Source organism: Prosopis cineraria, unplaced genomic scaffold (assembly GCF_029017545.1).
Source record: "Prosopis cineraria cultivar Desert tree isolate PC_DT_omini unplaced genomic scaffold, ASM2901754v1 PC4, whole genome shotgun sequence".
Lineage (NCBI taxonomy): Eukaryota > Viridiplantae > Streptophyta > Magnoliopsida > Fabales > Fabaceae > Prosopis > Prosopis cineraria.
The window spans coordinates 35,658,484-35,710,754 of record NW_026555335.1 but is presented as its reverse complement, the minus strand read 5'-3'; the positions used below and the strand labels follow the sequence as shown (position 1 = coordinate 35,710,754).

At 30.7% G+C, this 52,271-nt stretch overlaps 3 protein-coding genes, 1 non-coding gene and 1 pseudogene across 4 annotated transcripts; 2 read left to right on the top strand and 3 right to left on the bottom strand.

Annotated features, from left to right (window-relative positions):
- Positions 1–8,263: 8,263 nt before the first annotated feature.
- Positions 8,264–8,344, top strand: TRNAL-AAG (transfer RNA leucine (anticodon AAG)). The gene has a single exon. It is a non-coding gene; the product is annotated as a tRNA-Leu (tRNA).
- A 395-nt stretch (positions 8,345–8,739) lies between these two features.
- On the bottom strand, positions 8,740–9,794 carry LOC129309989 (stress enhanced protein 2, chloroplastic-like). The gene is made up of 2 exons (XM_054951795.1): positions 9,397–9,794; positions 8,740–9,255 (listed from the first exon to the last, which is right to left on the bottom strand). Exons 1-2 carry the CDS (start codon positions 9,718–9,720, stop codon positions 8,986–8,988), a joined length of 594 nt encoding a protein of 197 aa, XP_054807770.1. The 5' UTR covers positions 9,721–9,794; the 3' UTR covers positions 8,740–8,985.
- Positions 9,795–19,882: 10,088 nt separating this feature from the next.
- Positions 19,883–22,512, top strand: LOC129308254 (uncharacterized). Its single transcript, XM_054949316.1, has 2 exons — positions 19,883–20,383; positions 21,895–22,512. Exons 1-2 carry the CDS (start codon positions 19,898–19,900, stop codon positions 22,108–22,110), a joined length of 702 nt encoding a protein of 233 aa, XP_054805291.1. The 5' UTR covers positions 19,883–19,897; the 3' UTR covers positions 22,111–22,512.
- A 7,864-nt stretch (positions 22,513–30,376) lies between these two features.
- Positions 30,377–32,843, bottom strand: LOC129307976 (uncharacterized; annotated as a pseudogene).
- A 354-nt stretch (positions 32,844–33,197) lies between these two features.
- LOC129307975 (E3 ubiquitin-protein ligase RKP) lies at positions 33,198–43,510 on the bottom strand. Its single transcript, XM_054948931.1, has 11 exons — positions 43,307–43,510; positions 41,356–42,965; positions 39,702–40,526; positions 39,061–39,221; positions 38,091–38,229; positions 37,600–37,683; positions 35,959–36,240; positions 35,726–35,857; positions 35,136–35,335; positions 34,683–34,887; positions 33,198–34,046 (listed from the first exon to the last, which is right to left on the bottom strand). Exons 2-11 carry the CDS (start codon positions 42,853–42,855, stop codon positions 33,759–33,761), a joined length of 3,816 nt encoding a protein of 1,271 aa, XP_054804906.1. The 5' UTR covers positions 42,856–42,965; positions 43,307–43,510; the 3' UTR covers positions 33,198–33,758.
- Positions 43,511–52,271: the final 8,761 nt, after the last annotated feature.

Genomic DNA, 52,271 nt, shown 5'->3' with positions numbered 1-52,271 from the left:
TCTCACATTAAAAAAGGTACAAGGCACATGCTTCAATCACTATGCATGGACACCAATTTTTCTCAAGTATTGACAGTGAAAGATAGATCTATGACAATGAGAATCGTCCCATGTACATGTTGAATTGTCAACTAGTATTTACTCAAAAGACAATAATCCTATGGCACTTGTACCATATGTTGTGCTGGTTATTTTTCACTTTTTCCACCTTAGAGATTAATTTAATTAATTAAGAATACTATTACCTTCTCAAAATATAATTACGGTTTACACCTAACTATGCATAGATTAGGAGAGGAAATTAAATTAACTCATTAAATCTTTAAAAAAAATCTGTATTGAACTCAAAAAATCCTGTTCAAGGAAAGGAGCTCAATGTACGCATTCAATGCTCATTATGTGTGGCTCAATTTGAGCCTTTTATTTTACTTTAAAATGATCTTTGCCTTTTGTTTAAATTAATTTTAAGTACTTTTAAATGTTGTGTTTATTAATATAAACATTATAAAAAAATTTAATATTAAATCTTGATTTATCTTCAATACTTATACAGGAATGAGTACCGTGGTACTCATCATTTCTAATGAGTTTATTTTACATTTATTAAAATAAAAATATAAAAATATAAAATTTTAATAAATTTGTTCATCGCCAATTTGATCGATACAGGTTTAATTTAGGTGATCAAATTTAAAATTAAAAGTTTTTATAATTTTACAATATAACTATCTAGATACACATTGGACAATTTAAATATAATCTAGATAACTCAATTTAATATTAAATTTTTTAATAAATTATACAAATTAATTATTTAGATATACTCTTGAGAATCTAGATTTAATATTAAAATTTTTTATAATTTGTATATTAATAAACAAAATATTTAAAAAACACTTAAAAATTAATTTAAATAAAGAACAAAGATTATATCAGAGTAAAATGGAAAGCTCAGATTGGGCCACGCATGATGAGCAAGCATGCTCGTCAAAAGTGATGAATACTAACTGTGTACGCAAGGAATTCATGGGGTCGGTACCATTTGAGTCAGTATTTCCAGGAAAAAAAAAAAGATTTATGTTTTGAGATAATAGGAGTCCTCCTATTTCCTTTATAGTTAGTTAAATATCAAATGCTTTTCATAAATTTTCTTTAAGCAAACTAAAATCTTTGTTTTAAGTTAAGAGTGAAAGATATCGAAGCATTTTTGAGGACGTGTCATTGATATTTTATTAAATTTTGTAAAGATTTTATATCAAATATGAATGGGGGAATTGATATGAAGCCCACTGAAGGACTCCAAGCCCAATGAATTAGTGAAAATTCTTTGTAGGTACTAAGGTTTTAAATGCAATTATTTTCATAAGTGAAAATATAAAACTGTCCTTAATGAGTTAAAATATTTGCGTTGCACATTAAACAAAGGAAATTAACAACAAAATATCGTAAATAACAAAAAAAGTTGAATTATTTACAACAAGAAATTTATTCATTCACAAAAGTTAATGTGTGTTTACTCTTGCATTTGAAAAAATTTAATTATTTAAAACAAAGTTTTTTAACAATAGAATGACAAGCAAAATTTGTAATGACAAGCAAAATTTAATTATTTAAAACAAAGTTTGTTTATTTTCAAGAGTCAATGTGAGTTTTTATTTATATTTGACAAAATTTATTAGTTAACCAAATAAAATTAACAATAGAATATTCATAACAACAAAAATCTAATTAATTACTACAAGAAGTCCTTTATTTACAAAAGTCCTTGTAAGTTTACATTTAAAAAATTTACAAGTTAACCGAAAAAAATACCAAGAAAAATTTAATAAAATAACAAGAAATCTCTAATTATTTATAACAAGAACTCTGTTTATTTACTAAGATTTACATGGGATTACATATGCACTTGTGGATAGTAAAATTTACAAGTAATTTGAAGAAAATTAATAACAAAAAATATTCATAAATAATAAGAAAAGTTTAATTATTTATAACAAACAAATCCGTTTGTTCACACAAGTTCATGTGGATTTATTCGAAGAGGGTTCAGTCTTTTCTGTTTCAAATATAATTACACTTGATATTTCAAAATATATTGTTGTGAATATGTTGTTTGGGTGAGTAAGGGATGTGATTCTCTCGACATGAATAGATGAGATTTTATAAATAGGGTAAAAGTGAAGAAGGTGATAAAGGCGAAAGTAGAAGCCATGGAAATTGAAGGGGGACGACAGCTGGCTATGTGGGGACATGACAAGACAATTCTACTTTGTTGGGATATGAATAGATAAGATTTCGTTGGGTGTGTTGAGATTTTAGTCGAATATAATTAATTATAAAAAAATTGATTAATATAATTAATTTTAAATATAATTAATTATATTATGTGATCTACAATTAATTAATGAAATTGATTTTAATCGAAATTAAAAATTAGAATTGAAATACAAAATTAAAAAGCATAATTAAAAATAAGGTAAAATATATCCAAGTACATGTTAAAATCATTTATGCATCCAAATTCATGTTTTCAAAACAAACAAAAAATCCAAACACTTATCATATATGTCAAAATCAATTATGAACCTAAAATTATAATTTTCTTAAAAAATTCAAACACTTCTATACATACCAAACTTAATTATGAACTTAAAACATGATTATCTCATAAGTTATTATTACTTATTTTTTCAATTCAAATTTTTAATTAATTATTATTTTAACCTCTAAAATTGATTTCAGATGTTATCCAAATAGGCACTTTGAATTCTGGAAGGAACATTGCAGTGCTATTTCCTCCGCGGTATCCTCGATTTAACTTTGAATCAGCCCAACTGGGCCAACTATGCAGTCACAATCACTTATTAATAACCAATTTATACCGTTCTTTGGACAAAAATATGCAAATATAAATAATAATTTATTTAATTTTCACACCATTTATTTTATAATATACAAAAAAATATTACTAACATTTTATTTTTAAAAATTTAAGATATTTTTTAATTAATATTGTCTTCCAATAAAGTAGTGAATTATCTTTTAAATTAACATAATTTCTTATTTATTTTATTTTTCCCACAATTTATTTTATAATACACAAAAAATATGACTAACAATTTATTTTAAAAAAATTAAAGTATTTTTAAATGAATCATACCCCCAAATAAAGTGGTCAATTGTCTTCAAATTAACACTATTTTTTAATATTTACACTTATTTAATATAATATTTTATTTTAAAATAAATATAAAATAATTTATTTGTTATGAGCACTTTTAGAAAAATTACATTAATTATACATTCAAACACTAAAAACACCAAGTATAATTAATAACCTCAATTTTAATCAAAGGTGAATTTTTTGATTTTGGGACTAGATAGATCTTCCACCAGATGGAGCTCACCAGAAAGAGATTGGTTTAGACTAGATACTAATAATTTCATTAACATCATAATATAAGTTATTAACTAATTTAAATTTTTAAAAAAATTAGTTAAAATCTTGATTTTCTAAAACTTTTCACATACCTTGAGTGTAATAAATAAAACAATTGACTTATTTAAATAACTCACATTAATTATACAATAAAGTAAGGGTATAATTAGTGAAATATATAACATTTATATAATTTTTTATATTTTGAACTATACAAAGCTTCTAAAAAATCACTATTAGAAAAATAAAATTCAGTGAGGAACAAATTCCTTGCTAAATACTATTTTCCTAAATAAATTGCATTTTAGTGAGAGATTTTATCCCTTGCTAAATTCGTAGCTAAAAAGAGGCTCACTAAATTTAGCAAGGTATTGTATTTTCATCGCTAATTAGTAAAGAATTCAATCTCTCGATAAATTTCTTGCTAATACTATTTAAAATTTGATAATTCAGTGAGGGATCAGTCTTTCATTAATTTCTCGCTAAATATGCCTTTGTTTAAAAATAGTGATGTCACATCACCCACTATGTGTGTGTAAACTTATAACATGTCACCAATAATCTCGTCCTTTATCAATCACCATGTCACCCACTATCTCGTGCCTCATCACCCACCATGTCACTTTTGCGACAATTCATAATATGTTATCGTTTATCTTGCACCATGTCACTTGCTCCTTACTATGTTTTATATTCATTATGTTTATTTCAAACTCAAGACTTGAATCCCTTATCTCATATTCTCTCTTTCTTTGCTAATTAAACTTAAAGTCACCAACAGTTATTACATGAAAAATTAAATATATATTATTTAACTACATAAATATATCAAATAATATATTATAAAAATACACACATATATACATATTAAATTTTATTTTTAATTATTACTATGTTAAAAATATTTATATTTTATTTAAATTATTCTTTGCATTATATTTTTTATACAATATTATTTTATTAATAAAAATTAACTTAAAATAAAGAAAATATTAAATAATTTTATTATGAATATTTTACTTAAATTTTAAATTTAATTTTTATTTTTAAATAAAAATAATTAAATATATAATTAAAAGTCATTGTCGAAAGTTTTTTTTTTGTAGTAATTACCTAGGGATAGAATCTCTCGCTAATTATCATGTTTTGGAGAGTGATTAAAAGTCTCTCACTAATTATCTTATTTTGGAAAGAGATTGATAGTTTCTCACTATTTTTCTCGTTAATTTTCTTATGTTAGAGAGGGATTAGTAGCCCCTTACTATTTTCCTAACTATTATCTTATTTTAGAGAGGGATTGACAGTTTTTGCTATTTTTCTCACTAATTCTCTTATTTTAGAGAGAGATTGATAGTTTCTTGTTATTTTTCTTATTAATTTATAGTTAAGCTATGAAATCAATATCCCTTGCCACTTTCCTCACTAATTTAGTATTTTAAAGAGGAATAGATGATTTTTCATTAATTTACATTTTTTTAATAGTGAATGACTTATATTATATTCCCTTCATTCCTATATATAAGAGGTCTTTTAAAATTTATTTATCTTTAAATATAAAATGTTGTTAGAATATTTTTTAAAGAATGGACTATTATACCCTTATTAAATTAAAAAGATGAAAAGATAAGTATTCTCATTAATTTATTTTAAAAAGGATATTCATTTTTTATTTACAATAATTATGAAAAAAAATTAAAATATTATTTTTTTAATTAGATAACTAACTTTTATTAGCTTGCGTGATTTAATTAAAAATATTTTATATATAAGAATAGATGGAGTAATTTGAAAGGAATATATAGTGTTACAACTTGAGGAGGTATCCTTTATGGCGGTAAAGGAAATTGAATAAAAAGCTTTTCTAAATATTTTTGGTTATTATCCTTACATAGAAGCATACTCCCTCTGTTTCTATGTATAAAAAAAAACTATATCACACAATTTAAGAAAGGTGGTTAACCATAATAATTATGCTTAAAAATAAAAAATTAAACTAAAATGCCACATGTTAATCAACATAAATATGCATTAATTATTTCTCGTTAATATAAATTATGAAGGATGATTTTAAAAATGTCACATGTTAATCAACATAAATGCTCATTGAAACATGTGATTTTACTTATATAAAAGAATAAATAAAAAGTAATAGTTTATCTTATAAATAAAAATGAACGAAGTAACTCATAGATATCCTTGATGACCTAATCCTTTGTTGGAATATTAAAATTCACAAAGTCAACGTCTAAATTAACTATTTTAAGTACTTTTGATATGTTAATAGATGTACAGATTAAATAGCTCATCAAACATTTCATCACTCTCACATTATCACTATTTTTGACTCTTTATCTTTAGGGAGTAAAAGCTTGTTAATTTTTCCTGTGACTTAATTTTTTTTTTTGGTCTCCATGCATGGTTTTTTGTAGCCATCAATACATAAAAAGAAAATGGAACCTGGATGGACGAGGGAGGGTTGATGAGAGAGATTGGGGGGGGGGAGGAACCTAAATTTTATCATATGCTTGGTTGAATTATATATATAAGTGGCATTTTGAAAGAATTTGTGCTCTTAAAAGTAAGTTAAAAAGTCACTTCACAAGTTTTACCCAAAAAAAAAGTGACTTTACAAGAATTTGTGTATAATTAATTACTCTATTTTAAATACGTCATTTTTCTCAATTTTCATGAGGTGATAAAGAATGTTTATTTTTTAAAAGTTTGTGATATTTAAAGGCAAGAATAGAAAATCAAACAATTTTTTAGGAAATTTCAATAAGTTAACTAAGTTTTCTTGATTTATGTGAATTTATAATAGGTGATATATATAATAAGGACTAGAGGGAGTACCATTTAATTATTTACTCTCTCTGTCCAAAATTATACCAGATTGCTCAATATATTTCACAAACCAATAAATAAAAATGGTTGTTCATTTCTATAAAAATGACGTCTTTTTTCAGTTCTTAAATCCTTCATTACGAAGACCTTTTATCATTAAGAGTAAGAAGAAGTGTTTATTTAAATTGTATTTTTCATCGACATACTAATACAATGATAAATTTTATAAAATAATTTCAAAAATTATGTCCTACATTTTCAATCAGTTTAAACGAAAAAAAATATCTTACAATTTAAATTTGGATAGGAGGGAGTAAAAGTTATGAGGATTTATCTCTTAATTAATAATTGTGCCAAGAGCTGTCTCCATCGCTTTTTTTGTTCCACGTTTCTCTAGTCCGATGAGTTTAAGTTTTTTGTTTAGATTAAGCATTAATCAGTTTTAACTCAATTTCCTAAGTAGATTGTACTTTTGTCTTCTTCCACTTCCTTTCTTTTTTGCAATTATGAATCTCTCTTCACTTTTAGAGATTTGAGTTTGGTCTAAATCTTTTATGGCACTAATTATGAGCATAATCATGCCTAGATCCTAAGATTCCAATGGAGAATTGAATCTCGTCTTGCAGAGCTCGCATTTAAATTCATTTTGGGGATTTTTCCAAGGGTACTGGAGCAACTCAACTCACAGATCTTGAGTTTGAAAAATTTCAAAGTTTAATTTAAAAAAATTAGGAGAAACACTTTTTTAAATTCTTCACTTTACTCAAATTTTATTATACATTTTTGTGTATTTTTGTTGCTGTTGTTTTAAGTCTTTATATTTTTTGCCGTTTGCAATGTTAATCTCCATAGTTTGAAAAAGACATTGAAATAGTACAAACGGTGGTAAGACATTGATATGGTACAACCAGTGATAAAATTGCTATTGTGTTTACTATCACTGTTAAATTTGTGTTTATGTTTTAATTTGGTGTTAGATGTGGATTTTTTAATCAGCAAAAATAAATAAAAGCCTTCATCAGATCAAATTAAAAATGCTGACCTGGACTCTCTTGAAGGCACAAGATGCCCAAATAAAGAAAACTTGACCTACACCCTCTTGTTTCCTAAGGCACGAGAAAATCGAATGGGACGTAGAGACCCCACAACTACGTTGTCAAAAAGTGTTCGAGGACACTAGAAAAGAGTGTTTGATGGTGGTGGAATAGTTAGTGCCAGTGAACAATCATCTGACAGTGGTCGAACGAGGCAAGACTTCAACATTAAACTCGTTCGTATACTCGTTTGACCCTCTTATTTATGTCCGAGCCAGCCTTTTTAATTTCATCTAATTGAGGATTTTTATTTTTGCTAATTAAAAATCTATATCAACGCCAGATTAACATGTAAGTACAAATTTAATGGTGTTAATAAACATGTTTGCAATTTTAGCACTGTTTATGCAATGTCAATATCATTACGAAATTATAAGGACCAACAATAAATATGGAAAAAAGGTATATGAACCTAAAATATTAAAAAAAAATATAAAAATTTATAATAAAACTTGAGTAAAGTGTAGTAAAAAAAATTATTTTTCCTAAAAAATAAAATAAATTAATTAATCAAGTTGATTCCAAAAGTATAAGCATGTTTCTCTTCTTTTTGCCACATAAATACAAGTGTGATTTGAACACATTCTTTGAAGTTACTATTTTGCAACGACACATTCTACTGTTTGATGGTAGGACCTTTATCTATCGTTCAATGTCATTCGGAAAATACCTCCCTTGCATTATATTTGATTTCATCTAAATTTTCGTAATTCCAATCACGTAAACAATTCTAACTAACCCTCTCCTTGGGTTGCAAGTGAATGGGGCAAAACATGCCAGTACGCCCATTATATTTCGGACCTTTTGGGCCTGTAAGTGCAGTTATGGATTCGGAATTGGAGCCAAGTGTTATAGTTTATAACTTCGTCAGAAAATTTGAAGCGCCAAAGTTGAGATGGCCGAGTTGGTCTAAGGCGCCAGATTAAGGTTCTGGTCCGAAAGGGCGTGGGTTCAAATCCCACTCTCAACATATTTGTATTTATTTCACTTTTCTATGACTTTTTCTAAATATAATATTTTTTACTTAATTATCATATTCTTCCACCCGCTGATATTTTCCGATTCACCAACAGTTTGGATTTTAAATATTGCAAATAAGTAGAATATAACTGGGAGAATGATAGGTCGGTTATACAGAATTAATTAATTTAAATTAAATTTTAAGTGTTAAATTTTAAAAATTTACACATTTCACTTTTAATTTTACAATTATATTATGATGGATTTACAATTTATTTTTCACATTTTAATTTAATATAATAAAAAAATAAATAAAGTTAATTTTTCTGTTAAAATTTAAAACATAAATTATAAATTTTTCACAAAAAATTGTAAAATTAAAAACCAAAATTACAAATGTTAAAATTTAACATGTAAAACTTAATTTAAATTAATTTACCCTTGAACCTATGTGTCATTCTCTTTATATAATTCTGATCCTCTCCGTATGAGCTGGCTAGCATATTTGCCTTTGCTACATTAACAGCAAATATGAACAATAACAACAACAATACTATTACTATACTATAACGTCTAAGCCACAAAGGGTGCTTACGTCGAGTGCGCATCAAATCAAGTCTTGCACTCTCTCGCCTAAACAATTGTAGAGGATCACAGTTCATCAGACCAGTCACTAAGCTCACTTTCGTAGAACAATCTATCCACGATTTGATCAATCACAGAATCGATGAAAGTGTTGCACCCGATTGTGAACATCTTGCTCACTCTGTTTCGAGCACTTGAAAACCACGCAAACATGGCCGCAAATGCTACGGCTCCCAAACACACCCCTCCTGCTTCCACTATTCCTTCCATGTCCATCTTTCTGAACACTGAGTTCCCCGTCACGACTTCCATCGTCACAGTCCCTGCAAACACCATCTCCACCAAAAGAAAAACACATTCTCTTTTTAACTCATTCATGATTTCAAAATTAATGATTAATCATTGAAAATCGTTACACGATTCGTTGTGGATTCTTAAAAATATTGCGAGTCACTAGAAAGTAGAGAGATTAATTACCATAGCCAGGCGACCAGAGATGATCTCGAAATCGTGGCTTTTCTGAGAGCTTTCGATGTATTCAGACAGCGTGGCGAAGAAGGGGGACACGTTATCGGCACCGTCAACGACGTCCTTCCTAGTCCTGATTACGCTTCCTGGCCGATCAGAGCCGTAGGATCTCAGGTTACACAGCCGGGGCTGGAGAACGATGTTTGTAGTTTCTGGCTCCGCCGGTTTGGGTTTCGGAATGGAAATCTGAGCCGGAATTGCCTGCTCTTTCGAGTGAACCGTCCGTGCCGGCGACCGCAGCTGGCAGTGCGCCACACGAGTTGGAGATGCCATCAATACGGGATGAGAGGAGAAGCTTGCAGGTTTCGTGTATCTCGAGAACTTTTGGTGAGTGACGGTTAGCGGGAACAATTGGGTGCTATGAAAACTGGAAGAAAGGGATGGCCGGTGGGACCCAATACTAGCACGTGTCGGATGCTCCGTTCAGTAACGCGGTTTTCAAGTGGGGATAATGGACATTGGACAGGCGCTTTAAAGGTTTGTAAATTGGGAAGAGAGCGAGTGATTTGGAGGGTGCGATAATTCCAAGAGGAGGAGGCTTTACATTTTCCATAAAGTTCGTGTGAGAAACTCCAATACGTAATGCGTGGCCCACCCCGGAACGAGAAACAAAATGTTGAAGGGAAGGCTATATGTGTCATTTTATTTGTAAAGATATTTTGAGTTCTCCCCCTCAGTATGGTTAACAAACATGTTATCCCTACCTATAAATCCAAACACTATTAGTTTTATGGACTCATAATTATTTGAGCCCACTGAGCCGTTAAAATGGGCCAGGAAGTCTAGCAACTCTGGATCAGGCCCATCATGGTAAGAATCCCACGGTCGGGTCGACTATGGTCCTATAAGCGACCACGAGAGTACGTCAAGTCCTACCTTTAGGAATTCCAAGAGAGATCCTAACATTCTCGTCCTTCTCATTCTTAGTATTAATGGGCAGTTCAATTATAACAAAGGATTGATGAATTTCAGGTTTTTTTATAGTAAAACTTTATGGGATTCAATATTTTTGGGTTTAATTAGAAATAGATCTTCTAACATAAATTTTTTCCATACAAAATGTTCGGACTTTGAACATACCGAGAATGATGACATTTCTTAAATAATGTCAGGTTTAATTGGAGTACTTTTAATTTCCTTTAAAATATTACAAGTGTACTAATTTGATATGGAGAAGCGTGTTTTTAATATGTAGAACAAGTGGGTAAATTTTTGATATAGCATTAGAAAAACGATTATAAAGTTTTCAAAGCACAGTAAACAATGAAAGGCATTAACTTTTAACAGGTATTCGTTAGTCTTTTTGTAACCATTCGCTCATTTAATGAATATCGTTGCTCACTCCTCTCATTGGGTTTGGTTTCTTATTAGTATGTTCCAACATCATGATAAGGGTTCATTACTAATATATTTAATCTTTTTTTAGCGCAGGTAAAAAATCACATAAAAGAGATATAGCCAAAAACCATAGTAGTGTGATATTCAACAGGGTCTTCATAAGGCCGGCCTTTGAAAAGGTTGGGTGTTAAAAAAGTTGAATATGGCCATAATTTTTCAAAGCAGGCCCCACGACCATGTGGCTCTAATATTTTTTTTCCAATTTATTTAAACCCTTATGCACATTAAATTAATAATATAAAATTTGAATGGAAAAAATAACAGATATGATGAGTCATCCATCCTTGATGGATCTTCAAAATATGGAAAGAATTAGTCTTTATGCACAATAAAAATGGGCCCATAAGTAGAGTTGGGAATACAGGCAGGCCTGACTCTATGGGCCTGAGCCCTAAAGTTCAATTTTTTATTTTGAACTCCATTTTTTAAGCCCGACCCTTAAAATCTGAACCCTTATTAAATAGGACCTCTAAGGTTAGCCTCTCCAAGCCGGCCCTTATTTCTGACTCTACCCATAAGTGTCATATTCTCACTGTCATTTTAAAATTGGGAGGGAACAGTTTTACATGCACGACTAAGCCATTGTTTCGTGGGAGTTGAATATGTGAGTGGGGTGCATGAAAACCAATCCACTCTCTGCATATTCTCCAAAACAATAGCCCCTTCATTCTCTCTTCCTCTTCTTTGTGTATTTGCTCTTGCAAACTGGGTTTGAGTAATTCGTTCTATCGCGTAATAATTTGAAGGTTGTGATTGCTAAGGTACATAACTAATTTCAAGCCTAAATTGGTAGGGCTTGTTTAGATTCATTAGCGCTGTGTAGTGATTTTGGTATACTATGAGTATCAAGAACCACAAAGAACTGGAAAATGATTTTAATTGTTCTTTCACTAGTTCAATACATCTATTATTTTTGAATTATGAGGTGTAAGTATTGGTTATTTAAATAATTCTATTATTCGTATAGCTTGTGCTAGGATTTATTTTAGTTTTCTAATTTGTATTCTTTATTTAAATTTTAAAAAATATTACTCATTAAAACTGATTCTTTTAAGCGTCACTACCTTCTAGAAACCTAAATCGCAAGTCCAATCCTATTTAATTTCGAGCCAAAACAATCTTTGCCGTTTTTTCTGGTTACCAACTAACAAGGTTTCAAAAAAGAGGAAGGTTTTTTCTTGACGGGCCACCAATACCAATTTGTAATCTTTCTTTTAATATTGAACAGATAACAAATTAAATATTCCTCCAACTAACAATTTAGATTCGGCTTAACTATCACATGTAAACCAAAATAATAATTGAATGAAGTTGCATGAATGAAAAGTCAAGACTCAAGACAATATTAACTATAATGCATTTATTATATAATATAATATTAATTGTATTTGTATGTAAGGGCTAACTAAAAAATATAAAATACTCTAAACATTATTATACTAGACTTATATTTTGAACTAATCAAAGTTTGAGAGAAAGCAATTGTCTTCTCACAAGAGGAAGCCCAAAGTGGAAGTTATGTTGTTTCAGTAAGGTCCAAAAGAGAGTAATTATTAGATCCAAAATAGGAATTATTTCCAAGATTAAATGACAATTCACCTCCTACATTACAGTTTAAGTGCCTGTATATTAAATTTATTTTTTGGTATAATATTTTTTTTTCTGTAACTTTTGAAAAAATTCAATGTCATTTCTATAAAAATTAATTTTGATCATTAGTTGGCAAAAATATCATGAAAAAATACCTCAAAATTCTATTAAAAAAACTATAGGAAAGGATAAAAAATTATAGATAGGGACTTTAAAATTATATAAAAGGACCAAGTATTGACAAGTCCTTTTTCTATAATATTTTTATTAATTAATAGTCAAATTTAATATTTATTAATGGCAGGAGACTACATTTGCACTACTTGGGAAATGTTGAGGGAAAATATTATATTAAAATAAATTTAGGATCCAAATATACTCCTAGTCTTATATTTAGGAGTTAATTTGTTATATAACTCTTGTTTCAATGTAGTGATGTGCTCCATTGTATTGTTAAGCAAAAGATGACTTTTCTAAACGAGAATATCACAAGTTCCTCATTTCTTAGTCCGAATGGTACGTCCAAAACTATATGATTGATTGTCTCCACGAAACCATGTGCCACGTAACATGAAATATTTATTTATTTTGGATGCTAGAAAGAAATGTAAAAGAATAGATTAAAAAAAAATAAAGATAAAATAATATAATCAAAATGTGAAGAACAATGGGTGAACCGTATTCATTCATAAGAGAGAAAATAATTTAATTTATGAAAATAAGAGTTATGATTATAAATTTTTTTTCAATACATTTCATTCCTATTTTTATTAGTAACTGAACAAGACCTAAATTAAAACATTAATATATAATGGATGATGGAAGTAATTAGAGAAGCTTCAAGAGCGTGCACACTTACCCTTAAAAAGGTTATAAAACCTTTTCACTGTGTAAACTTCGATTGATTATAGTGATTCGCCCTGCGACACTAACATCTCAAGTTAGATTCAACAGTGTTTGTTTGTTCTACAACAAGCTTGCTCCATGAATTCAGGCTTTGGTCTCCCAGTGGATAGGGTTAATTTCCATCCCTTTCGCTTAGGACCACCTGGAAATGAAAAATACTCATAAAATCGAGGTGTATTACATTATTAATAATTTATTTATAAAAATATAATATTTAAATGTCATTAAATATAAATTAATTTTAATATTAATGATAGTAGAAAGAGAAAATGTAAAAAATTAAATGTATATTTTGTTATAAGAATAAAATCAATTAAAAAATGTTAAACAAAATTTTATTTAAATTACTTGAAGTATTTTAATTAAACATTATAAATGACATAGTGCACTTAGTCTATCTAAGTTTCTCCTTTGAAAATAGAAAATAGACATAAAATATTCCCTTCTCTCATATTTATAAATACCCCCCATCTCTAATTATAGAATATTTTTGGAAATGATTTGGTGTCTTAACATATAAGATATTTTAACAAAAATAAATTTTCATTAATTATTCTTGTTTCAATATTATCGTTTCCTCCTTGTCATATTTTCTCTCCATTTAATATTTCACAAATAAGATATATTAAGAGAATAATATTTTTGAAAATTTATATTTATATTTTTTAAACATAAGAATATAAAGTATATTTAATAATTTTTATTAATATGTAATATAATTTTTATTTAAAATTGTCTCGTAAATTGAGACAAAGGGAGTACTTAACATGTTTATTAAAATAAAAAAATCCTAGAATTCTTCATCTACGTTCAAAAATTTAATAAATTTTTAACTTTCACCTTTATTAAATATATATTTTTATAGAGTACTTTCTTTTACTAACATTTAATGAGAGATAAAGGGAGAAATTAGTGATAAAAAGTTGATGATATACTTTATAAATAGTTGTATATTTCATAGGGTTTTTTAAAAATTAGATCGGTGGATTTAATCGATTCAATCGTGAACCAGTTACTGATCCAGTTGATGCAAATGAATCATGCAGTTAATGAAACTGGTTAAGAACCAGCCAATCAGTCAACGAACTGGAAAAATTGAGTGGTTTGACTGGTTCGAACGGTTCACAAGCTTCAAGTGACTGAATCTGAAAAAAAAAAAAAGGAATCTGACAGGAGAGACTATAAAAAAGGCAAAGATGGAAAGAAATGAAAGATATTTATTAAATTAAAATTTAAGAAAAAAAATGTGTTTTACAATAAACCACTATCTTAAATGTATTTTTCCACAGCAAAAACTACTACTACTTGATCGGCCATAAAATCATCAGTTGCTATGAAGACAATATACCGCACTTCAAAACAGTCACGATGGTAGAGGAAAATGAGAAAAGGAGGACTGAATGATGATTTGGAGTTAAGGTAGGTTTGGGATAAAAAATTTCTCTCCACGTGAACCATCCATTATTATATTATAATATTATATTAATACTTTTTAATAATATTATTATTATTATATTAAAAGTAGTAAAAGGTGTACAGCGAAGCGGCGGAAGAATTTGAAATGAGAGGGGAGTATAAATATTTATTTATGCAAAAATTTTGATACAAAATTCACATAATACAATAATAATTGTTTTTTGGGGAGTAAAAAATCATATTAAATGTCATTTATTTTTTTAAAAATGAAGTGAATAAAATAGATTATATTACAATATTATTCTTATGAATATTAAGATATAAATTTATAGATAACTTACAAATTTTCTTTATTTAAATTTTTATATTAGTTTTTATAATTTTGTGGATGAATTTATTTTGTGTTATTATATATGATAATATATTAATCTATATAAAATTAAATTAATTATAATACGTTCGACTACTAATCAATCAAACCATTACCCTTAAATTAACATTTCGTTCAATTCAATGACTCGATTTTTAAAATTTTGATATTTTATATCTTCTTGTAACTTGCAGCATGAGACTCTTCCTTTTTGTTTTTTTCTTGCCTTGTATGGTTGCATTGATAAGCCTAAATTCTGTATTTGGTGGTCTATTAATTATCCATTAATTCAGAGCTCATATTGGGATTATATTAAAGATCCTTTTGATTTATTTGCTATTCAGGTAGATTTGGCTTATGTTTGATCAGTTAGCATAATACAAGCATGCCTAGGTTCATATGTCTTTATTATAAAAGTTACGAATATGAATTCTCCAAGACAACCATATAAATATAAATAGCAGTCGCTCTTGCTTTCTCATTTTTTACTACTCAAATTAATGTCAAAATTTTTCTTGAATCACATAATCCCTCAAAATACTCCTAAAATCATTCACATTGATAAACACAAAATCTTTTTCTAGATACTTGTGTCATTAACATCATACTCAAATCCTTTTCCCTTGACATTCTTAACAAATTTTCAACACCATCAATATCACTCTCTCCAATATTTAGAGTATAATCATCAACAATCTGATCACTCTCTTTACTGTCTTCCACTTCATGATCATCATCATAATTCTATTGAATACCCATAAAAAAATTTATTAATAGGAGTTTCATTTTTATCCCAATTATCAATATCTTCAGAAGTTATATTATCCTACATTGAATAGAAATTTTCAAGTTAAAATAAAAATAAAATCAGATTTAGGTATGTGTATATTTGTATCAGATTTTTCAAAAATAAATCATACTACTTCTATACTTTAATCCACACATTAAGACAACGTATGAATTACTTAGGCAGACAAAAGCTAACAAAATAACATATACTAATTGTTTGACAAATCAGAATTGATTTCAAGAGAAAAAGAAATATATTGTTTTCGGGAGAAGGAAAACATCATTGCACACTAAAAACTGAAAACACAATAAGAATTAATTAAGCATGAAGCAGTATATTTAAACTATATTTATGTGAAATTTTTTGCCAACAATGTTATGCACTCTTTAGTTTGCCTAAATCCTATAGCGATAGATAGAATCCCTAAAAAATACAACTAGGTCGAGCAACAATGATTTCTTATTCGATCAAAACCTTGGGTAATTAATTATATTATCTGGTAATTGATTTTTTTAAACAAAATTATAAATATTAATAAAACTCATCAAATATACTTTATAATCTTACTTTTTTAAAATAAAAATACAAACTTGTAAAAATATCCTTTATTTAATACTCTATTTATTAATAATATTAAAGAGAGAGAATATATGAGAAAATATTATTAATGAAACTTTATTTTTATCAAAGTGTTTTAATGTTTTGAGACTTTGAATCTCTTGCAGAAGTATTTTATAATTTGAAAAGAATTGAGTATAATTTAAGGATTTATTAGGGTAAAAGGTAAAATAATAAGTAAATGTGTTTTAATATAAATTTTAATTTTAAAAATAAGCTTTAAAATATTTTTAGAATATCTCCAATGAAATTAACATATTTAACTAAATTGCATGTTTTTGAACTAGAGGGGTATCCTCTCAGTTAATGTTTTCATAATAGATATTTAGTTTTTTATTAAAAAAAAATAGAGAAGAGGTTTATATAATTAAACAGAAGAGTAGTCAGAATATTTCATTTTTTTAATTAGTGTGCTTGGATTAACTTTTTCTTTACTGCTTCTAGATTGACTTTTAGTCTGGGAAAAAATTAATCTCCGCATAATGCACTGAGATTTTACTGGTTGTTGAGAAAATCTTCGTGGCCTTTTCGATTACATATTTGTCATTTTTAACATGTTCAAGAAGATGAGGGTTTTAGTATCGGAGTCAAATCTCAGCCTCACATGTTGAATGTATTCTGTAAGTATTTTTTTTATTAAAAAATTTTTGATGAATTAAGTTTGGTAACTCATTAAAATCAGACTATGTTTCCAAATACTTACTATTTACAAATCACTTATATCAGTAGAGTTTGTAGGATTTGACTCATAATTTTACGAGTTATAAATCAAATTATTATTAAATACACCAAATTTTGCTGATATTTTGTAAGCATTTTTTGTTGTCTTTGTAAAATGAATTTTATTACGAATATGAGAAAAGGAAGAAACTTTGTATTATTATAGCCACAATAATTTCTCTAAACATAATTTTGTCGTAGAACTACAAAATATCCGACTTACTGTCTCTTGCTAGCACTGAAATCGCAATACACGGTCCGCCACCCACCATTTGGCCGAGAGGCATCGCGCGTGGCAAACAGTCGCGCATTTTAACTCTTGTCTCGTTTAAGTCAATGCACTGGCTTCGGCCCAAAAAAAAAAAAAAAAAAAAATTCAATGCACTGGCATTTAAAATGGTTTTTTTACCCTCTAAAATAGTTGTACTTGGCTAAAGAAAATGAAAATGCAAACCCTAAAAGGAATTTCCATTCACATTTTATGCAAAACGTTTTTGTGATTTAATTTGTATAATAAACGTATTTGATTAAAACAATGTTAATAAGAATAAAAAAATAAATGTCAATAAAAAAGTTTAATTTATTTAAGTAATAAGTTACTTCTTTTAGTCCTATTTGTAAATTACTTGTAATATGTTTTATCAAAAATAAAAAAATTTTAAAATTTATTAACCCTTCAAATTTAAAATTTTTTCAGTTTTACCTAAATATTCATGTTTTAATAATATATTTTATTTTATCTCACCAGAATTTAATAGAGTAAAAAATGAAATTTATGATAAAAAATAATGACATAAATAAGCCAGTCAAATTATTCTACTTTTACTTTAAAAATAGCACTGAAAAGAGTATTACTAAAAAAGAGTATTACTATAACTATTTTACATAAGGGATAAGAATGAAATATTTTCATCTTCTGAATTATATTCATGATTAGAAAAATTATGATTTCATTTTGAATTTTCCTTCCATTTCTTAAGTTAATATAATGGTAACTCTCCATTTCTATTTTAAATTGGTTTTTATCTAATTTATTTTAACCTAATTAAAGATTTTGTTTTTAAATCGCTTTTAGTTGAGTATTTATCTAATTTATTTTTATTTAAATATATAAAAATGTATTATTTTAATTATTAAATTAATTTATATTTTATCATAAAGGGATAAGAATGAAATATTTTCGTCTTCTGAATTTTATTCAAGATTAGAAAATTATGATTTTATTTTGGATTTTAGTTTCATTTCTTAAGTTAATATAATATAACTCTCCATTTCTATTTCAAATTGGTTTTTATCTAATTTATTTTAACCTAATTAACGATTTTTTATTTTTAACCTCTTTTAGTTGAGTATTTATCTAATTTATTTTTTATTTAAATATATACAAATGTATTATTTTAATTATTAAAATTAATTTATATTGTATTAATAATTCTACTTAATTTTATTCTTATGCCAATGAAACCCAATTTTTCCATCAAATAATTGTCGGATGTCATGCCATCCATATACAGTCAAAACAGGTCAATATTTTATGTAGAAATTGGCAAATTGGTTCAATCATTCGGTACAAAGTATGTTTCCTGTTAAAGATGTAAATTAATCTCATTAAAATACATTTTAATTTCATTTTCATCTTGTAAACACTTCAAATTATCAAATCAATTCAATCCTTATCAGTTCACCTTTTTTCGCGTCGAAACTGCGTTCTGAGTCTGACAATTGTATTTATCATAATTATATTGAAATTATTTGTTGTTTGAAAAATATGATTAAAAGAAGGCCATAAGATAATTTACAAAACCAACTAGTACCATATAAAACGTTATCCCAACATTATGTAAACGCTTTTAAACGCAATGGTGGTAATCTGCAATTAATGTTGTAAAGTATTTATGCTACAAAATAAAAAAAAACAGCTAATTTTACTGCATGCACAATAAAAATGAACCTGTTGGCTTATTGTGTTGGACATACAATAAAAATTAACTCTTGAAAACTTTGTATTTGAAAAAAAGAAAAACTCAGTTTTACCATATTTCATTATGCGTATGAACTAAATATTTCTATGTTGGTGTTTAGATTAATGAGATTTGAATTTGTATTCGAACCAAATTCTGTAGATAAAAGTCTATGAATTTATATTAATTTTTGTTTTATTATAATTTCTTTTATATTTCAAAATTTTTATTGTAATTATTTCAAGTACCAGTTATTTTTTACTGTCCGTTTTTTTTTACTATTGATATCTATGTTACTCTTGCCTTTCATTATTATCTCACTAATTGAAAAATAAAGATGCACTTATTATTTATAATATTTTATTTTTATTTGGAATCTTGGCCTGTTTCTCTTTTTTTTTTAATTTTTATACTATTTAAATAAAAAATTTAAAATCAAGTCCATTAATCTCAATGCTTCAGTAATAGAGGTTTTATTTTATTTTTTTCGTGGGGGGAAAACATAGACATCATTTTAACAAGAAAAGAAAAGAAACAAGAAAGGCAAGGAAGGAGGGCGTCCACTGTCCAGTACCTTCCTTGGCATGTCAATTAGTTGAAAAGGATCGGCCAAAATTTGAAGCGAGTGCAAGTACGCGCTCAAGGAAGCGCGTGAAGATCCACCCTGAATTTCTCATAGAAATGGCTGAAGATATCCACCATTTTTGTGCCAGTGACCCAGGGAATCCCTTCCCATCACTCTCCCGTCCCGTGTTGAAGTTTACTTCAATTCAAAGCTCAACTTCGACACCAAACGAATCCACGTTCTTCTCTCTCTTCATAAATTTGCTATCTAAATCACTATGCCCCCTGGTTATTGTCAATAATATGTTCGATCCTGGGGACGTGTTCGCTTTTGATAGCTCTGGGATTCCATGGCTGATTTGGATTCAGCTGGTCGTTCTGTTTCTCCTCATCGCTCTTCTTTATTGCTTCACCGTCTTCGCTTTGGATTCCTCCGACGATGCCTCCACCATCGCAGCCACCGAGGGTCCCACCACTACTGAATCTGCATCTACCAGTCGCTTACTTTTCGATGATATTCGACCGGCAGATAAACCTAGTGCTGCTGTTAAGCACGATTCCGCGGCCACTACCTTCGTAATCAACCGCAGACAGAATACACCGGTACCAAAATTTTCTTTCCTTCTTTCGTTCTTCTTTACACATACACACAAACACAATTTGGGACTATGATCTTGAATCAGAAACTTGGTGTATTTCTTGGTTTTCGCCTAATTACGGAAATCGCAGTCTTTTGGCTTGGCGTAGATTTTTTCATCTTCTCTCCTCTCTCTTTCTCTCTCTTGACATTGGTGTCTCGATCTATGGAGGAGGAAGATAAACCTTTTCTTTTGTTGTTGATATTCTTATGTTCTTAATACCTAATGAGCGTGGAAACGAAGAAATTTGATGGTATTGAAATCTTGACTTTCTCTCATTTCAAGAGACAGAACCGCTTGGTGTTTATCTCCGGCAATAATTAGAAGATTTAATAGTCCTTGCTCAGCTAATTCTTCATTCAGGTTTTATCTTTAGCCTGATAACTAGTATTTGAGTTGGACATAGAGGATAAAGTCATCACCAACCTTGAAGTAGTCCACTCCATTCAAATAGGGGCCTCTAATGTTCTTATTTATCATTCTGCAACATCATGTTTGGGTGTTTTCTAATTTTGGGACATCGAAAATGAGGAAAGTTAGTGTTTATTCTGGATAACGTATCCCTAATTAGGCGGAGAAAAATGTGGGTAGGGATGATGCTAACCTAAGAAGTGTTTTCAAGGGTACATTGAAATTCTATCGACAATTTTTAGATACAATTCAATTTAACCGAGACCTATACAAGTATAAACTGTCCATTGGCTTCTAATGCCCCCCCAAAACTTTTTGTTACTGTTATCTTTCTTCCGACGAATTTCGTAGCTGCCCTGGATTGGCTTAAAATGGCTGAGATTTGCTAATATTAGAGGCACAGTAGAAAACTGAGAAAGTACATTGGAGATTGATCCTGTGGAAATGGAGTTTTGCTATGGACTAAAAGATCCGAAATGTTTTGTCATTTCATTGATCCTGTCTGCCTGTGCTCATGAAGCGTTTACCATCCATTTAGAATTATTCTATTGAAAAAAAAAAAAATTAAAGAGCTGTGGTGCTCAGATGGATGAGATCCATAATCTGAACTATATAATATTCCTTCTGGTTTTGACTCAGTCTCGCATCATAATTGTGCCAGCATCATTTTGGGACGGATAGGTTTTCTTTCCTTGCTGGCTTACAGATTGGCAGCTAAGGCTAAGTTGTGGTGGTGCGTGGGATTCCAAAAACATTGCACGTTGCAATTATGTTCTCGTTCATTAATGAACTTTCCTAGCTTAAAATTATTTGGTCATTGATAAATGATCAAGCCCTCAACCCTTAATGCTAGTTGCCTGTAAAAGAAATTCAAGAGAGCCAGGGAAACCATGTCTATGATTCTTACTATTATGCATTTTCTTTGATACATGTCCTATTTCTTTTTTAGAAAACACTTTTCTATCTACTAAACATGCAGATAAACTAATACATGCACGAATGGCTCGTCCTTGTAATGAAAGTGACAGAATTGTGATGTACTGATGAGGTAGAAACTTCTTGCAGGGGGGAGAAAATCGAAGTATAAAAGGTGAGGTATCAGCAGGAACAACCAGAAGGATAGTGAGCGGAGAAGAATTTGCAGAGAGGGAGGGTTCGTCCAGTTTCCACCCATGCCATTTTTTCCAGTTAGCTAGGGTTGCCTTTCTCAAATGTATGGGTCTTGACCCTACATCTGATAGCCCTCCTACCCAAAAACGCAGAAAACCAAAACGAAGCTGATTTTCACTTTTATATGTTGTCATCATTGAATCATCCCAGAAATTTAGCAACTTGATTAGCATCAATTTTATTTTGTGCCCTGTCTAATCTTCCTACTCCTGCTCCGTTCCGAATTTCCCATTTATGGTCTCACGCTCTCATCATGATTTAAGGCCATGGCAAGAATCTGAAGAACAGAGGTTAGACTTTTGATAAAAAGCAAGGGTTGGACTGGTGTTATGATATTCAACATATTGGTGCTCAGGATATTGGGGCTCCCCGCCTCCCCTCTCTCAATTAAAGGACGGTGAATTTTCGGCAGGATAAACTGACAATTGAATGAATGTAAGAGACAAAATTTACGAAAATATTGGAGCTTGTGTACAATTCTTAATTGTTTTATCTTAACAGGCCCTCTAACTATGTGTAGAAAGGAGTTATAAACCTAATATGGTCGCCTGACTAGTCTATCTCTGTATTTATTATTATTTGAGATTAAAGTATATTTTTAGTTTTTTATCTTTATATAAAATTTTAATTTAATTTTTTAATTTTATAAAGTATTTTTAGTTCTTTAACTCTAACATCATTAGTTTTAAATAATTATTTTTTATATCAATCATTTATATTTTGAAAAAAATAAACTTAATATGTTAATATTTAAAAATATTTTGTTAATGTTAAAAGGTTAATGTAAAAATTTTTTCGGATGAAACTAACAATATTAAAATTAAAAAATATATTTTATAAAGTTAAGAAATTAAAATAAAATACTGTATAAAATTAAAAAATTAAATGTATATTTTAACTATTATTTTATTATTATTATATTACATTATCTTCCACATGATTCCACAAGCGATATACTTGATATATTTTTTGAACCAAAGAGCGATATACTTGACATTTAAAACTTCTTTCAAGCGGGAGAATTTTAGTGAATGACATGTCGGGGTTTAATTTTAAATTAGAACTAGTAGAATTTAAAAAAAAAAAAATTACTCTGCAAGACCATAGCGAAAGTTGTTTTTCTAACTTGTTTTCCTTAACCAAACACGGGGGAGTTTTTGAACATAGTTTTCCCTAATTTTTGACATGCCATACTGCCCATGATTTTTATATAAAAAGAAATTAAGAAATTGTAGGCAAGTTTTTGACAGATCATATTATTAATAGTTAGGTTCTTCATTTTTTTTTCAAAAATAAGTTGTAACAAGACATTATAGACTACACAGTTAATCATGTTGATTTTTAATATTAATGTATATTGAATTATTCATATAATTTTTTCTAATATATTAAATTATATATTTTTTATCCTTATTATTTAACATGTTAAATTTTATGTTATTTAAAATTTTCATTACATATATTTTTCAAACATTTCTGATATATGTGGCATTTGTATGATAGAAATTACAAATAATAAAAATCATTGTCATTTTTTTAGTAATTGTATATTCAAAATCACTTTTTATTATACATAATTTAAATAACGAGAATAACAAAGAGGTCCTAAAAAGATCAATTAATTTAAGTTAGATTTTAAGTGCCAAACTTTAGAAATTTACAATTTAATATCTCAATTTTGTAATTGCGTTGTGATGAATTTACAACTTTTCTCCAAATTTTGATATGGTTGAAGAATTAAAAAAAATTCTTGTTAAAATTTGAAATATAAGTTTTAAATTCATGACAATAGAGTTACAAAATTGAGAAATTAAGTTGTAAATTCTTGAAATTTGGCACTTAAGACCTAACTTAAATTAATTGATCATTTTAGAACCTCTCTATCATTCTCCCTTTAAATAACTTTCAGTTTATCAAATTTACTTTTAAAAAAATGTATCTAAACACAAATTTTATTACAATAACTAATTTTTACTCAATTAAATTTTGCTAAATGAACTTTTGACAAACTAACTTTTTACTAACAAAAAATCAAACATATAACAAGAGATTGAATTGAAAACATATTTTGATAGGAAATGACTAAAATGTCTTTTAATTTTTAAAATATAAAATGGACTTGTTAAAATTTAATTTAACTTGTCATTTCATTAATATGTATTTGCTAATTCACTTGCAAAATTTGTTAACAAAATATTTTACATTCTCACTCTTGTTGGCTTGTACTTGTTAATAACACATTAACATAACTTATCACTTCAGCAGTGTGTACTTGTAAATTCATTAGGGGAACTTGTTAACATTATTTTTTACATATTCAATCTTGTTGACTTGTACATGTTGACGCCCTAATATAAATCATTTCAATAATTTTACTTGTAAATTTATAAAGGGAACTTGTTAACAATATTTTTCATATATTCAATCTTGTTGACTAGTTAAAATATGAAATGCACTTGCTAAAATCCTAACTTAATGTGTTAAAAATAAAAAGACATTCAGGTCAATTTCTATTAAAACGTATTTTCAATTTTATTCTTGGGTCCTGTAGTGCATTTTCCAATTATAATAGTCCTGATTTGAAATCAAACCTTCCAGGGTTCATTGCTGAAAATTATCCCCAGTTTTGCTTCCAGTCCTGACGGAATATTAGAAAGTGCAATTTGCAAGTCACCGCCTGCTTCAACAACGGTACAAACCAATGATTAAAAAATTGGATCGGGCAATTGGATCGATTGGACAGTCGATTGATTCGGCTAACAGTTTGGTCAAAGTGAAAAAATTGTTTAAAAAATTAGGTTAGATTGAGTTGGATCGACAATCAAATCAAAAATTGGATTTAATTTTTAAAAACTGAACTGTTTAAAAAATACATTTTTTTTAAATTTTTTTAAAAAACAATTAATTTTTTTAATTATTTAATATTATGTTATATTATTTAACTTGTTAAGTCATATTAAAATTAAAATATTTGATTTTATTTTTATGTTAAATAATAGTTTCATATTTATTTTTTACAAGTAAATTTTATATACATATAAATTTTTTTATTTTAATTATTATATCACTAATTTTACGATAGACCATACAAATTATAAACTACTAACTTTTCCAATCTAATATTTCGTCTGATTTTAAAAACATTTATAACCACAGATTCATTTATTACACGCACACTATAAGGTGAGCATGCCAATTCCAAGCTCTCGAATTAGTGACAGAAAGCACCAAAGCAAGACACGACTGAAGGTATGCGTAGTGGCAGTGGCAGGCGTATCTAATTGTGTCGTGGTGACACGTTTCAAAGTTGAAGCATGAAGTGGCATCTGGCATGTCAATAGCCACTCTTTAAGCAAAAGAAAGAGGAAGCAGTTAAATGGCATTTTGAAAAGAAAAAAGCTATGGAGAGGGAAAGAGAAAAGGCTCTGAATTTATACAAGCCGTGCTATTTCATGGAACAATTGGTGAAGGCAATTTCTAAGTGCCTTGGTCTGGAAAGAAGAGAATATGGAGAAGGAACAAGCACAGCATCACGAAGCCTGAGGAAGGCATCAAGACCATCGTTAACGAAAGGACGAGGAGGCCAAGTTAACGTTTCTACATCTTGAGGTTTTAAACTCTACCGAGGCTACGTTTCTGTAATTTTCTGCCTAATAACAGTGTCCCTTTTGTAACATCTTTTCCTTTTTTTTTTTTTATGGCCTGTTCTTCCATAATCAAATTAATTAGCTTTTTTTCCCCTCCTAATCTACTCCCTCATAAATTTTAATTTTTTTTTCTCAATGTAAGGCAAAGCTAGAATAATTAATATATTTTTTCAATTTTACCTTTTTATTTATTTATTTATTATCGTTTAAATTTACAGATAACAATTTTATTATTATTATTATTATTTACAAAGAATGACAAAATTTTAATGTTACATATTTTTTGAAAATAATTTTAACAATACAACTACTGCTTTTTTTTAATAAGCCCGAAATTAACTTATATTAAAATCAAAAGGAGTACACCTTAATCTGATCAATACAATACTGAAGCGCCACCTTCAATTTTGGAGCGCTTTCTGAGCCCAACTATTGAAATAATTATAGTGACAATCTCCGCCAAGCTGTGACTTTGGAATTAAGATTTGTTGGAGATAAGAGCATTTCCAGCAAGTAAGTTCATTAAATATTTCTTTTAATATAAGGCCAAAGCATAACTGTTTCATCAAGTCATATTTAAAACTATAAGATTTCTACATTTAGGCTGGGGATTATCAAGAATCATAGTGTCAAAATTATTCCAAGATGACTGATAGGGCAAGCAGGTCAGCACATTTGTTAACTTATTTATAAATATGATCAAAAGTGATCATTCAGTTCTCTAAAGTAAGATCTTTGATTTTCTTGATAATTTTAGAGAATCGGTGTCTTTCAAAGTAGTTATACTCGATGAGTAATAAGGCTTCCATTGAATTGGAGTAGACATTGACTTTATAAAGTTTAGCATTCTAACAAAGATTAAAACCTTCAAAAATTTCCATGAGCTTAGCTACTGTGCAAGGGTAATAACCCAAGTACTTTGAAAATCTCTTAATCCAATTACCCTTTTCATCCTCGATAATACCTCTATAAGCATCAACACCATTGATGTTGACAGAGCCATCAATGTCAAGTCTAACCCATCCAAATGCTGGAGGGCTCCATTTAGTTTCATATCTAGCATCACTTTTGTTGAGGTGGTTGATTTTAAATTGAAGTTTTAGATTGTTGATTATCTGATGAGTACAAGAGAAGGTAATATCATTTTCTAGAATGTCATCGTTTAAGTAGATTTTCCTTCATCTTATCTTCCCTATGTTCCAACATGCAAGGGCAAAAAGTTTTTATCAAGGTGTTCTTCTTAAGCTCATGCTACCAGCTTTATTTTTAGCATTCCAAGTCAACGATTCCTACACACGAAAGAGAAGAAAGTATTAAGCTTGGTAGGATTGACTAATTTCTTTTCAAACATCACAGGCTTCTTTACAGTCCAATAAGATATGAAGAGTTAAGGGAGTTACAATAAAAAAGGCAAGTACACTACTGGGGAGAATTTCTGTTACTATGCATGTAGTTGGTTTGTAACCAATCCCAAGTATCTTTTTAAAGAAGTATTTAATTTTTTTCGTATGCAGGCCACTTTCAAATTTTAGACCAAATTTCAAAGTGGTTTTAGTCCTTTTGGTTCTCCATAGTTTTGTAAGCAGATCTGATGGAGAAGTTGCCATCAGAGGAAGATCTCTAACAAATAACATCATTATCATCTTGAGGGTTAAGAGGTTGAACAAGAGCAATATGTTCAATCACATTAGAGTGGAGGTAGCGGCTTAAGAGATCAAACTCTGGCATGAAAAATAGAATTAGCATTGGTGAAAGCATGCCTAACAAAAGGGTCAGGTAGGGGAGATCATTTATCATATCAAAAGAATATTTCATCTCCTCTACCAAATTTTCAGCCAATATGAGTCATAAATTTATTCCAAATTTTACATATGCTGCTTTAGGTATAGGAAAAAGAGCTCGGTTTATAAACCATAGGGACTATGGGCATGTTGCATTTGTATTTGTCACGTAGGATCCTCATCCACAAGCAATTTGGTTTAGTGATGAGACCCTTATAAAGCTTCATGATGTAAGCAATATTTTGATTTTTAAGTTTCATGAGACTAGGCCCCCATCTTTTTTATTCATTGTGATGTAGTTTCAAGAGAGAAGATGAAGTTTTTTGTTTCCATCAAATGATTTCCAAAAAAAAATTCTAACAATTTTTTCTAATTTAGCCAAAACATTGTCCAATAAAAGCATGGTCTGCATAATGTAGTTAGGAAGAGTTGAAGAAACAAATTTGATGAGAGAGAATTCGTCTTATCAATTAAAGGTGCGAAAGTAAGTTTTGATGCCTTTTCGTGAATAATAGAAATTCTAACATATTTGCCAAGATTTTGTGTGAGGGGAATTCTCAATTTAACACTAATATGTGAAGCTTTGTTAGTATTAATATTCTTGGAACAAAAAAGTTTAGATTTATTAGTGTTAATTTTCTACCTTAAAGCATCACATAAGTTAGATAAACATTGTTGAATGATCTTTGCATGTGAAATAGATCATTCTACAAAAAACAAGAAGTCATAAGCAAAGAACAACTAAGAAGTGGGCAAGTAGGAGGCCCATTAATTGTCAGGCTTTCATTTATTTTTATTAATACTATTAAGAATACAATAGCTTAATCATTCAATACAAAGAACAAAGAGATAAAGAGAGGGGGGCTTTAGTGTTCAGGGAAATGGAGTATTCTTTGCTTGATTATCAAGTTCTGAAACGACAAGAGTCAGCACGCGGCAGCTCTGCTATTTTATGGCTCAATTAGATGTTATCTAATGGAGTGTGTTCAAAACTTATCGATACTAGAACTCATTATAGAATATGAATATGGAAAAGGTTTAAAAACTGTATCATTGTCTAACCTCGACGTCTCTCTCCTTGTCTCTTTGATTCTGCTCCAAATATCGAACGTGTGTGTGTGTGGCTTTTTTTTTTTTTTTTTAAAAAAAATATACTTTTAGGTAAATGAATTGCAAGTGTTTATCACCTTGTCAAGGACATCATCACCATCATACTTGAGGTTGAGAATAGTTGGTGGATGGTCCCTCCTTTCATCAGGGCTGCAGTATCAGTCCCAAATCCTAGTCATAATGGTCCTGTTCATTGTATGCATTCCATTCATCACCATTAAGTCACACAAAGCACGTGATAACAAAGGCCTATTTAGCGTATAAAACAAAAATCTTTGAAAGATCTGCAATTCACAAACTTTCCGTAATGTTTTCCTTCTCATATGACACAGTAAGCCGTATATAGTCAAGTTATACTCTATTCAGCTTGCTAATATGCCAAAATACTGTTGATGATAAAATAATCCAATATCAATTCAAAAATTAAAAAGACGTATGAAGCGGGGAAAGCTAAAGTTGAGATACGCACAGAACTGCCACAAAAAAGGCTGGCGAAGGAGAAAGATAATAGATCATCATTTGGAGAAGAGAGAATAACATCAGAATCCCAAACTGCCAAAACAATGAGTTTATAATAGTTAGATTTGTGACAAAATATTTTGAAAAATTAGGTTTAAACATTAATTTAAATAATTTTAAATTTAGAAATTCTAATTATAAACAAGACATTTAAATTTTAAATATAACTCTCAATTTACAATTGATATTCGTGTTTGCAACTGATGAAATTAATATTTGCAACTAATTTTTTAGAAATTTTGTCAAGAATTTTACTACCATAAATTCTAAATTTTTGGACTTTATTGTCATTCTTATTTTGAAAAACTAGCAAGCACATGACGTGGTTCATCATCCGAAAAATCCCAGATCAAACCCACAAATCAACAAAATTAATAGATCCAACAAACGAATTCAAAATTTAATCAACAAAAATCCTAAAATGCAAATGCGCTAAAGGAATAAATCTCATGTGAGCCCATTTATACGAAGGTGAACAAGAACAAGAACACTGTAGTGAAAAGGCACGCGGACGAAGAGAAGAACGCAACAGCAAGACGATGAACCCCAAATCCTAAATCGAAGGGGTGTTGTTCAGGTGAACAGGGAACGGAGCTGAAAATCTCATCGGTGGTAGCGTGGTTGGTAGGATGTTGCTTGTTGGGGATCGTTTTATGTACCAGGGGTATTTTGATAATTTCATGATACCTCTTAGAAAGTCATCAGGCATGAACGTGAGTCTAAAGCTATACAAGTTGTTGATATCATCTGGCACCATATGTGAAATGTGTCTGCCAACTTCGTATTCTCTTAATTCTTCTCTGCTTCTCTACTGCCACTCCTCTCATTTCTACTTGATTTCGACTCTCTCTCCTATCATTTCTGCTCAACAGGATGGATTCAGCCAAAAGGAAAGGGTGAGGGGTGTTATGGGACACAGAAACATTATTCCCAAGGATCTGAAAAAGTCCTCTCGATCCCACTATCAAATACTCCTCTGGTCTTATTTATGAAGACAATGAAATAAATTATTTTAATTCTATTTATAAAACACTAATAATTGTTGTGCTTATCTTTACTCTTTTATCCATATTAAATGTTGAGAATGTTAATAAATACTAAAATATTTTTCTTTTAAAGTATGTAGATTTAACAAGAATAAAATTAAAAACTTATTGAATTTTTAAACAGAGTTAATGAGATTTAAATTTTTTTTAATTTCAATAAAAATGGTGAGTAATTTATAAATAGAATCTGATTCTGAGAGAATATTTGGGAGTGTAAGAGAGTTTGGCCTCCCAAGAAACCACCTCTCGCTACCAATCAAAGCGCCAAAGTCCCTTTTGTCCCGAACAAGCCGTGATGTATCTTTGATTCCATTCCATCATAATGCGCTAGCGCTATCATCGTTAATACAAATAGAGACAGATCATTTCTGCGTTCTAATGAGAATGTGAGGAACAAAAATATGCGCACAAGAGGACGTGTACATTGCTCAGCAGGAACATCCAGCATCTTCTTTGGCCCTAGCTCTTTCTGCGTCTAGTGATATAGTTAAGAGCAAACCTTGAAAAATGGGTGAGAGTGAAAAAACATCTGCAACATTGTACGACCCTGCACAAGGCCCTCTCTCAAGTCCCTAGCAGTTCTAGCTACAACAGGTTCAACTGACTTGGCTTTCGGGCTCCCCACTGCCTGCAATGAAGCTAACCAAAGTGAACATGAAGTGAAATTCTTAGCCACAGCTCCAAATTTAATGACAATAGTCTTGCTTTGATAATAAAAAAATAGTGTGATTATCAATCCAACGCTTCAAATTATTTGCATCACTTTAGTAACCAAATGTATGATTTCATTCTAACTTCCCCCTTATAGGAGCATTAAGACAATATACAATTCTTTGATGATCAAATAATTAGAGCCAACGAGATCATATTCTCAGATGCTATGAAGTGATACAAAGAGTTCATGAAGCGTTAAAGTAACCATGATGACATAAGAACCAAAATAGATTTGTATTTTAAAAAGAATTTTGTGTCTAAAATTTAGACAGTTATATTTTGCAGCATCATCGGGCGGTTACCTGATGAAGCCATATTTGTGAACCCTCGAAGTCTCTCTTCAGCTAAGCGGACTGGTCGAGTGGAGCTCCTTACACCTTGAGTAATCTCTTGACTACAATTTTAAGGTAATCAAACAAGGGATTATTACAAATGAGAAGCAAAAGGAACTTGTATTTATCCATGAGAGCTGTATATTTATATCATAAATCAGCTTGATGGCTAACTTTAATTAAACAGAATCTCAAAATTTTTCAATATCGTATAAGGGATAATAAACGCCATCTACATGTTTACTGATATTTTTTATCAGCCAAAGGAATTTGCAGTTAATAATCATACCCAAGATCACTGAGCTCCATTGTCAAGTCGCTGATTTCCATTCCAGATAGCCGAATTGCAGCCATTGTATCAGGAAGCTCCTCCCTTGTGGAATCCATCAGCTTCCCCATTGATTCTGCTGCTCTCTTGAAAGCCTTTATTAAGTAGGTACATTTCAGTTTGAAAACATTGGTCTAAAATTAAACCTTGCAAAAACAATCCAATAAGAAAAAGTCATGGAAGGTAAGTTCTAGGAACACAAACCAGAAGCGTGGGGATTGCAGAACAAAACAGCCATGTGGTAGATATTGCTGTCTGTACAACAAAACAAGACTCGAATTCTTTAGTTAAATCCAACTAAAATTGCAAGCAAAAAGTGAATAAAAAATGGTACTAACTGAAGAGTCTATATATCGATAGCGAGTATAAAAAATTACATAAGTTTCAACAAAGGATCAACCTCCACATGAATTCTATCTCCTACGTTATTCATACGTTAGCAGAAACGATACAAAAGAATGCGACTCTGTTTAACATCTGTCATATATATATTCATCTTTTTACTCGTTATACCTCTTCAAATGCTCCATTTTATCATAACAATATATATATATATACATACTCACAATGTCTCTTCATATACGCTATATACATTCACAAAAAAATCTCTCTTCAAATGCTCCATTTTTACCATATGTAAATGCATGCACCACATAACACTCTCCATATACATTCACTTTAGTGAAGTAGGGTACCGGATTGACCACAACATCACAGAGCTATGAATTTATCATAGGATAATGAAATAAAATTCTGGAATAGTAGAAACAAGGAAATTACAGTAACGAATTTGTCGAAATTGAAAGAGAGCTAAGACCTGAAAGTAACAGGAACAAATTAAAGAAAGGCAGAAAAGTAATTTACCACGCAAGCAATGACATTAAGAAGAGTGATATGGCGGGCGGTGAGATTCCAGTGAGAGGGATGAAGAGAAGAAGAAATTAGAGAAGATCCAATGGAGGAGGTGTAATGCGATTGCGAGGGCTCGGAAGTTGAGGGAGCAGCTGCATCAGAATGCGATTGTTGGGTCAACGAAATGGATGGTAGAGCAGGTCTTCTCCTACAGAATAGTCTACGACGGCGAGCGTCGATGTTGTTGCCGGCGAAGAGGTTCTTGCCAGACGGCCAAAATGGTGACGTCGTTGCTCGCAATTGCAGAGAGCTCGGCATATCTGGCTCTCCACTATGCAGTGACTCCGAAGGCCACGATACAATCAAAGCTAAGTAACGATTTCGAAGGTCGAACGACCTCAAAAAAAAAAAAACAAAAAGAAAAAAAACTCTCAGAGGTAGATTTATATTATGAATGTCTAAATTTTATCTAGATATTAATAAGAAAAATAATAGCTGTAAGAATAAAACATGAATCTTATAGATTATTTCAATTTTCAGCTATTTTATAAATGCAAGAATACATAAATATTAATTTATTCAACTTTATGTTAATTTCTTAAAGAATTGGAGCAGATATTACAATTTCACATTATGAATTTCTTTTGTTTTTTGCCATAACAGTATGAATTTCTTGAAAAGCCCTTTTCAAGCATTATGATTTGCTTCTCACTTGAAGGCAGGCTTCAAGCAGGGGAAGATAAGTGTTGTTTGGTTTAAAATTTTTCACAGGACGAAACATTTTTTTGACCATCCACAGGATGAAACATCACTTCATCAATTTGAGGAATACTTGAATCCAATAGTGCAGTCGCCACAATTTGTCAATATGATAGAGAGAGGGTGAAATTTCAATAAATGATATCCTCTTTGACTTCAACTACAAGCATTGAACTGTTGAGTTTTCCGGCTGGGGCTCCCAAAAAAAAAAAAAACGTCGAGTTCTGCTATACATTTTTCCCCTTGTTATAGAACACTTCAGCTGTACATTGCTAATTTTGAAATACGAAGATCAGAAAGAGAAAGCTAACAGAATAGAGACCTGAAGACTTTCTTTGCCATTTACATATCGCATATTTACAGAATAATTATAACCTCTAACTTAACCTGCAAAATTCTCAGTTCACCAATGGCTACTTCGTTCCTGGCCTGTGTTTACCCCCAAAAACTAACGTACAACGTCAATAATCATGTCAGCGTTTCATTGTCCTGTATAAAATTTTTCCCCACTACACTAAACCTCCATTTCCCCTGGTGTTTCATTTCGTCTATGTGCAATGTCACTTTTCAAATATGGGGTTCGTTGTCAATCAAATAATCAGTAGCTGGCGGGCTAAACTTCCCCGAGAAAGGCCAAGCAACCCTGAGGTGAAGGATTTTTAGTCTGCGTTCTAGCCAAGTCGGATAACGTCTGTTACAGTTGTATTGCAGAAGAAACATCTCTGGCAGTTTAAAAGATGCCTGGTTATACAGCCATAGCAAGACCGATGCGAGCAAGGTGCAATCCGAGCATCGGCTTCACTTGCATAACAAATGCAGCACATGCTATCATCAGTATCTGTTTCCTCCACACCATCCATTTTCTCATGATGAGCTACTGTACGGCAAGTAAGGAGGCTCAGAAAACTCTCTAGCTGCTCATATTTTCCAACGTAAGTGCCTCCCCTAGATAGTCCATCCTGAGAAAATGAAAAAAAAAAAAAAAATCACAAAGATAGTGAATATGTGCATGATGTCAAAGAGATTCATCTTTTAAATTACTATATACCTACATCAGAGATCAGGGTCAAACTTGACCAAATTTCATATAAAAGCAGCAGAATCCCTAATTTACGTCACTAGCATATCTTTTCGCATGACTGATATCACAGCAGCAGAATCCCTAATTTATTTAACAGCTCAGATTTCATTTTGCAATTGGTTCGCACCCCGCACAAGTGAAACTATTTGAGGTTACTATAGAAACAATACTTCAGATTAAAATGCAGAACTTCCAAGGACATGAGATCCATTGAATTTACAAAGCTCTGATCCCGTAAGAGAATCTACCGCCACAGAAGCAGATCCACACCAAAAGAACGAGTAAAAGAAACAAAACACTTCTTTTATGTCACTAGCATATCTTTTCGCATAACTGATATCACATCAGCGGAACCCTTCTTGACAATTTTAAGACAAAATGCAATTAAATATGCGTTTAAACTACTTGAGCGTTGAGATTTGCATGAAGCTGAATAAAGGATGCATTAGGGGGGAAATGGATACAAGACTCGAGAATTAAGATTCAACATAGTCAAAGGGTGACAATATCTAACCCAATTATAATCCAGAAGATACTGGAATCCATAATGAACAGTATCAGGACAGTCCATGCTTGCAAAGACATCCACAAGATCATTGTTCTCCTGGCATCCAGCCTTGTTAGATGCATCCAATAAATTTAAGATTATCCCTATGAGAGGTGCCAAAATCATGCCTCGATTTACTTTCTCAGAAGTCTGGCCCAATCTCCTAAGAGATCTGAAATAATGGAACTCACTTTATCAAGAAGAATAAAAGAAAACCACTTTCAGCTAGCCCCCCGTGTCAATTTTTCAAGATACTATTGCTGTAGATAAAATTGGGTCATAACAAGGTCTGAAATTTAATACTGAGGAACAATGCAGTGTAAACAGCAGAATCGAGGTAAAAACAAAAAAAAACAAAAGAATAATTCCATTTCCCTGTCCTGATGGTTTATAAGCTCAAGTTACAAGCTCAGAACTTACAGGTCAAAAAATTCAGCGTCTGCTGCAGAAGTAATGTGATTTAAGATAAATACAATCAACTCAGTCAACCTTCGAAGATTTGTGTCAGGTCCTAACAAGAATGCTTGAGGAATCTCACGAGTATAGAACTCCAAGATCCTTGCAAGATTGCATGAAAGATCAAATATAACACAACATTTCCTTTGCTGGAATTCTATTACCTGCAATAGGTGTATTTCACCAAAGAATTATGGAATAGAAAGGAAATAGCCAACAGAACATTATTAGAATATGAGCAAATTTGATACAATTTAATTTCAATCTTATTGACATGTAATATCTTGAAAACAAAACTAAAACTACTTAAAACGGATAACCTCCACAATAACAAGTGCATTAAGAAAAAATCCAAGAACCCAAAGAATTTCAGTTCCAGCCATGCAAAAAAACAGATGACTAACAAAGTATAAACTTAATCCGCCTGCATCAATATACAACTAGAACGCTTACTACTACCACATAACACTAACTTAAACTACATAATGACTGAAAAGTAACCCACAAACCAGCGTGCAACATGTAAAGGGTGAAAAATAATAGTATGTCCATGCCTGATACTTTTCTTGCATTTCCCTAACAGAGACTGAAAATTCGGTCATGGTCCAGCTAAGTGTATTAAATAGACGGTTTAGAAAAGCTGAGAATAATCCTTCATCATCAATGCAAGCATCTTTAAGCAACCTCTGCATTAAATCAAAATGCACCAACAAAAAGATAGCTCTGATTAGAACCAACCTGAGGAAAAAAATTACCAAGTACAAGACATCAGGATGTTGTTACATACCTGGAAAAGCACTGATGATGAAGATGATTCCCCATTCTTTGAAGAACTGAAACCAGAACCTTTGCACAATCGCAGAAGTATGTTGGTCACAGGGATCCATGATCTGTTGTCAAATGATGACAGTAATGCTTTTGGCATCCTATGGGTAGCAGCTTCATTGCTCTCAAAAGCAGCCAGATACTCCCTGTACTGAACCAGTACGGAAATAGACTGAAGAAGAAGATCCCTAAGATCAGCATTTGCTATTCTTGGATCATTGAAATGGGTAACAACAAAGGTGACCTGGTAAAAAGCATATCATACATGTAACTCAAGAATCCACCATGAGAAACAGCCAACAATCTTATTAAACCAGGGGTGCAAGCAAGCCATACCATAATTGATAATTGATTTGTCTAAACACTATTTACATTCACAACACACAAATTTCATAATTATTTATAGCCATTTAAAACTACTCAATCATTTGACAATCACACTAGACAAAGCAAAAAAAATGGGGGAAAAAAATCACCAACAATCCATATCTTATCGGTTATCATTAGACAAGAGAATCCCAACCAAGATATACTTTAATACAAATGCTCAACTCTTAAATATACTCAATGCTTCCTGATGCTTGTTCATATTTTTAATATTAAAAATGCTCAATCCTTCCTGCTAGTTGTACTGTTTTCCTAGTCCACTTTAGATGAACTATTTTACGTGGTATAATTGCCATTTTCAGAATGACCAACACCACCTAAAGCCGTACCTCCACAGCCAAGTACCAGGTCCAAATCAAATTAATTATGCCACCAAGAATTGCCAAAATTCTTCCGATAAGAAACATCCATTGGTCTACTACTTAGGGAGTGTTGAGCAGGGGAAATCCTTTCTATATCAGTTGATCAACACAAGAATATCAAGAAATACAAATAGGTTACTACAGATATCATAAAATACCCAATGCTTACTTTAAAAATAATAGTATCAAATTATTCTATATAACAGTGTTAAGCATTTACCACTCATGGAATTAAATCTTTCACGAAGTTTTTTGATAGACAATTTTTACAAAGATTTCAAGCTCAGTAACAGTTAATTAGGCGTGTTCCTGATCTGGTTTAATGCTATTTAAGGGTCAATCTCCTAAAAAACCAGCCTTCATCATTCATTAATTTCAGAACCCTAATAAATCGAGGGTTCTAATAGAAGCACCCAAACAAAACCACCATTCTCATCTAATTACATTTCAATATGTAAACCGAACTAAGTCATAGTTCACCAGTGTTTCAATATGTGAACGATTGACTTGTTACATTTCAAAAGGTAAAGTATACTGAACTCGGTCTCATATTCACACTATCCTGTAGCAGTGGTTTGTGCATGTATCACACACCCTGAGAACTCGAGGTATAGCAAAATAACAGTTTTAAAAGTGTGGATGCGCACATCGAGGCATGGCCATGAAAAAATATATTTATAAATGAATTGGTTCAGTTCAAATGGGTCATTTCATGCCCCACAGCAATTTGGTTTAGTTCCTTGAACACCCATAGATAATCAACTTCAACTGAAGAAAACTGTGTGTCCAGCAAAAAGAAGGAACAAGAGTTAAATATATTAGAGGTAGAAAAATAAAAAACAGATTACACGTACAAATGAAGCAAGTCCTTGCTTGATGAAAATTGTTGAAGGAACAAATGGAGGATCACTTTTCCGCAATGCGTGAAAGCAATCAACCTGTATGAGGGACAACATTAATGAATAATAATAAAAGGAAGTATAAAAAAAATAATAATAATAATAACCAACATGTTACTTGGAAGCATTTTAATTCAGGCAGCTTAGATCTGTGCAAATTGCAAAACTGCAAACCCACTACTGAAATAAAACCATATCAATCTTTATGCATTTTAAGAGGCCCTCTCCAACTATAAACACTCAGAGGCGCACACATACAACACTTGAGTATACAACACCTAAGTCCAACCCTTCAAGGGCATGAAACAATAATAGTCAAAGACCCATTTTAATTCATTTGACATGCAGCGGGAAAATAAAGGGTGAAGGAGAACCGCTAAATGAATAATATTTCTCTGCAACAAAGTGAATCAAATTTATTGTAAAATTTCAACCAGTAAAATTACCAGAGCTTCCAGATAATATTCAGGTACATAAACAAAGACCGAATCCATTTTGCTAAGAACCAGCAGCAGCTGGACAACCCACATGCACATAGCATACATTCCTCTCTGCTTCCATCGAGAAAATAGAGAGATTCGATACCTGTATAGCATGAGAATATGAACAGAGGTAACCAAAAATGTGAGAAAAACAACAGTAATAAGAGAACTCAAGATTATCAAATTTGAGATTTCTACACTAAAATGTTCAAGGATGCTATCATGTGAGAAGCATTTAGAAGACAAAGAATGCAAGATCACAGCATTTAGTACTATATTATATTCATCATTTTATCATTAACACAAAATTTAATTCCAAAATAAAATAAAATTAAATAACAAAATTTAATTGTAACATGCACCACAAGCATAGTAATAATAATAATTTAAAATAAAAAATAATAATAGAAAAGTCTTAGAAAGTGCTTACAATACAGCTAAAACTTCTTTAAGGCTCTCTATGGCTTATTATTTATGAGTCCTGAGAAACATCAAACTACCCCAGTGAAATAAAAGCATACTAATGTTCTGGTCTTAAAAGATTTAAATAGTATATGATTATCCTAGTAACAACTTCATGAAGCTCTCCTTACCTCACAATCTAAGTCAGGCTAATGAGCATTTACCCTCGACAAGGGGCTAAGACTACAAGGACTCAACCAGACTGAACTAATCCAACATGATAAGTCAAAGTAGAAGTTTAAAGTAGATAAACTGTCTACTGGAGTTATCTATTCAAACTGGATTGCAAGTTATTATAGCGAGTTAACAATAAGACCAAATGAACACAAATCACATCGACTACTATTAACCATTACTTTAGAAAATTGTCAAGCTAATACTGTTTGGAGCAGATAGTTTAAAAGAATAAAAAGGACAGGGAAAACAGATAAAACAAGAACGAGTTGAGAGGTTCTCTGAATGATCATATTACCAAGCACAATGTCTAACACAATCCATAACCTCCTCCCGATATTCATTACGTGCTTCTTTCAGTTTCTTCAATTGCTCACTGCAAGCTCTATCTCTAATTTGTTTATCAGCTTCTTCAAGGAGGGAGATTGACTGTGACTGATGATTCAAGTAGTATGATGCCTACGAAACCAGATTAAAAATTCACATTAAATGCTGAGATGACCACCAGAAAATAAGATTCTTCCCAAGCCCCACTTCCTCCTCCACACTAGGAAATCAGCAAACATTGTTTCATGTTCTACTGGGGAGGACAAAGCCATAGAGAAAGCAATTATAAAAGAGTCAAGAGCTCAATAGAAAAGCTTGTTCAATTTCAGTTGACACAGAAATCTTGGACATTGACCCTTAGAAAATGAAGAAATTAACTATCAGCAAGGTATACCTAGTTACTTTGGGCATGAACAAAAGGGGAATAGGACGGATGCACCCCATAATAAATCCCAACATTTCCTCCTCAATTGATAAAGTTAAGGCATTTTGGACAAATCCAAGACCCTTACCACTGAAACTTGGAGAAATTTCAGTAATGAAGTCAAGTGACACATAAACACAATAAATTGTGTAATCTAATAAAAATTTTCCAGCACCATCTATATTCACCTGCTTAAAGTTTGTGGTAAGACCAACATGATATAACCACAGCAACACATCAAGTAGTTCTTCTTCTAGTAGCATAGCTGTAGAAATATCACTCTCCTTCAGTACACTCTTCATACGATGCACATGGCGATAATTATACTCAGGTTCAGATTGATCGCTAGTGCTAGGTTTATCTGTTATCTCATCATCCAAACTCCGGTCACTACATTCTGCAGTGACATGAGCAGGTCTTTCTGGAATAGAGCTGCAATGGCCACGAGAACCTTTGGCCATGTATTTGATTGGATCCTTTGAGATTCTAGTGAAATCAGCATCATAACTTGAACAGCAGCAGGGCTTCTGCCTCAATGTATGAGTTACTCTGCATTCTTCATCATCCATGCAACCTTCATCCCAGCGAACTACTTCAGTCTCATGATCAATTGCAGGGTGGAGTTTAAATAAATGAGTATAAGATCCCCCAAGCCTGGAAATGTCAGTCTTATGTGGATCATTTTTTAGGAATAGTCCTACAGGAAAACTTTGTTGACCGCCTTTATGAAGAAAACCAATATCCGAGCCATCAGATTTGCAGCTCTTCAACCAAACACAGATCTCACCCAAGCCAAATCCTTCAGATAGAAAATGGAGCACAACTGTATAAACTGAAACAAGAACAGAATTATTTGAAACTCCAGGAGGTGGGACATTTCGATCTGCTCCCCTGTTCTTCAATAGAAGACTATGTAAGAATGCCCTAAACACTGCCCCAGGTAACTGGCGAGGCAACGTAGGTGGTATGAATTGTATCACAAGGCGACAGAGGTCCCTATGTTTCTCCTCAATCTGCTTGCAGTAAAGGTATATTCAGAGGAAAAAAAAGAAAGGTATGGCAGGAGAATAAAAAGAAGAAAAATATGGTCTGTGTAACTATGCCAGGATTTCATCTTCCTCACATAATATTCTTAAGGAATATGATTTATCATGAGCCATGGGCCCCAATTCTCAGTCAGGCCCAAAGCGGATGGAACTATTAATGATTAGATATTATCAAATAAAAGCAAAAATAACTTCATGATTACAAAAATAATGATATAAGATAACCATATAGATCCATTTTGCTCAATGTAGCATTTATTGACAAAGGAATTCCTACAAATATTCACTTATAAACATTAATTATATTACATGATTCGTCAAGCAGAAATTTTAGATAGAGAAATTTTTTGGCCTCATTGTCAAGAGTAAAATTAACTAATTTTTCTCAGTTGTTTAGCTTCACGAATGCATGACACAACCAATGTGTCCACATTTCTTGATGGACACTAAGGTAGAAACACCAGCAATGATAGCACAGCAGTATGTGTGTCAAGAAAAGGGATCCTAACTCCATCAATCGAGGTAAGTGCAAAAAAATCAAAACAATCCTATTGCATGTTTCTCATTAAATGTCAACCTTTTCACATTTCCAATTAATCATAACATATAGATTACTCTTAATATGTTGGTACAACAATTCCATAATAATATTGTTTATGTATTCAAACTTTTCATTGGTTACCCTTTGTTTGCTCACTGCATCTTCAAAGTTACAAAGTAAGCATCAGGAGACGGCAAAGAAAAATTCAATTAAGATATTAACTGAAATAAAGCTATATCAATGAGAAAATCTAACCTTGCTGATTGCTTCAGACAAAGCTGTGGTTGTCAATATCATATTACCTTCGTAAGATGCATCTTCGCATGAACCAGGCCACCAAACAGTTGGCATCATAGACTCAAGGTCATGTTTGTTTGGACTCTTTTGAGACAAAAAGCCTTCATACAAGAATTCAAAATCTGCTGACTTCCACCAAAGAACCATGAGTTCTTCTCGTCTTAATAGATGACAGAGCAAAGCAAGGTAAGAATATGATCCAGAGTAAGGGCAGTCTGTTAAAACTAATGATGCAGTTTTGCAACCAAATGAAAGGGCATTTATGATGTGTTCAAACAGCACATGTGATCCTCGCAATTCTAAAAGTGCATCCACAACTTTATCCAAGCTTGAATAATCATGCGGTGCATGCAATCCAAAAACTTCAAACATGAAAGACAGTAGTGGGCCCCAAACCATATATTCTGTGTTCCCAGCATCTGCTTCAAGTACAGAGAAAAGCTCCTCACATATAGCATGGGAAACAGGATGAAAAAACTCTTCTAATGAATCAAACCTCTTCATCCTTCTCAATTTCTGAACTAATGAATGCTCGTTCCGTTCCATAGAATGCATGCTCAAAAGCCTTGACCAACACTGCAGCAAATGGGTGACAAAATAGCAATTTGAAGGAGGGGCTTGAAGAGGAAGATAACCTTTGATTGGATACTTAAAGGGACGGGCCCCAAAGTTTAACTCACATCTTTCACCTTGAGAAAGAGAAACTGCCGGGTAATAACCAAAACCAGGCCCCATTTTTCGAATTCCATGAAATGCCACCCCTAGTGAACTACCATTCCTAAAGAAAAGTATTTCATCACGATCAAGATCTATGCAACATCCTATGACATCGCCAACAACCCACGACTGACCATATGTTTCATCTTTCTTATTCCACTTCCTAACTCTTCTACCATCATATGCATATGAATCTTCATCATCACCAACACCTTTATGTTCAGTAAAAGGGCAAGAGAGAGTGGCCCAACCAAGCTGCTGTATGCCAGAAGTTTCTAACAAAACTTCATACATCCATTTTCCTTTCCAAACACAAGCATTAGCCCTAGCACTACTAAACATTGCCAAGCTCTCTATAAGTAATGGTGGCTTGATGATTCTTATGTCACCACAGATACTATATTCTTCTAGGCCAACAACCTCACGTCCAGAACCAGTCTCCATAATACAAATTCCATCTCTTTCGCGAAATGAATCGCCCAATTTTACATGAAATCGAGAGAAATTGTTCCGAATGATAGAGCAAATTATATTGCTATCAACTGGACCAGTCAATGGACTGAGTGATCTATTGGGGAGGCCAAACACGTATTCAAGGGTTCGCTCCACAGATTCGCGACCTGATTCATCACAACATGATAGAAGCCGGGTTTTTGGCAAATTTTCTTTACTGTCCTCCCCGTTCAATATAACTGCCAGACCAGCTGAAAGTCCACTAATGCGCAGGCCGTCTTCACCCATCGATGATTCAGAAGAAGTTATGCCTCGCCTAGCCTGACGCCAGCTGAAGCTTTCAAATGTCCTTGGACTACAATTATACTTCGAAGACGGTCATGATCCATGAGCGGAATCTTCAACAGCGCATGAAAACAGTTTAGGGGTAAAATTTAAAAATGGACAGAACCAAAAAAAAAAAAAAAGAATTTACAAGTAAGCGTAAATTGCTGAAAAAATTAACAAGGAAAGGGGAAAAAATGGAAAGTTCACAAATCATGGCGAATTCCCACATCAATTTCGACAAAATAAAAACAAACAAAATGAAGAAATTGGATGGAAGCTCCAAGAATTGAATTGCCAATGAAAATTATATATCTTGTCAGAATTCAATGCCGAGAACCAAAAGTCATCGCGTCGCTATTCCAAGAAGAAGGCATTTCAAGTTAGCATTGATCAATACAAAACAAATACTTACAGATGAGATTCATATTCGGTACGAACAAGAGGCGGCGTATGGTGGCTAGGGTTTTGAAGGAGCAATTGATCACAAACTTGCTGAGTTACCACCACCTCAGAAGGAGAGAAATTTTTTTTTTGGACCGAGAAAAAGAATAATTTTATTATTATAATTACTTTACTATTACTACTAATATTAGTAGTAGTATTACATGAATTACGAAATGATGATACCTCTGAGTTTGTCTATTTTTTGCCAAAAAGGTTGGGGGAAGAAAAGAAGGAAGCAGAGGCTAAGACAGAGATGATCCCGCTCAAAGGACGTGCGCGCTGACCCTAACCCTACAATTGGAAAATGAACTGACACGTGTCGTTTTGTGGTTGAGAAAAATATTGTCTGGTGGAGATTTTAAATGCATTTATAATAATATCGTGACCAGCTTGGTCTCGAGGGGGGAAAAATCGTGACCTGACCCCTTTTTTGCCTTTTTGTTTTTTGGGAATCTCAGCCGGCGGCGAACAGTGTCATCTCCTGCGCGGCGTGGCGGCGACTATTTCCGGGTCAATGACCCGTTTCACCGTTCCTCGGGAACTTATTCCCCCTGGTGGTACTCAACTGTGGAAAAATAAAAGGATGCTCCTTGGATACCCATGACTGCTTTATCCTCAGAAATATTCTACATTGTGGACTGACTGGTAACCAGATGCTTATAAATTTCATATTATGCTTCAGTTCTTTTTAAATTGCAAAATGTAAACTTTGGGGAAAAAAATTTAATTTAATTTCAAGATAAACATATCATAATTAATCTTAACATTTCATAAAATCCCTTATAAATTAAAAGCTATAAATTAAAAGTTATAATAGTAAATGGAGTACTCCCTCCATCCAAATTATAAAGCACTTGTAAAGGAATTTTTTCATCTCAAAATATAAAACACTTTAAATAAATTAAGGTTTTATTAAATACATTAATTTTAATATTATACTTTCTTTTTTTTATAATTAATTTCTGTCTCTTCTTTTTTAATATATTTAATAATGATATTTTTGAAAGTTTATTTTTTTTGAAAAAATAAGGTTATTAAATGTATTTAATGAGATTTATTAGTATGTAAAATTTTTTTAAAGTATCTTATAATTTACGATGGAGGAAGTATTATTTTTCTAATCATATTAATATTATCAATTATTAATTATTAATAATACTAATTTTATAAGTAAATCAAATGCATCATTGATTACTAAAATAAATTGTAGATATTTTAGGAAAGTTAAAAAAGAATTCTAACACATTACTTATAAAGCAAAATACAGTGACATTCCTTTTGTTTTACAAAAATTACATAAACTTTTCCTCTATTTCCAAGACATACACTTTAATCCAATTCTTAGCACTGTCAAAAATATTTTTTAGAGATAAAAAATATTTAATTTTTTATTTGTAACTATGTTAAATTTTTAAAATTAAATTTGTCCTCATGATCTAATTGTCCTACTTTCTCTCCCAACCTTAAAAACTTTAAATAATTGAGATTCTCGATGAAATTAAAAAATAAACATAATTGAGTAATTTATGATATTAAATCCTTTGGTAAATTATTTCCTAAATTTTTGAACTGCATGCTTGAATATCATCTTAAAAAATTACTAAATAAATACATTTACATAATAAGAAATTTAAAGTATAAATGAAAAAATATAAACGCATTAAATTTTTTAATAATTTTTAGACAATATATATTTAATGAGAGCTATTTTGGTCAAATACATAAAACTTAACTGTCAACTAATAGTTGGGTGTATAAAAATAAAATATTAAAAAAAAAGAGAAAATGTCTTTGTTTTGTAATTATTCACATCATAAAAGGTTCATGTAGGTTTCAAAAACAAAAAAAAAGTATACATAATTAAGATAAAATAGAAGAGATATCAAAGTATTTTACTCTTCATTATATTACTTAATATATGCATTAGAAACCGTTGGTAAAAACAAAAAATCTATGCATTAGAACCCTAACCTCATTTGATATATAATTTGGAAGGAAATAAGAAATATAATTTTTAGATGGAAGCGAGTTTTTTAGCTTTGACTGAATCAATAATGTTGATTTTTTAATTTCAATAACTTTAAACACACAATTTTTTAATTATTTATTTAAATATTGACAATCTTAATTATTTAAAATTTTTTAAAATTGGGGGGGAGAGAGTAGACAGCTAGATCATAAGGACAAGTTAATAATTTTATTTTGTTAACATAATTGCAAATAAAAAATTAAACATTTTAGAATTTTTAATAGAACATTCCTGACAATTAAGGATTAGCCTAAGTGTAGGTTTTGAAAATAAAAAGTGGAGGTTTCTATAATTTTAGTAAAACAGAAATGAGACCGTTGCATTTTACTTTAATTAATAAGCTTCTGGACTACATGGACCGATTGCGTGGAGATAATAATGTGCCAAGGGGGAGAAAAGAGACAGACACTATCTTTCATGGCAAAGCTTGATTCACCATATGCTGGTGTCAAGGAGTTGAAGTTGAAGAGCAGACACATGAGGGATTAATTGGAAGCTGAAAAATGAAAGAAGAAAGTTTGAAATTACGCGGTGACATCATTGATCTTGTCATGGCTATTGTTTGTCTATTGTAAAATTATGTAATTAAGTTACCTAGTGAAGACAATGAAATTAACTTGTATATGAGATTATTGAATCTGAATTGAACCCTTAATGAAATTATCTTATTTATAAGTTGAACCCTTGTGTGTGGTGTGTGTGTGTGTATGGGTATTATTATATTGTTCGAATATTATATTCTTTTGGTCTGACTGAACCGAGATCTCATGAGTTAGAAGACCTGTTCAAATGAGAAAAACGAAATTTCTCCAAAAGAGAAGTGTGCTATCTGAGCAATCAAGAAAGTGCCATCAAGGCATATATGTTAGAAGATCTGTATTTCCACTGAATTAATAGAAAAAAATGAACAACGTATGAATAGGTGAGAAGACCTGACAACCTTTTCAGCATATATATCATTGAAGCAATTATTTGCGGCCTTAATGCCCAAACGCATTAAGAAAAAAAAAAAAGAGGGTGCATATCTTTTATATAGATATTTGTCAAAAAATTTAATGAACATGAAGAAACATGAGAGAAGAGAGGATTTAAGTGGGGAAATCAAAGAGTATTTGCATCTACTTAGGAGGAGGGATTTAATGATTCCAAATATTTTTTCATGTATTATTAGGGAATTTTGGATTCAATTTAGAGTCATTTAATTAATTTTGAGAGAAAATGAAAATATTATTGAGAAAAATGAAAGAAAAGTGTTTGGAATATGAGAAGAGAGAATTGGCATGTCTTGTTGAAATGATGGATTACTTGAATTAAAATTACATTAATAATGTTATATTCGTGTAGGGTAATTTAAATTAAGAGTCAAAATGATATATGTAAATAAAGACTAAAGATAGAGAAAATTTAAGATTTATATCACGCATAATTCATTGATGGTGGCAGTGGTAGTAAGTGACAATAGGATTTATGCCGCAACATAACCTAATTATGCTATGTATAAGCATCAATTACTGAAATGTACAGCTTCATAAAAAAAAAATGATATTTTTAGTGCTTTAAACATTCTTGCTTGGCATTTTTCTTCTTTGCTCATCTCCAACAGCTCTAAACTGACTAGAGAAGAGGGGAAAACACCATGAATGGTTGGAGTTGAGAACTTGAATTTTATGAAAAATTAGTGATTTTCATCCAAATCACCTCGATTAAAATTTTCTTCTCCTTCTATTTTGTTTTGATGTATTTTCTATTTAGTTTTGCAATTTCCAAACTTATGCGTGGCTAAATCTCTTAAACTAAGAGAAACTATGAACTTATTGATGGATTAAACTCATTTTATCTATTAGTTATGCTTAATGTTAATTTGGCTACTCAATCTTGTGCTTTAATGTATATTTGATGTTTGGTCAACATTAAATGTGATTTTGGGTGTTGGAATTTTTCTTTAGCAAAGGAAAATCTCATTTAAACCACAAATTGAATAATATGAAATTAGATTTATCTAATTTGTAATAAGGATAAACATATGGATAATTGCCCCATATAATTATTGTAGAATGTTCTTAGGTTGAGTTGCCTCTTGAATAATTGTGTTATAAATAATATAATTAATTTAAAAGAGGGTGTTAGTAAATTGAAAAGACCCTAATAGCTATTAAAACTCTCGATTAACAAAATTAACTTTAAAATTAATTAATTAGGTTAAAATGGAGTCTGAGAAATTAATGGGAGATTACTGACTTTAAATTGCTTTTACTGATGGGTGTTGGATTTTTTTAAGCATTTTGTTAAATTTTTATTAGATTTAATTTTAATTTTGATTAATTAACTAATTCCAATTAGTTTTACTTAACGTAAACAAAAATAAAAACTTATTATTTAATCATTATTCTACTTGATACCTTATGAGATTGAACTTAAAATGCTAATATATTACATTTCGATCCATACACTTGCAATGATACATTTTTTTTGTGCATCAGGATGTTGAAAGATTTGAAACGATTGGTTTTAAACAAAGATAAATACATTGTTAACTATAATTAATTAAAGTTGAATATAAATGATAGAGGCTTTTGTTATTTAAGTAAGCAAGTAGCTGGATATTCAAACCTCAGCTCTTATATATATAACGTCTTAATTACGAGAGATTATGTCCTTTATTCTTAATACGCAGATGGAAATAATCTGTATGGACCTTAAAGGTGGTAAGTTATTTATGATTTTTTTTTTAAAAAAGTATTGAAAGGTGATTTTTTTACGATAATAAAAAGTTGCTGGAGATTGGAATCATATAGAATATACTTTGCCGATAACATAACTAATCTTCCTCAAAATACTAAGAGTAAAAGATAAACACTTCTAATTAAGTTGTTACAATGCATACACAAAAAACGTTCTAGACATTCGATAACTCTCACAACCTAAATTGATAAATAGTTTAATTTGTTTTTTTTTTTTCACTCAACCTCACTTTTTTTGTCCTGTGGAAGTAGTAATTGTCAAGCAGTGATCTAGAGGGTCCTGGGGTGGACAGATTAATACATGACTTATTATTTTTTAAAATTGTGTGTAATATTACAGGGACCAGCATAGTCTTAACTCTTCAAGTGTTAATGGTGGGAATATGAAATTATAATGACCTTGATTATATGAGTTGGCTCATTTTTTTAAAAGGAAAATAGATTGAGTTTGGTTAAATCCATTTTATGTGGGAGAATTCGCAACCCCACCTAAACCCCAAAGATTGGTGGATTAAATAGACTAAATAATCAACTTGTTAATTTTTAAAGAATTATACTTAAATAATACATGCCATTATTTCATACAACGTAAAATTCATATCATAACAAAAATATAATTATCCATCATATTTAGGATTGCCACAATCTCAAATAATAAACTATATTATTTGTTAAAAACTTTACTTCACTTGCTAATTTCTTTAACGAGTGTTTACTAAGTAATGAACAAGTTTTTTTTTAAAAAAAACTACTGGTTCACATGTTAGTTGCCAAATACATACTAAAAGAAAATTATTTTGGTCGTTTTGTTACAGAATTTTATTTCAATTAAAACCCAAAATCTTGCGGTGGGATTTTACAGTGGGTTGGACCTGATATGTAAATAGTCACAATCTATTATACTTAGATAAAATTCTCTCTTGTTAACCTGAATTATATAACTTGGTTGGACAGAGAATCATATAAGAAGTTTTTTTTTTTTCTAGCCACTGATATCTCTTTTATTAAAAGTAATCATATTTGAGACATTATCAGGTAATAAATTAGGAAATTAGGGTTTTAATTTAAGAAATTTTTTTCTATGAGCCTATATAAATTAGGCATGTTCCCTATTGTAAACAACACAAAAGTTGAATGAAATTATTCATTTTAGAGTTTATAACTCTTGTGAGCCTTAGTGCTTTGTGGTGGTATCCCGTGTGAGAAACAGACGTGATTAAGAGCATGATCAACTCTTGTGGTGTCTTCGAAGGTTGAGGTTCCTAAGGCAGGTGCTCTAGAGGATCTTCACCTTGATCATTTCCTATTGTTTACTTCATACCTTTCTTTATTTCCGTCATAAATTTTGTCCATTTCTTTTTGTTCTTGTGTTTTTTGTTGTTTCAGGGTTCTGTCCCTAAACTAACACGATTCTGCTCCGCGTCCCTATCACATAGGCACTTATCTTAACAAAAAATCAAACATTAATTATGAGTCACTGATTGTTTTCATTAAACCCACCCTTGTCAGTTGATATACCCATCTCTAACACATGGGCAGCACTGTGACAAACCGACAATATTAACATTAAACAGTGCGGCGTGGGCACTACAGTTGGTAGCTGTGGAGCACTGAGGCAGTGAGGCTTGAGGGATTCGAGTGCGCCTATTTGCTTTTTCTTCACTTTTTTTACGAATCACCAAAATGCGGTGATGCTCACTTGCACTTGCACAATACGTTTGCCAATTTCGTTAACCATCTTTTCGTCTAATTTTTTTGTCTTGTTAATCATTGTTCCTCGCTTGACTTCTCGCTTTTTCTTTCCCCACTAATTCGAGTCACACTCATTTGTCAACTCTTAATTGGCTAATTCATCACGGATATTCGGCAGTTTGATTGCTGAGAAAAATAGAATGAAATGGATTAGATAATTAAAAACAAAAATAAACTAATTACGCTATCTTTATAATAAATATAATAAAATTTAATAATATATAATATAAATGTGATAGTCACTACACCCTCCACAATTCTTAGTGCCTATTTGGTTAAGCAAAATGATCAATTTTTTCAGTATAAAAAAAATCAATTAACCAAAAAAATACCTAAACGCATGATTTTCGTTTAATTGATTTTTTTAGGTTAAAATTGATTTTTCTCAAAAGCTGGCAATTCAAGCTTTTGCACAAAATTGATCAAAAAGCACTGGAGAAATTTACAGAAAAAGATCCAAGAAAAAATTATAAAAAAACCTAAAATTTAATAAAAATAAAATCAATAATATATTTTACTTCTTAAATAAAATATACTAACTTTAATAATATTAAATACAAATTTATCAATAATTTAATTTTAAAATGTAATGTCTTTTATGATAATTTATATAATTAAAATTAATTTTGAATAAATTATCCAAACATATTCAATTTTGTTAAAATCAATTTTAGAAAATAAATATTTAAACAGATTGTGTTATAACATAATCAATTATAATTAAAATCTATTACTTATTAATATTTTTATAATATATTATATCTAACTAAAATTTAAACGAACACTTAATTAAATTATCATTTTTCCCTCGTGAACATATTTCAACTTATCTTCCATCACATCTTAATCATGCTATTGGTCAACATATTAGCTAATATACTATATGATGGTTATAAAGGTTGATTACTCAGTGAATTGGATATCCAAAATTCAAATCAAAATCCAGAAGTAAATCATAAAAAATTACATGATTCAACTTAACTAATGAATCTATGCATGTGTTCGGCTTCATGTTGGAAAGTTGATTTTAATTCTTTCTAACAGTAAATCAAGCATGCTTGCATATTTAATCTCAAGTGTTTTTTTTAATATTTTTCACCAATATTATAAGATTCAATTTGATCTTGCCAATTGCCATCACTATAATGCCAAGACTGACCTCTTTGTTTTTCTTTGTTTTTCAATTTTTTATATCTATATAGAAGTATTTCCTAGGGTACTAGTATAATTTAGCTTGGTTTGGTTCAAATATAACATATCGAATCCAGTGTGATTTAATCAAACTTTAAAAGATTAAATGACAACTTAGGTTTTTAAATTATAAATCCTGAATTGTTTGGGACCCCAAAAATATTTTTGTGTGATGTCTTCCTTCAACTTTTGAAAAGCTGCAAACTTTTAGCAAAAATTAATTTTGACTATTAGTTAACCAAAAAATAATATAAAAATATCAAAAAATTATAAAAAAAATGATCTAAAAATTACAGATAATGCAAACAAAATTATAAAAAAGGATTAAGAAATTTTATTGGTCATCTTTTGTGACTTTTGAAGTCTTTTTTGTAATTGCTTGGTCAATTAATAGTTAAATTTAATATTTATTAACAGTGGAGGCCATATTACATCATTTTGAAATGTTGAAGGAAAACATTGCGCCCAAGACAAGTTTATCTCATATGCTTCTAAACTTATAATTTGTTGGTAATAGCAGGTAAAATCATAATTTGAATCATGTTTAATGACATTAAATTTTCTATCCCTTCTTAAGACTTGGAAAAATACTAGAATGCATTGATCAAAAATTGAGCAAAAGCTTTTAAAGATTTTCATAGTCTTCATGGATGGTGTATTCATTACAGGTACATTTGATGAAAACGTCTATATAAATGTGGAGTGAGAATACTCCTATGAGATTGTGGTGAAATCTCTATAACATTTGTTTAAACCAAGTACCATGGCGAATAAAAGTGCAAAATTGTCGTTAACAATGAAGACTATAAAGATATAACCCAACTAATAAGGCTTTTAGTATACTCCCAAGATTTACTTGTTCATAAAAACATGGTTTAACTAATATTTCTATATATTAAGTTTTATTAGTCAAGGTCTGGCTCATAGTCAAAAGACATTATATTCAAAATGGTTGTATTCCATATAAATACTCATATAATAATGATCTTTTTGACACATGCATGTAGGGGATTATTGTAATTGTTGCATAAGTGTGTCAAAAGGAGAAGTTCCATATTGCTCACACTAAGAGAGCTCCAAGCATATATATGCTGAGGAATGAAATAGGCAAGTATATGGATTTAAAAGAGAAGTGGGCTCTTGTGCATTAGACTAGCCTACACAAGGCAATTGCAATTGAAAATAACTGATTTGCCCCTGACCCGAGTTAAAGAGGTATT

Excerpts from the sequence above, each read along its gene's own strand:
- LOC129307975 (XM_054948931.1), bottom strand. The coding sequence starts at position 42,855 with ATGGGTGAAGACGGCCTGCGCATTAGTGGACTTTCAGCTGGTCTGGCA. Across the intron at positions 39,222-39,701 it reads TTACCACAAACTTTAAGCAG|GCATCATACTACTTGAATCA; the intron begins GTGAATATAGAT and ends CTGGTTTCGTAG. Across the intron at positions 37,684-38,090 it reads AATATTATCTGGAAGCTCTG|GTTGATTGCTTTCACGCATT; the intron begins GTAATTTTACTG and ends TCCCTCATACAG.
- LOC129308254 (XM_054949316.1), top strand. The coding sequence starts at position 19,898 with ATGGCTGAAGATATCCACCATTTTTGTGCCAGTGACCCAGGGAATCCC. Across the intron at positions 20,384-21,894 it reads ACCGCAGACAGAATACACCG|GGGGGAGAAAATCGAAGTAT; the intron begins GTACCAAAATTT and ends AACTTCTTGCAG.
- LOC129309989 (XM_054951795.1), bottom strand. The coding sequence starts at position 9,720 with ATGGCATCTCCAACTCGTGTGGCGCACTGCCAGCTGCGGTCGCCGGCA. Across the intron at positions 9,256-9,396 it reads TCTCTGGTCGCCTGGCTATG|ATGGTGTTTGCAGGGACTGT; the intron begins GTAATTAATCTC and ends CTTTTGGTGGAG.